This window comes from Coloeus monedula (genome assembly GCF_965178545.1).
Source record: "Coloeus monedula genome assembly, chromosome: 9".
Classification (NCBI taxonomy): Eukaryota; Metazoa; Chordata; class Aves; order Passeriformes; family Corvidae; genus Coloeus; species Coloeus monedula.
In genome coordinates, this window is record NC_138789.1 from 29,113,445 (window position 1) to 29,185,533 (window position 72,089).

A 72,089-nucleotide genomic window follows, 5' to 3' on the forward strand; every position below is an offset into this window, starting at 1 on the left:
TCTAGCCACTTATATTTAGCATGCGGTGTTACTTGTTTTAGCTTGCCAGTGAGCAATAGGCGGGAGTTGGAATGGGAACCCATCATTTTTGCACAGAGGTGCACCAGTACCACCCCAACCACATACCTTAACCCTGAATTATTACAAATGCAGCAACAATTATAGGAATATCTGCCTTTTTCCTTCAAAGTTGTCTTAGAAGAGCATAGGTACGATGATTTGTCATGTGCTATCTTATTGCATAGTTTGAGATGACATTTTGTTCACATGTGGAAAAATAAAGAACGATACAGCAAAATGTTCCAGCCTGTTTCATTATGTTGGTAATTTCCACTGCATGGATTTACTGTAAACTCTGGTTAACATGCATGAAGTAATTTAGCAGTCTGAAGGCCAGGAGGGATCATTTGTGCATCTAGTCAGATCCTCCTCCATAAACTGTGCCACAAAATTTCCCTATCTTCATCCACTATCTGTACTCTGTCTTCTAAGTGAGCTAAAATGAAAGAAAATCCTTTTGAAGATTTGAAGCTTAAAAATTAAGAGAAAAATCTACTATTCTTTTTCTACATATACTGTTCAAAGGTCAGAATTTGTCACTGCACTTTCAATTTTTTCCCCATTTGAATGCATTGATTGCAAAATCAGAGTTGTCTTTGGACTGAACATAATTTTAAGCTGATGCAGGACTCCTGAAGCAAAAAGCTATTATTTTTTATGAGATGAAAAATCACTTGAAGGGAATGAGAGCGCTGAAATGTCAGACAGACATGGTCTTTGGGCTTACATCCAAAAGGAATGGCTACATTTCCATGACCCACAAAGCAGGCATAGATGGTCTTATTGACCCTTTCTACCCTAAAATAACCAACAGGTTTACAAGCTGCTACCTTGGAGTGGTTCCTTTAGCTAAGTCTTGCTAGTATTTGATCCCTGACAGTTTACATATGACAACGTTAATATTAAGGTTTCTTTCTTATAGAAAGGTGTTCCAAGCACTGATGATCATCAAGATATTTTTGTCTTTATGAAATCATAAGTCAAAATACCTTTTCTGGTAAAAGGAGAGGGACTGAAGCAATAGTTTTGATGGAAAAACTAAAAGCCTAGTCGTTTATTTATATATTTAGATGCAGAGTTCGTTCTCTCTTGTTCTGCTGAACAAGCACCTCTGCACTCTCTGTATGAAAATGAAAAGGCTGCTTTAAAACATCTCAACATTTCTGAGTTATTGCAAATGCCACAATCCAGAAATCAATAATTGAACCAACTTCAAGGAGTGCTGATTCTCTTAAGAACCACATTCTCTTTTTCCAAGCATAGTTATTCAAATATCATTAATTTAATGACTCAAAGTGACTGTATGGGTTTATTTTTGTAAATCATAGTATCTTCAAAGCAGATTGAGTAGTTTTGACTCCTCTTTTGCCACAGGACAGATTCTTCAAGTCCTGCTAAATATAGCCAGTATCCACTAGTGAACATTCTACCTTTGAAGTTGTTTCTGAGATATTTCAGGGTGCCTTATGCTGCAGCTGCCCTAATACTTGGTGTTACAGCTCCAAGCATAGGCAGGATAGGTAAGCAACCACTTACTTAGGCTTGAATAGCAACAGAAAAATATGGTCCTTCACCATTTCTGGAGCTCTCCACAAAATTAAGTTTTTCTCTACAGAAATGCCAGTATTGGTAGCTCATTTGAGTATTTCATAAGGGATAAAGATTGAAATATATTACCACACTCTGGCTTTACAACCTCCTTACTTTGTGAAGGTTTAGAGGTCTGCGATGGCTTGTGAATAAATACAGGTAAATAATTAGCTTTTCTCATTAGACTTTATTTCTTCTTACTAGAGGAAATCGAAACCACATGTAAGTTTTAAATTAAAAAAAAAATAAAGGAAGGATGTCTCAATTGTGAAAAGAACAAGCAACTGACAAATACCGGGAGGACGAACAGCAAGCAGTGGTCTTCAGAATATTCCTGGAACGAATATCATTCTGGTGACTGGATTGCTGCCAAGACTTTTTATTCTGTTTTAAAAAATGCATAGACTAGGAGAGTCATAAAAGAATGTTTTGTCTCTGGAATATGCTGGAACAAAAGCCAGATATGCTTAGGCTTTGACATGGACATTCATCATGTCCCAAGCTGAATCAGTTATTAACTCTGAAAGTATTAAATATGAAATGGGCTGAGTATCTAACAAGTCTGCTACATTATTCAGTTGTAACTAAACTGTTAAGATTGATTGAATTTTGAGAAACATCCTCCTGTATATTAAGTGTGTGGACTCAACCAAGCAGCCCCTCCAGTCCCAGTCTCCATGGGCACCTCCACCACTTTGCTTTACAGGGTGAAGCTGAAGCACCGGGATTATTTTCATTGGCACGGAAAGGTTTTCCACACACAGAGCACAAGCTCCACACAAAATTCATAGAAGCTTCTCATTTTGAAAGCTTGCTTTGCACTGGCTCCTGCCTGCTGGCCAAATTGACATCTTCCCCTGAAGGCTGCTGTAATCAGATTGTTGGAACAACATCACAAAGGTTCAATACCTGCTCCATGTTTTCAGTTGCTCCTCTCTAGCCCTTCAGACCACGTTCAGGGACACACATGGAATTATTTCTATTTAGTTACACTCTTCAGCAAGTTACTGGCTCACCAGTACTGACTCATGTAGATGCAGTGTTATCATATCTTAGAGCACTTAGAAACCCACCAATATTTATTGTAATGGTGTAAGCATGAGAAGCAGTGCTGTGAAATTCCGAAGCTGCAGCATGGAGCCACTTCCACAAAATCTGTATTTAAGTGCCATTTCATTTCTCATTGCTCTGTTCGTGCTGCATTGAAGAGAAAAGCAGGAGAGCAGTCCTCCAGCTGTTCATCAGCACCATTGCTTACCACCAAGAAGAACTTCTTGGGAGGAGAAAGGCTACAGCTATAGCTCATGGAGGTACAAGAATTCTTAAGGATATTCACCATACTAACAGAAGAATTTGTTATTTTTTACTCCTAAATGAAGGAAAGTCCTTACATTCAAGGGAAAATACCACACTTTTTCAGGCTAAAATACTGTTAAATATGGATTTCTGTGCTCCAGTTTTCAATATAAATGCATATCCCACAAAAAAAAAGTATTCCTAGACAGACAGCTGAATGCTTTCTTAAGCTCCCAACTTAGACTGTCTTCATAAGCTAAAAACAGAAGGGAAAAAAACCAAACCAAGCTGCAAATCAGGTTAAGTCTTGATTAAGAGCGGATCAAGAGGCTCTGTTAGGCTCTCTCAGAATGTGCTTCTCCATTTTCTAATCAATTTTTTAAGTGATGGCAATAGCAGTAGCAATAAATATTAATATTCATGCTGAGCAAAGTCACCACTGGAACCCATTGCACTGTGCACTACAGGAGCAGTGAAGGGACAGTTCTTGTGCAGCAGGACTTCCATGTGAAAGCCATCACTAGGCAAAGCATAGGAACTAAAAAATAGGATTGGAAAAGTGCCCAAGGGCCCAGGCTCCACCATCCTATGGACATCCCAGGATCTAACCTGATTTTCTGGGAGTCTTGCTTTGATGACAGTACAAGGCCTCCTGTATTGTTTCTTATTCCTTTCTTGTAGGAAAATGTCCACACCAGAGAAATGTCCTGCTCCTTCCTCCTGCCCCCCCTCCTCCTGCCAGAAGTAGTTTCTCAGAGTGGGAAAAGCCATACATATTAACACTGCCTCAGACCGCGCTACCAGAGGAAAGTGCCTTTTGAACCATGAATTCCTGACACTGAAGATCATCCGCCAGCAAAAGCCTTCAGCTTTACCTCTGACATTCAAAGCTTTTGTTTATTCCAGTAAGTGTGCGTGTAATTTTTTAACTTGGAGAAATAGAAGACAAATGTCTGATGCCTACCCAGTGCAATAAAGAAGATGGGAGAAACAAAGAATGTTTGTGCTGTTCTGTGTTAAATTGAGATGAGATTCTGATATTTCCTCTCAGTTTTAGCACCATGATAACAATAACATAGCCAGAGTCTCAGTATTTCTCCTGTCTTCAGCTTGGGGCTGTGGCTACACACAATCTGTAGCATTTTCACTGCTCAAAATGATCTTCAAAACCAGTTTGTCTAAATACTTACTGGTACTTTGTCCTGTCCCTCACCTCTATGATCAGAAGCTTGTTTTATTTAGCCCATTATATACCAGATCCATTCAGCAGAGGGGATGCTCTGCATGAAGAGGGAATCCTTACAGAATTTCTGCATAGGCTCTGATTTATTGTCAGAATAGGCTGAAATAAGTCACCCTCAAGCCAGATATGAGCAATTACATACAAATAAGAAATACTCTCACCCAGTTAAATTGAAAATCTCTCTTTATCAAACCAGTGCAAGTTTGCTTCTAGACAAGGCCTACTAAAATTTGCTACGCTGTTTTAAAACTATTTTTTAATACTTTTGGGCAAGCAGCTTATACATCCACTGTGTGGCTAATATTAATGGCAGAGCTGTAAATCCCTCACAAGGGAGTTTGTGGAAGTGCTGATATATCCATTACCAGCACAGGAAAGTGCTGCCAGGCTCCTCTGTAATTACAGCTTCTTCAAAGGCAAAGTACATCATTTGGTCTGCAGAGAGAAGCAGCAAAAGCCAACATGAGAGGAGACTGATTTCAGAAGTCCTGGTGTCAAGGGCATGAGTACTTTGGTACTCAGGCATCCTCACCCAGGTCCCACTGCAGAAGAGAAGAGCAAATACTCCTTCCTACCTTCTCCACCGCTTTCCTGCTCTTCTTCCTCCTTCGTTACACCCACTTATTCTTTTGCAACCCATGTTTCCCCAACACCCATCAACACAACAGTCATGCCATCCCTCTATATAGCATTTCCATCTGTAACTCTCAGAGTGTTTTGCAAAAGGCAATAAACAAGCTGCTTCCTCCACCCAAGGTCACCCAGAAGGCCAGTGCTGAGCCCAGAAATTGACCCCAACCTCTCAGGACCCGTACCAAGGATGGGACATGCTGTACCACTCACAGCCACCTGTTAGGGAACACCACAGCCTGGGGAAGAGCTGAGCTCTTAAAGGGTGCTTGACACTACTTCTAATCATGTAAAAATAATGAAAACTATTTTCTGTCCATTTGAGGCGCTTGCAAATTACCATTCACTGTCATATCTTAGTGCCAAACACTATCAGGCGTACTGACAGGCTTTGAAGGCTTCCAAGATGAGGTGGTATTAATACAAGCCTGTCTCACTACAGTACCACAAGAATTATACAGTAGATACTGAAATGTTGGACTCTGAGTACAATTTGATTCATTGCAATTGGTAGGAACAGAGCCTTGGAATGGAGCAAGACAGCTGTGACAGGATCATTCAGCTCAGCACCACCACATCCCTGTGGGGTCATCCAACATAAAGATAAAGGTCATGTCCCACAACTCAAGGGCAGTGGATGGCACCCCACAATATCCCCAGGAGTAAGTGGCTTTCCCCAGATAAATGTCTGGCTTTCTGCTGACATGAAATTCAGATGAATCTTGGTGTTACATGCCAGATAAAAACATTGTGCAACTGGCCTGTCTTCCTATCTTGTCTCTGCGCTGCAAATAGCCAAGGAAAAAAATGCTTCACATGCATGGGAAAATGGTCTCCCACACTTCTGGTCACTGCTCAGGTACCAGAGTTCATAAATATGCATGACAAACTTTCTAATTCTGCAGGCAGACATCAAGGGGAAATCAATACCAGAGGACGGGAACCTGGGACCTGCAGCGGCTGTGCATAGCACTGCTGCATGATGGCAACCGAAAGAGAAATGAGGGGGGAAAAAAAAGAGAAGGAGAATCCCTTATTATGAAAGAAAATTCCACATTTTGCCATCTTGGGTCTTACCCAAATACTGAATACATGTTCATGTAGTACTGAGTCTTAAGAGGATTCAAGGAGCTTGAACTGATTTTGAGCACACTATGCTTGCTTTTGTGCAAGACAACATTTTCCATTCTATATCAGATATGACCAGCTATTGTTGGGAGAGAAATGCTTTGGACCAGGACACAGGAATAAGAAATGCTATTTTACTTTCTGATAAGGTCACAAAACTCAGGTTATAAATCAGTTGAATTCTTTGCATTTTTTTATTGACTCATTAGCTGAGTGAATTCAGTGATTCCCTGCTTAAAAGGTATGTGATTCTTTCTCTAGCTTGTCACAAAATTCTGTCAGCAAGCAAGCAGAAGCAAAAATCTCCTAGACATTGTCAGTTATTGCAGATTTAAACCTGTGACTGATATGGAGATAAGTCACTACATATCAGAAAGGCTCCTTCGTGAAAGCTCAGTGTGTGTGTGACAGAAGTTAAAGGTAAGCAAATACTTCTCAAACAATAATGAAAGCATAGTTTTGGGGTTTTTTCACCAGACTTAAATAATTTTACAACTTTTTCTATCTTAAGGAGAAATCTGACCAACAGGTTATTGCCAGCAGAGCCACAAAAGGGACATCAAATAATACAGAATAGGGAAAAATAATCCAAAAATTCAGCTACTCAGTGCTCTCCCCCCCCTCAAAAAAAAAACACATAAACCATCCTACATGACATCATCCCTAATGTTTCTAATTCCTTTTCCATTTCAAAGCCATGGATTGGAAGTGTTTTTGCAGCAGCATTTGGAGCACCACATAGGTCTAAAAAGCATAAATCTGCAACCCTACTACAGTGTGCAGTTGCCTAAAAACATGCCAAGTAGGTGAAAAACATCATCAGCACAGAGTAGTTATATAATCACAGTATTTTGGGCAAATTACTGAATACGGGATGAAAGGCAATGTATCAGCACACTCTCTCCCACCTAAGTCAGATCTTAAGTAGAAATTAAGAAAATATTTTTTCAGGTTTGAGGGCTGTTTTGTAATTTTCTTTTTTCCTATCATTTAATCCACAGAGCTTTCTTTCAGACATGGTCATCCAACTCAGACCTGGTCAAACTACTATTTTAAGTTACAGAATACCTAATGAAACTAAACAGGACAATGAGTAATGAATTTCTACTCAGTCCTTAGTGGAAAGCTCTCTCCAAGATGAGCATCACTATTTGCACTACTTAACATTTCAGGCAGATTAAGCAAGGACTGAAAACTTCCACACACCCAAAAAAACCTGCTTTTGAGACTGTGCTTAAGTCTCAATTGCTCCAATACTGCTCTTGGCCTCTTTTATTTTTCTGCCAATGAACTTGGGCCAGGAGCTGGAAGCCTTTCAGGTTTTAGAAAGTAAAAGCAAATTGTGTCCATGCTGGGCAGTTGCACTTGATTCTCTTGTGACTATTTCCAAAGATGACTCACATGTTTCAGTTTGTTCATGCTTTGACAGAGCAGAGCATTAGCAAGTTCCTCCTGGTGATCCACGAGCTGACCTGCTGTGTGCTGCTGGTTGTCATTCTCTCTGTGAAGCCTCACGTGGGCTGGAGCGGGGCTTCATGGGGGATCACTTCTCTCCCTTCACAACATCACAACACCCAGGCTCAGAACTCGATGCATCTGCTGGCAATCCACTGGCTGCACGTTCAGGGAATGATGCTTTAAGCAAGGGGTCACCAGATGGCTATTCCTTGTAGCTTAACTTGACCTTCAGAGAGCACTGCTGTGTCCTACGCCGCGTGGCACCGCAAAGCTCCAAGGCACAGTGTAAGATGCATTTAGTAGGTCAAACACTTACTTGGCTGGAGACCATGGTGGAACTATTTATTATGGCCAATTGGGGCAGATTGCACTGGGCAGAGATGTGCTATAATAAGCACATTAATGCTAAGTGTCACATGCCAAGATCTGACAAAGAGGGGTGAAGAACATCAGTTCATACTTCACTCGTCTGTTTTTCCTGGGTAACTGCACAAGAGTATTAGAGAGCTTCTGCCCATACTACGTCTAACCTGCTGAAAAAGAATCAGAAACCTCAATTTCCCAGCCCAAAACTCACTCCAAATCCACCCAATCTGATTTGGTTGCTATCAGAAAAAATCCTGACTGAACTACATAGGGTTAAGCACTGGCCAAAATATCAGCAGAAGCAGGAGGCTTGGGTGCTTTGAAACTCTGTTCAACATATGTCTGAAGGATTTTTGGGACTGCACAAAACTGTAGTAAAAGAAAAGATTGGCAAGGCAGATGTTCGTTGTTTACTGACCCCTGATGAAACCTGCCCTTTCCTTTACCCATTTGAGATGTTCAATAGATACGTTGGTGCTGATTTTTAAACCATGTGCTGCCAAAAATCTGGTGTATTTCTACGTCCCTGAGAGTTTGAAAACAAGAAGTACACTAGACTAGTGTGAAAACACACTTCCTTATGGCAGGTTTATAAGCTGATCACTGGAAATGAATTTCTTGCAAAGTAACATGTTGAAAACCATGACAGGCTCATTGACAACAAGCAAAGCCCTCACATTTCTATCTCAGGAAGAGGGTCAGTTTGCAGAGCAGGCACCAAGCGATTGTTTATTGGAGCTTTTGCAGAAAAAAAAAGGAAATTTTGCCTTCCGGGTATTTATGTGGAAAAAGCTGATACTGTCACAAACACAAATAACACAGAAACAGGACTGTGAGAACTCCCAAGCACACTCAAGCTTTCCTTTCCACGCCATTTTTCTATATGGCTAACATGGCAACCTTGGAGTCTCAGCCAACGTGGTAACACTTCCGACTTTGGAAGAGACCAGCACTTTGCTTTGCTTGATTTTTCCCCACCTGTCAGGCATGTCTTGTCCAAGAATATTTCCCAAGCAGCTGAAGGGATGGAGGTGCAGACATGACAAACACAATAATGAAGATACTTTCTAGAGCAGCTTCCTAGAATTGCTGGGGCAGCAGCAAGTGATAACCCTCGGGACTCTCATTCATGGGAAGCCAACACCATGGTGGTCCCAGATGGAGTAACTCAGCATTTCTGAAGTCACAGGCACTATTTCTATCACACATTCACACCCTGCTTTCATAGTCACACTTGTCCTAGCTTTCACTTATATTTCCAGGTCTTGCAAATGCCAGAAAATAACCCCCACACAGGTAGTGTGTAAAGCTGCTGTAAATGGGGCACAACCTAAGATCTAAAAACCTGCAGAGCAAACTGGTATTAAGTGACATCCCGTTAGGGAAACATCCCCTTTACCCTGGAATCAGTCTACTCATCTGAGCACACATATCAACAACTCAGGTCTCATGCTACAGGACACACAAGACTCTCAACTTTGGAACACAGATCAGTGTCTGAGTAGCATATCAAGCTCCACAAAGGACCACCAATATTGTTAAACACGACACACGGTGTTCTATTTTAAGCTGTGTATAGTGCAGACAAAGTAGCTTTCTTCAATAATACTGACTAGATTAGATGAACTATCATTCCTTACATTGTGGAACAGCAGAAATTGATGAAGAGTGGATTTCAAAATCCGGGGTGGCTTATTGTACTACCAACAAATTCTTCAGCAGGGAAAGACATTAAACAAAGTTATGGACAAATACAGGGCAAAGATGCATGGAATACTGAAAAGAGCAGAGGAAATGTGATGCTCGGAGTTCCCGGAATAACCTGGTGAAATCATAGGGTGAGAAAGAAAGCAGGAGTTCAGAGAAAGCAATTTGTAAGTCACCATCACTGTTAATACATTTTGTAGTCTTCACAGGAAGCTCAGCTGATGGCCTGTGCCGTGTTTTTAACAGAATACATGTGTCATTAATGCTCTGTGTTCAATAACATGAAATATCACGGACCCTTGAGAGACTACTACGGTGTGCTGAGCTGACAGGGAGGAGAGGAGCCAGGGAAAGGCTTCACACACAACAGAGCTCAGAGGAAACTCAGTACAGCAGAGATGAGTTTGCATACCAGCAGCAGATATTCCGACAACAAGAGTTGCTACTGCATCTTCATCAGCAAACTCTAAACCTGTCTCTTTGTGTAAACCAGAGAGAAACATGGCTTTGGTAGGAATCAAGGACCCTGACTCCATCCTATGGCTTGAAATCAGCATTCTTCAAGAATAAATCCTTGCTTTGCCCAGTGTGGTCCATTTCCTCCAGGATCACAACCTCCAGCAAGTTTCTCTTTCTGCAGAGGCAGACTAACAAAGGCAAGCTGCAGATCCTCCTAAATCCTGGGCACAGACCTTGGAGATACCAAGTGCCTCAGACAAACCTGGCAGAGGGGTGGTTGTCACAGGCAAGGACTCCACCCAAGGCAGCAGACTCACCTCACAATACCGAGGAGACACCAAAATAATGTAGGACAAATGAAATTTAAAAATTGACACCAACAATAACATTTCCAGTAGTCCCACCTCAATACAGCAAGCACAAGTCCCAGCAGGAAATTACTTTGGGCAGCAGCAAGAAGCACCAGAGAGACTTTTCCCCATTCCAATCTCAACAGGTTCATCCTTCATACAAGCAGGGGAGCTCCCTGGTTTTTACTGGATCAGCAGACAGCTACAATACCCAGCCCACTGCTGTCACATGCAGGAAGGTTAATTGTAATTACACAAGTGAAGTTTCCTGATGAACGTATCTGGGGATCTGCCATTTGGCTCATGCTCTTTCTATTTTACAGGTAAAGCTAATGAGTACAAAATTAAGCGCTTGAGAAACAGATCACTGACAAAGTCCACACCAGGTTCACTGGAGAGCGACATGAGCAAGTTCGGGGCATATTCCCTATTCTCTCATATCATCTTTCCTGCTCTTCAACAAATAGGAAGGAAATAAGCTACCAAACACCTTTAGCTGTTGTTTTCATTTTATTAATGTCTTCCTACTGCCATTTTCAGTTCCTAGTCAATGTCTTTGATAGCTGACACATCGTTTCTATCACATCTTATTTTGCTGAAGGCATTTTCCAGCTCCCTTAAGCTTTTCCATTCCCAGCTACAGCACATACTTTTGAGCTAATATTAATTTAAATGACCTTTTTTTCCTCTAGATCCGCTTTTTAAATTTAATGAGATCCCATGATTATACCTGTACTTACCAACACGGGGTTCAGTCCCTTGTTGGACAGATTGCATCAGCTGAACTATGAAGGAATGTAACAGAGTAAAGATTTACAGGAAGCCTAAGTTCATATGGGGACCTTGTTCCTGCTTTCCCTCCAGTAGCACCCATTAAGTTCAGACTCCCTGTTTATATTTTGGCATTCTGGCACAGCTGGTGATGGAAACCGAAGGGAAGCTACTGAGCCTGAAACTTCACCCAGTGAACCCAGCTGTTTTCTAAATGAGTTATCCCCAAAACCTGGAAGGTCTTACATCCAGCACCAGGGCCAAACATACAGGTCATGCTAACCTGTAAGTTTGGTCTCCTCAATGGAAACCAGGGAACCCACATCAACCTTCTCTTTCAGCTTCCAAGCCAGCATGGAACAAGCAAGGGACCAAGCCTTCCCACCCCTCCCAGCTCCACCAGCCTTCCTTGGCAGGCTTGCCTCCCACAGCTTGCTTCTCCAACACCTCCCCACCTACTACTCCTATTCCTGCTGGGCTGCAGCCTTTTATAGCAGATGTTTTTTGATTGGCATTTTTTCACAGATGGGGGAGGCAAATAGGTCCTTCATTAACCCTTTGCAGGTTGCTGCCAAATGTGTGTGGGGGTTATATGTCATTTTTGTTAATGAAGTGCCTTCTGGAATTGAACCCCACTCTCCTTAACTGTGTAGCTCGGCACATCTAACTGGAAAGTACAAACAATATCTATTCTTAATCTTATTCATTGTCAGCAAATGAGGCAGCAAAGTGGTTCAGAAAAGCCAGAACTCTGAACAAACCGTTCTCTTTATCCAAGATAAAATTTTAGATTAGCAGACTTTGGAAAACAACACAAGTATTTTGTCTCCGTAGTTCTGTTTGATTTTTATTTTGCCGAATGAAGTCTAGGATAAACAGGAAGGAAGGAAAGAAACAGCTTGCTTCCCTACTTTCTCGTTCCATGTCCATGGATCCCTAGCCTGTTTGGATCTCTAAGGTAGCACTCAACATCTGTTTGCAGGTGCTGTGTGCTGGTGGCGTGAGACAGAACTCAGCAGCACGTGTGAGCTGCCTGGCTGGCTGACCCAAGTCTTGCTTTGCTGTCTTTTTCTGTCCTTGCTTTGCACACACTTCTGGCCTAGTGCCCCACAGGAGAAATCAATTTGAGAAGGTTTATTAAAATGAAAAGTTCTCTGTCCCACAAGGGGCTTTATGGAATTTGCTGTTGGTAAAACATCAATAAGGTTATAAAGAGAAGTTCTCAAAAGTGAGATTTAAGTGATTTAAACCAGAAGCATCTAGAAATATTTTTTAAACCAGTATTTACTCAGTTTTCCTATTTGTACTGTGGCTGCAATTAACCAGGGATACATACCCTACATCCTCACCACTTCACAGGGCTCAGGTACTTCCTTCTCCATTCCTCTTTCAAATGTGAGTCTAGGAACAAAGTCAGTGGGAAATAGGGTGGGAACAGGACAAGGTATTCTAACTGCTGCTTGGGACAGGGAAAGGTGGAGGAGAAATCACCAACAGTGGCTAGAAAAAATTTCCTACCTTTTCTCAGAACAACCATCTTAGGCATTCTGGATCCATGGGAAAGGGCTGACTGCTTAACTTACACCTTGAATGAGCTCTGTGGCTTCTTCTAAAGGGACACTTGCTTAGCACTTATGTAAGTCATTAACAAAAGTAGTCCGTTCCACCCAGTTTTGGAGGGAAAACACATCCAGTTTGGAGCAAAAAGCATCTAATAAAATACATTAGATGTCTTCTGCATGATGATATAATACATCAAAAATCTGATTTTAAACTTTTTGACAAGTTGCCCCAGGCTTTATATCAAAATTAGCCCTGTGCTTCTGCTGCTGAAAGGAAGGAGGAGGGGGGACAGCAGAACACCACGCATTAAGGAAATAAGCAACTACATGAAAAAGGATTGAAGAGTAAGTGGCCCCAGTACTCCAGTGGTTCCAGGGATTTATGTGACATACGGTGAAAAGGCACAAGCTCAGTCTGTCCCCTTTCCAAAGTGGTCAAAGCCTTGTGGTTAACGCCATGCCAAGACCAAATGGGAAAGCCCTGCCAGTGACTAAATACATTACCCTGGACTTGGTGCTGTGTTAATGCAGCCACATGGAATATGGACAAACTGGAACTCAGACAGAGTGAGGCTGAGTTTGCTGATGATGTACTGGCAAACAAACTTTATGTTCATCCATCCTTTGTTTGGAAGATGAAACAAAAGGTTATCCTGCACCACGTCACTAAGGAAAACATGCAAGAAACCCTTTCCAAATTTCGCCATAGAAAGGAATGCACAGGCTAGACCTTCCTGCCAGCAAGGACTCATGGGATGTAGGGTTTGGGTTAGGGTTTGGACAGGCTTCTGAATGGCCAAAGTTGTGCCTTTTCCAGTGTGCATTCAGTGCAAACTCTGTGTACTCTTTCATAGGCTTGTACAAAAATGTCTCTCCCGGGGACATCCAGAGCTTTGCACCTTAAAGGTGAAATTATACCAGCAGGCTCCAGAGCCAGCATTCTTGTGATCATGGAAAATGCACAAAAGAAACTGGTTCCCTGTTAATGCTGTTCTTATTTGTGTTTGAAATCCTGCTTGTTTTGGCGATTTATGCAGGATAATGAAAGAACCACTAAGAAATTGCCCCTATGCAATGGTATAACCACACCTTGGGATTTAGGGAATAAATATTCTTTCAGTTATGACACTGTCTTACACTGCTGAACCTCTGAATTGATCGTGCTGCTTTTTTTAATTAAGCTCTGCAGATTGGTCATGGGAGAAGCATTCATTTCTCCAAAAACCCACACCGGTGAAGTCTCAAAAAGTGTTTGATTTCCCTCCCTTGATTTCATTTACTTTCCCAGCATAATGTCACAGTCTCTGGTTTAATCAGGAATAGAAGTACAAACGTCCTGTGAAAGAGTTTGTTCTCTTGAGGCTGCTTTACCTCAGCTTGGTTTATTCAAATGGCTTTGAATAAACATCTGGAACAGCTGAGTGGTTTATCCCATCTTGACATTTGACACCCTTCTCTAATAGTGGAGTGGACCATAGTGGAATTAGATCCAAAAAGAATTTATCTGCATTCATGAGTGCCGTGTTCAGTGAAACTTCACATCCATAGACAAAAATCCAGAAATTGTCACTGTGCCCAGACAAGTTACTTGTCATTACGATGATTTGCAAGGCATCCATAGAAAGAAATCATTTTGACTGAGCTTCGTTCCTCAAGGACAACGCCAAGGTTAATTTATTTGTTTTTCACTTTGAGTTGGGGGTGGACAGTCCCTGGAAGAGTAGCAGTGTTTGCCAAATGCATTTCTGGGAGTATTTGCTCAACAACTACTCTTCTATTCCACACCTTCCCAACGTCTCCAGGAACGTAGGCTGTGTCCATAAGCTCAGTTTGTTCTCAAGGTTTCACTCCACCCAAGTGGTCCCTGGATGAATTTCCCAGGATTTGTAATAGTGATAATGGGGAGCTAAATGTCAGTGACCAGTGACATGAGAAAGATACTAAGAAATGATAGATACAATATTAGAGAGTAATGCAAACCATAGAAATGGGAAACAAAAAGAAAATCAAGCATTAAAACCAAAAAACTCAATTTTCTTCAGAATGTAGAAGCACACCGATGGACGAAGAAAGTCCTCTCTCCCTTCAAGAACTGCTCTCTGTGATAAAGGCAAAATATTTACCCTTTCTTCATGGCTTTTTTTGTTATGTGAGGTGGTATCTTGCTGTCTCCATAGTCTGCATAGGTATTTCCCGAGGTGTCTTAGTCTTTTAGGGACTATCTAAGCTTTCAAGATACAATCTTGAGATGCCATTTTGACATTTATCACCTGTTGAGAAGAGATTTCCAGAGCTCTACACCATATTTTTGTAAGTTACTATTCAGTATATTTTTGCTTTAGCTTCCAGGGTTCAGAGACATGGCCATGGGCATATAAAAAACAGCCCCAACCGTACCTTTGGTATCAAGCCTTCCTCACAGAACCACATCCACAGACATTTTTGGCTCTTAGTAACACTGGGATTAATAACCTCACCTCCTACAGATTATTTCCAAACCAGGGAAGAAAAATGCATATTATAAAACCACACTTCTTTAAGGGAAGTTGGATTGTAGAAACATTGACTGCATTTGAACACACTTGTGAATGTCATTGCAAAAAGTAAAAAGCAAAGGTCCCTCTTAGTAAAATTCAATTTTCTTGGGCCACAGTTTGGCAATTAGAGAGCAATCAGTGCTTGGGGGAATTTTTTTCCAGTCCTTACTCAGACTGGCAGGGTTTAATGAAGACTGACCAAAAACTTCTGGAGGATAGCACAGTTCAGACATCAAGACATCACATCTACAACAGCAGAAGAAGAAAACAAAAAAAAAAAGAAAAAATAAAAGGTACAAATACAAGTGATCCTGTTCAAAAAAACAAGGTATTTTATACCCATTTAATAAAAAAATTATATCTTTGCTGGGATATGGTGCCTGTAGTCCAAAATAACAATGTCAAAATTCAGCCTCACATGAGATATCCATGTCCCATATATTTGAGCAAATATACTCAAACCCAAAACTGTCCTTAAAATTCTGCATGTGTGTTTAGTGATAAAATGACTTTTTATTGTCAATGTGTGTCATATCCATTTACATTCTGGCCAGTCCTCCAGTATTGAGAACCATATGGCTGTTGTTTTAAGCAGGTTGAACTCTTTTCAAAATCCATTACAGGGAGCGTGCTAAACACCAGCTTTCTGAAATAAACAGAGGGTTTATTCAGCCCTGTCTACATCAGGACTTACACATGTGCAGGGATTTCATGGAACTTCTGCCTCCATCAATAACAACAAATTTTGTCAGGACACAAAAGGTGTATTTAATACTTTGAGAACATAGAGAGTTCAGATTGAAATGAGAAGTTTTCATTGCATAGCTGTCTATTAAAAATGCCTGATTAACAACAAGCAAAAAGAAACAGTTAGGATGGAGGTGTGATCCCAAGCTACAGGACTTGAAAGCAATACACATCCCAGTGTTTGGTAATTTCGGAGATGTGAACTTCATTATGGCTTGTGCCTACATTGTCCCATTCAATATCAATAATAATTACTATTGTTGTTTATTATAATAAACCACGCATCACTAATAGTGATATCTGATATCCAAAGTGTGTCTTCCAAAGAAGAGAGTCTTCTCAGATGACATCCCCCCTGCCCCAGACATCCTTTCTGTGCTGAGTCACATGACTTCCCAGGATATCTGACTGGGAAGAGAGCACCTTGCAGCCTGCCATATAATTTCTTAATATATTTCTAGTGTCACACGTTCCTGTCCCATTCCTAAAAAGCTAATCCACTGCTCCCACTGTATTACAACTGTCTGGAGTAATCTTTAAAATGATCACTAAATACTGCACCTTTCAATACTTAATCCTGGGTTCAAAGATAGGACTGACTTACCAAAATTCTGTTGATATCAAAGAGATTGTTTCACTTAGGGTGAGTGCTGAATTTGGCCACTATTCATTATTACACCACATAAGTGGTAAGGTGATTACTTCCAAACTCTCACTCAGCATGTGACCAGGTGACTCGGCTATTTGCTTTATTTACTTACATCCGTCTGCAGTTCATTACAAATTGTTGGCCCCAAATCAGGATCACAGAAAGAAGTAACCACTGCAGCCTCAAGGATAGAAAATCATGTTTTACAAGGCTCCCAAAGAGCTGGAACTCAAGTTTGCTCTCTCCAAACAGTGACAGGGATAAAGAATAAAAAAAACTCATGCAAAGCAGGGAAAATGCATCCTGGGGAAGCCCTGACTTCTTGCACCAGGTTACTTGTGCAATACATTGATGTTAACGTGACACAGCACATAACTGGAGAACTCAAGTTAAATAAATGAAATCAGCTGTCTGAGTTCTTTAAGATAAATTATGTTATTACAGCATAATTGTATAACCCTGTATAGCTTACAGCAGCAAAAGGATGTGTATTTCACATGCCCTACTATAATTACATTCCCATTATAATTTTGCAGTTAGTTGCTATGAGCTCTGGTCATGAAAACACGCCAATTTTGTATGGGATTGAAGTCTGCCTAATTTTAGCAAATTGAGAGCTACACAAAAGAAAAGAGATAAATACTATGTTGTTATTTTTCATTAGAGAATTGCTATATTAAGAGGCTGTGATCCAGCTGTGTTTGTTTAAATAAAAGTGTGATTTGAATACCTCCTACAGCTATGTTCCTGCCAATGAATAAAAGATAAAATGCGGCTCTCGCTGGATGTTAGTCTCTGAGTTCTAGCTGACTCAGAGATTTATTGTTTAACATAAGGAAGTGAAAAGCATGTAGAGCAGACCACACACAGGGCTCTTTTGTGTATTGTTTCAAGCCATACCACTAATAGATTTGTTCCACCAAGGCTTGCAGCAATTCAGCTGTGCTAAAATGCTCCACTTAACTGTGAAAAAAATAATAATAAAATAGTAATTATGTCTCGATGGCAAATGCAGCTTAGACCAACATCACGAGTAGTGTAAACAGGAACTAATACCATTCAAAGCTGTATGTTATCATCATTATGATAATGAAATTAAGCTTTTATTTCCAAGAAACAAGCCCTTAACATACTACTCAGTGTCTGTATAAACACACTGACTTCCTCTCATAGCCTGATATGACTCTGTAGTTGCTGAGCTAATATCCTTCTAACAGTATGTATAAATAAATCTACATACAAATACATACACAAAAAGTACAGTGCACTCCAACAGCCTGAAACTTATTGCAGACAACTTGGAACTCCTTGTGTGTTGGAAGAGCCTTTTACAATGCAAATTAAAAGATGCATATAAATAGTCCCTGCTTTGTAGTTGCTTGTTTTGTAGGTTCCTTCATGGTAATCTTAGATGGAGGCACATCATTTTCCAGGAGCTGATATGTTTGAATGGATTTCATTATGGGCAAGTGCAGCAGTGAGTGGCTGTGTGCCAGTCAGAGCCGACTACCGAAGGGCTTGGGTTGTCAAAGGACTCACTTGGGCTGTCAGAGTTCATTTAAATAACACAAGCATCTTCAGTTTGAGGAAAAGAAAAAAAAACAAAAAAAACTAAAAACAAAACAAAATAAAACAAAGGAAAAAAAAACCCACTCCCCCCCCCCCAAAAAAAACCCCAAAACATCAAACAACAACAACAACAAAAAGAAAAAAAAAGAAAGGAAAGCAGAACTTTTTCAACTGTTATATTTACATTGGGTTTACACCTATAATGGATTGAGAAATAATATTACATATGTACAGATTTGTGCAGTGATCAGTAACTATACTCCAGACTTGGAATGATCTGAGTTACAGGCTAACAAGGACGTACCATGTTCCTTGAATAAAACAGGGCAGAGTGCAGAATATCCATAGCCAAAAGGACCATGCATGATCAGCTTGAGAACTGAACTATGTGTTTGGACAAAAGTCTTGAATCTGAATCTTGCATTTTTAGATGAGAAAATGGAACTTTGTTCCCAAAATTTATCTACTCTAGGGCAGGAAAAAAGCAAGGAGAAAGACCAGAAACCTGAGTCTACTCACTGCCTTTTGGGCAAAAAGCACAGTCAGCATGTGCACAGGAGAACCAGCAACACTTGGTGCACTGCAGGCAAATGCTCCATTCTCCTCACTTCCCCACAGAGGCAGAGGATGAACCACAATTCGGCCCTGACCTGGAATCACCCAGTCCCTGGAGCAGAGGACAGTGAGTCAAAGGACTCACTTGGGCTGTCGGAGTTCATTTAAATAACACAAGCATCTTCAGTTTGAGGAAAAGAAAAAAAACCCAAAAAACCAAAACAAAATAAAACAAAGAAAAAAAAAGCCAATCCCCACCCCTCCCCAAAAACCCAAAACATCAAACGAACAGCAACAACAAAAAGAAAAAAAAAGAAAGGACAGCAGAACTTTTTCAACTGTTTGCTCCAGCCTGTGCCGTAAGAACCATCCGGAGCCTACGAGCACATTGAAACTGCAAGATGTGTGTTTTGAAGATACAATCTCAGCTTGTTCTACAGGACTTCATGCTTCAAACTCTCAAGACTCTTAATAACAATATCCTGTCTGCTTTTTATGTAGCACCTGTCAACCCAGAGGGACCAAAAACACTTCACATACTCTATGTGGTTGTTGCTGTTAAAAAACTCAGGAATCACTGCTTGAGTTGCCTGCAGGAGGCTGAAATGTAGGATATTTAGCATTAAAGAAGAGCAAATAATTAGCTATGAATAATTTATCCCCTCAAATCAGCTTCTTTTTGACTTTATTGAACATCTGCAAATAGGTCTCAGCCTCACTCTTAGCTTTATTTGATGGTTTCAGTTCACTTTTTCTTTTTTACATCACTGCATATTTTTATGAACCATTGTCTACCTAAAAACATGGATGAGAGAAAAGAAGAGCAAAATTTAAATTACCTGACTATATACACAACAGAAGCCACTAATACATAAGGAGGAGAGACAGAAATTTTCAATAAAATGATGGACAAAAAAAGCATCGAGTAAAGGGTTGGAAAGAGATGAGCAAGAACAGAAGAGGGTGAATTGTCCAGGACACAGCTAGACAGAGACATTTTATGGAGATATTTTACAGCAATAGCATTTTGGAGCTCTAGGCTGAAAGGAAGAGAGGCTCTGTGAGAAACTGGAATAAATGTGGTTGTTTGGCTATGCATGTCTTGGAGCAAGCATCCCAAGGGAAGCTATAATCATCAGGATGAAAGGAAGAGAAGGTATGAGAAAAATTTAGGGAGGGAGATGTCAAACCTGTAGCACGACAGAAGCCATTTCTGAAGCTATGATTAATTCACAGCTTAAAATGCATTAATTTAGACTTTCTTCTTCCTGCTCAGAACTTTTCTGTCAACACACTTAGTTTATTTGAAATTGTTGAAAAGTTTTCCGAAAATCTGTTTCATTTAGAGGTTGATGATGAGATATTTGGTTTCACATGTTTTCAGTTAGACAGTGTCCACAGTATGGGATGGGATGCCCCAACCATATGAAACAGATGCTTTCCTAAGCAGGAGGAGGGAAATCATAGCTTGCTATGTGAGTGCTTTCTACTACACATGACCTATTCTGGACTGAAATTCTATTTATAGATAGGTATATATTATGCAGGGTAAGCACAGTGAAGAATTAGCTGGATGCCTTTTTTAAATTGGTGCACATAAGGTTTTGTATCAGGATAAAATCAGAATTCCTCAAGACAAAGTGAAACAGATATAGAATGATGACTTGGATAAATGCTCCAAGGAGAGAAATAGAAGAAAGAATTGCTCTTGACTTCTCTGACTTTCTAACAAAAGTCTTCCTTCACCCTCCTGGGATTTGCTTGTGACAGAGGACTGTCCCAGACTCCAAAAGCCTTCTTAGATTTGCTGTTCCTGGCTGTTTAACATTATTGGTTTTACTTTTTGCCGGTTTTCTAGGGATCTACCAGCACAATAATGCTGACATTTCATTATTTTCTAGGCTTTACTGTTTCAACCCTTCACCTTTTCCCCTCTTTTTACTGCTGGCAGGGTTTACTTGCAGTTGCAAAAAATACCGAGGAACTGATTTTCTAGCTGTGACTGAACTTAAATAAACTGAAAGAAGCTGAACTATTGTAGGATTAAAGCAGTTCAACAGTTTACAATGTGAAATGATTTAAGTTTTGACACATTTCCTATCTTTCCTTATCGAAATATACCACAAATAACAGCTCAGTGTGGTAGTGCTGACAGCAGTCACTGCCTGCTGAAGGTTCAAGCACCCTGCGCAGGGATCCCAATGGCTGAGCAGCATCTGCCAGGAGCAGCCTGGGTACTCCCATACACGGGCAGGAGATGGCAGCGGGACCTGCTGGGAAAGGCTTCATCCCACAATGCTTCCTAGCCTTTGGAGCTGCAGATAATCCAGACACAGGCACCAAGACAGACAGCAGGTCACCCATTTAACGTGGCACAAAATGCATCCCAACCACAAGCAAGCTCAGGTTCTTTGCTGCAGAAGAATGGAAAGCCATCTCCCACAACTGGGAACAGGAGGACCTCCAGATTCCAGGAGCTAAGCATATTCAGATAAACCCACCAGTCAATCTAGGAAATTAAGATCATAGTATCATGGGATCATTAGGATTAGGAAACACCTCCAAGGTCAGCAAGTCCAACTTTTGACCGGGTGCCACCATGCCCATTAAACTTTATCATGAACTGCCACATCCATTAATTTTTTTAACACTTCCAGGAATGGTGACTGCACCAGTTCCATGAGGAGCCTGTTCTAGTGCTTAACCACTTTTAGAGAAGAATTTTTTCCAACTATCCAACCCAAACCTCCCCTGGTGCAACTTGAGGCCATTTTCCCTTATCCTGTCCTGTGTTTTCTGTGAGCAGAGCCTGACTCTCACCTGGCTCCACCCTCCTGCCAGGGAATTATAGAGAGCAAGAAGGTCCTCTTTGAATCTCCTTTTCTCCAGGCTGAGCCCCCCCAGCTCCCTCCGTCACTTCTCACAGGATTTATGTTCCAAACCCTTCACCAGCTTTGTTGCCCTTCTCTGGACATTCTCCAGCCCAAAATGCACCACAGGAAACAGGAAAACATCTCTAGATAATGCACTTCTAGCTGCAGCCAGACTACTACATACTGCCTCTTGTATCCACCCAGTTCCTATCACTTGAGAGAAAAATAGAAGCCCTAAAACATGGAATTAGTTAAACACCCCACAAATACAACAGAACTCATTCAAATCTCTTTTGACTACCCTTTTATGAATAATGAATCAACAGATCAAAACAGCCCAGATGACATGATCCAAAACAGTGGTTTCAAGATTGCCACTATCCTGTTTTACAGTCTCGTTCATTAATTCATTAAAGTTGCTCTTGAAACTATATCCTTTTGGGGAGGCCATTCCAGAACTTCTGGCAGCTACAAACTGTCTTCTAATTCCTGCTCTAAAAATATTCAGAACAATATATATTCATTTGATATTGTACCAGCTTCATGTTACCTCCTGTTAGGCAGCTAAATTAAACTTTCTGATGTTCCAGCATAGTGTTAGGAGGTTCACATGTGTTACAGCTGCTTCTCAGCAACATTTGTGGCAATGTAGAAGAATGGCACTTCATTGTGCTGCAGAAATACTTAGAAAGAAACAACTCCTGCTCTTCAGAATAGAAATGGTACATAGAACTTGGGGAGACTGGGGAGTAGTACAATGGTATACATTTTTAATGTACTTTTAAAATATGGATATTATTAATCTTTCCTCCCTCTCCAGGTCTCGTTCACGTTTTGATTTTATTTTGCTTTTATCATAGAAGTGAAACTTGAGAAACGAAAGAGGACAATGGCAGTCGGTGTGCTGTGCCTGATATTATATTTATACAATATATATGTAAAAGCCAGAGCTGTTCATATGAGATATTGCTTCATGAGCAGCTTTGCCAGGTTCCATGGTGGAGCAAGAGCAGGTGAGCACTGCAGCAAAATACATAAGAACATAGTAGGAATAATGGTAAAGAAGGAACCAAAAGACTAAAGAAATAGTAGGGATGGTGAGGTAAAATAGGGTATTAGAAGAATAGGCAAGAAAAATAATCTTTACTGGTGTCATTTGTTTTGACCAGCTGAGAGAGGGGGAGCTCTTTAGGCTGGAAAAAAGAAGGCTCAGGAGGGACCTCCTCACTCTCCCCAACTCCCTGGCGGGAGGGTGCAGCCAGGTGGGGATTGGACTCTGCTCACAGGGAGCAAGGAACAGGACAAGAGGAAGCAGCCTCAAGTTCCACCGGGGGAGCTTTGGGTTGGGTATTAGGGAAAATTTCTGCACCAAAAGGGTGTCCAGCCCTCACACTGACTGCACAGAGCAGTGGTGGAGTAATCCCCATCCCTGGAGGGATTTAAGAGCCATGTGGATGTGGTGCCTGGGGACATGGGTTAGTGGTGGCTTGGGTAGTGCTGGGTTAGTGGTTGGACTCAATGAACTTGGAGGGCTTTTCCAGCCTCAATGACTTTATGTTTCTATGACCAAATGGATGATAAGTCCATGAGAGAGAAGGGAATTCATTCCTTGTTTTCTGGACCAGAGACTGAAATGGATCAAACCTGACCATTGCAGGCTGCAGACCTGAGCTTCAAGGGAAGAGTGGTGCAGCCAAGGATCATAAAGAACAAATGGGATGAGAAAAATATTAAGGATATGTTAGGAATTAACTTCTGTCTGTAAAGCATTTCAGTTACAGCAAAATATCCAGGAAGACACATCCATATTCTGAGATGTATGGTCAGAAACAGTTCAGAAGCAGAATTTCAGAAAACAGCGGGTGTAAAGACAGCAGGTGAATGTGCTCAGTAGCCAGGTTAAAAAGGGCAAGGGGTATGAAGAAAAGAGAGGAAAGCACAAATAAAAAGAGCTCTGGGGCACTCTTACTTGGAGGCAGAAAACAAGGACAAAAACAATATATAAGGAATAAAAGAAAGAAATCCTGAATGTTTCCTGTTAAAAAAGAAATGCTAGCCTATACGACCTGCCCAAATTTCCACTCTCCATTGTTTAATTTCAATTTTTCACATAGATAAAGATGTTCCCCACAGTTGTTTTTTTGGGTTTTTTTGTTCTATTTGGTTTTATAATGTTACCCGATATATTCCACATAAGTGATGAATGTTTTTCAAAAATGCCTACTATACTATATACATCACTTGATTACATGCATGAGTGTTAGGGATGAGAGATACTGCTCAACAAAGATCTATTATTAATGTCCTTGGACCATCAGTGCAGAACACAACAATCATTTTCACTGTAAGATTTTATCTCTCCTCTCCTTCCACAGAAATGGTAAAGTTTCTCATGCAAGAGCCACAAAGCAGGTTCAGGAGGGAGCCTGGCTACAAGTACATAGGGGTGTTGGATCCAGTTTTGTTATGCCTTACTTCAGCAGAATATCCAAGGCAACAAAGAGAAAGGAAATGTGAAACCGTCCAAAGCACTGGCTGAGCTGTAGCGCCAGGGGGGGAAGAAAGCACAGAGAGACAGAGAATGCCTGAAATGTCTGCAAAATGTAACTCAATTATCAGAGATCAGCCATAACAAGGAAAAAAAAATCACATAAGGCTGTAAGAGCTATAAGTATCAAATAGTTACGTTTACTGCATTTATAAACAGATATCTTTTGGCAGGAGACTCAAAGAGGCCTCCACAAGGCACGAGAATCTGGGCTTGAATCCATTCACTCTGTGAATTAATTGACTTGGTTTGAACTCTACTGTTTTCAGTTGGAGAATTCACTGTGAACATGTTGTACATATCTCAGATATCAAATAGCAAATGTACTGAAGCCAGATACTGAACTGGAGCCAGAAATTTTTCATTAATCAGTATTGTATGCTTTCTGTGAATAGGAAATAGAACAACAACAAAAAGCAGACAAGAATGGGGAAAATATTTTTCTCTCTCTCCCTGTTTCTACACCCCCACATATGCTATTATTATTACTCAGTATTTACATTGCAGTCACACCCAGTGGTTCCAACCGAGCAGGAGCCCTGCAGCGCTGGGTACTGTACAAAATAAATACACTTGAAGAGACAATGGCTGCTCTCAAGAGCTTAAAGTCCAAACAGATGGGACAGATGAGAGAGAGGTGTAGAAAGGTGACTGAGGTGGCCAGAGGTCAGACAGTGAGTCTGTAAAAACTCAGAATCCTTTTCTAGGGGGAAATCCTGAAATAATTGTCAAAACCTGTAAGTTTTAATGGAGAAAACAGTTCATCCCATAGCACCAGTAACCATTACCCACCAGGCTCTAGCAGCTCCCCAGTGCTGCAGATCAAAATTCACTTCCAGGCAGAAAGGGTAGCTGAAAATCACAATAACACATTATAATATCACACTCACATGCTTTTGTGAAAGGGCAGATTTAGCAGGGAGCTGAGAGTACAGTAGCCCTCACCACCATCTGACAAAAAAGAGGCTGGCCCCCCTCCATGTGCTTCTTTAATTAATCCATTAATTTCCTCATGATTTACACCATCCAAGAGGTCAGAACCAATATCTTCACAAACCAGGAAAGAATGGCAGGTTAGATTTCCATTTCTTTGCAGTTCTCCTTGGCAAAGCACCACACAACTGGCAGCCATCACAAAAAAAAGCCACCCCTCCTTTTGGGCAGCCAGACAGAATCCACACATTTTGCAAAGCACCTTCTTTTGCTCAGCAAACCCAGTGGTTCCCACCCCTGCTGTGCCCAAGTGAGATGGTGACAGAGCCTGCATTTATTGTGCATTGTGTTCTCTGCTTCAGTCTCGTCTCTCACATAACCTGTTCGAGTAAAGCTTCATCACTTTGTGTTTTGATTGTGATGTGCCATGGCCAAAATTGTTTATTTGAAAATATTTGCAGGAATACTGCAGGAATATAGTATAAACACACGTGGATTCTGCTGGAATTTGATCATGGCTTCTCTGCCTTGTCTCAGCTTTTTAAGCTACCTATTTGCAAGCCAAATATATACATAAAAGGGAAAGCACATTACACAGTTGCTGGAGGGAAGGATATTTCTACTTATACAAATGAGCAGAGGGAAATGGAGGCAGAGAGAAGAAGACCATAACCAGGAAAATAAATGAGCAGATGGAGAGAACAACAAATGAGGAAATAACACCAGGCAGAGTCATGGCTGTGATTCCAGACGGCCCACCTGCACATGTTTTATGGGGAGCATGCATAAGAAGAAGAATATTTCCATTGGCCATCTCAGTGTTTGCTTCCCATTACTGGCACATCATATTTGCCCTAAATCCTACTGAATGCTGGAAAGAGTACAGAAACAAGCAAAAATAACAACACAAAGGGTTTATTAATGTCTCTGGGACTTACAAGGCTGCTGGCAGCAAACTGGGGAATCCTCTCAGGGAATCCACTGGCCCAAAGCTCTTCCCACTTCATTCCCCCTGAATTCTGACCCCAAGCATCCCATTAACCTCATGTCCAGCTCTTTTGTAAATCAGAAAAAACTCACAAAATAATTTGACTCCCTAAATCACTGACCTTTGAAATTACATTCATACTTTAAAGGCCCAGTTCAGAATAGCCTACTGTGAACAGAAAGACACACACTGTATATTTAACACATGAATCAGAACCATGATGGAATACATATAGATTCCATACATGTTGTCTAGCCAGCTCCCAGCTATAAGCCCATTATTAACCCCAAATAGATAATGCATGTGAAATACAACTGTTTTGTCTTCAGCAGGATTTTAACATGGTTTAGCTCAGACTGGCTTAGAAATTACAATATTTTCCTCATGAAGATATATACAGCATTTGAGCAATTGTTTGGAGAAATCTCTCTATCCTGTTCTGCAGAGTTTCTTACCTGGGATTTATTAAAGATTGATGATCCTACCTTTTCTGGTCAGGAAGCAGAGTTTGCTGTTGACTCTTGAATTTTTATGGTTTACATAGAGTGCTCAGAACAGTTCCAGCCATGTGCACTCCAACTTCCTGAGCAAGAAAATGTACGTCAGCTCCCAGCCCTTCTGCCCAGTAGCCCTTTTTACAGATTTAGGAAAGTGGACAAACACCAAGAAAACACAAAAAGAAAACATGTACACTTTTCCCCCCACAATGGCCCTGTATTTGCACAATTAATTGGAACAGAAAGGAAGAAAACCATCATTTTCTCGAATTACAAAGCAGAATCTCTAAGTCTCTCCCACAGCTAAAATTCACCCCTTCTCCATGGTTATGAAACTCCTGTTTATGTGTAATGATGAAAATTTTGGACAAATGAAAATGCAGCTTACAAGTTCAATAATATAAGGAAAATATCTTTGTTACTTTGAGGAGTAGATTTCAATTTAATTAATCTTCTTTTATCATTTTGTTTGATTTTTTTTCGAACAGTTCCCCAAATGACTGAGCTTCCTCTGGCAAAGAAATACAACTCACTAAGAATTGACCTCCAAAAGCAGTAAGAGACTCTGACACAGCTATCTATGCTCATAAAGTATGCAAACTGTATTCTTCCTTCCAGCACCCATTTAGTGTGTTCCAGAATAAATATATTTGCTTGTAGCCAAGTCTGAAGAAAGTACAGTCAATAGACAGATGTGTTATATGTTTGGGTAAGAGAGTCCATTTCCTTTCCATGCCACCTCCCATTTCTGGTAGTTCTATACTCTAAATAAAGTATGACTAAAATCCCTTATTTGGCATGGGAGATTGCCAGCTGTTGAATCCAAAGCAGTTTAATTTAATCTAGACGACCACTGTCTGGTTCAAATGAAATATGAATATTTATCATTACTAAATACATGAATTATTTACATTATTTATATTAGCCAGAAAAAGAGTTGCAAGCATCTTTAAAAACAAGAGATGGTTATGCTGACTGTAAAGAGTCAGAAATATAAAAATATTCTTAAAATATTTTATTTATTGGCTGAGCATACACAGTTTGCATAACAATCTAGTCTTGGGAATATATATATATATATCTATGTATGTACGTTTACATAGGTATATATAAACAGGCCAGGAACTGAGAGAAGGGCAATGTTCTTGATCCTGGGGGGATCAGAATCCTGTAGGATGAAATCCAGGCCAAGTAGGAAACAGGCAGATGATAATAAGCAAGAAACAGAGACTAGGAAACAGTCTACAGTGTAAGTGTCCACAAGAAAGGGAAGGGAGTGGTAAAAAAAAAGAATTTAGCAGGACATTTAGGGACAAGACATAGAACCTGGAAAGGAGTGAAGAGTAATTCACTGAAGTGCAGTCAAATAAAAAACAAGGAAGAAATTTGAAGCTGAGAAACTTGTTATAGGTGGTGATCCTGAGAAAGGGGAGCCTTTCCATTTGGTCTCTGTAGCAGGCAGACAACTGCTGCTAACAGCCTGTCTATAATTTGAAGGGAGGAGCACGGGTTGTGGGAGTGAAGGCACCCAAGGATTCAGCCTGAATGAGAATGGCTGGAGCGCCGGCTGCAGTCCCAGCTCCAGGCTAACCAGTTCTCCTACTGAAGGATCCATCTCGTTCCGGAAATGTGGAGCCTTCTTGTGTTATTATGCAGCACTCTGCATGTGCAGAAGTGTCTGGGGTCAGACATGTGGCACTCACAGCATGGAGCAGAGGGATGATACCACGGGAAAACAAAGCAGCGTGGTAGAAACCGAGCAAACAGGGCAGGGCTTGGATGTTTGGGAAAGCTGGACAGGCTTTGAACAAGGGGAGTAAAAGGATTTATCTGCATCTTCACCCATTTATTTTGACATTTGGAGAGTATTTTGATGCAGAGGTATGTAGTAGTAGGACTGCTTCAACTAGCAGCTAGAAATGTCCAATGTGGATGAAATATTTTCCCACATATCGTTTAGAGTTTGCTCTCAGAGGGCACCTTGGACTGTGGGTGACCAATAAAATACACTCCAAGAGATTATAATCTTTGAGAGGTGTGAACAGAAGCAGCACTGAGTGTACTGGCTTGACTGTAAAGGTATTCACTTGACCCAGACCAAAGAGAAGGGGATTCTGCTTTGGAATCTTTAGTTTTTCTGGGAAAAAAAAATAAATTCTAATTTAATAGAACCATAGAATCATAGAATGGTTTGGGTTGGAAGGGACCTTAAAGATCATCTAATTCTACTGGGGATCAAAATGTTAATATTAAACAAATGACTATGGAGAAACTGAGGCACAAGTTGTATTGCTAGGCAAATATGAAGGACAGCTGCTGCTAAATAATGCAGCAAATAGCCAGGATTTTTTTAAATTTTAAGGAAGTCCAATCACTGACTCAATAGTTCTAAAAAATGTTTGTGAATGCAACATTCCTTAAAAGCCTGTTACAGAGTACCCTGCATTTGTTTTAGGACTGTCTATACTTAAGCTAGTTTGACCTAGGGTTGATCTGAATTTTGAAAGCAGAAGCCATTTTTTAGTAACTCCGTGCTAGGCAAGCCACAGTCACATACTCACACAGCCATCTTGTCATGTAAAATAACATTGCTGAGTGATCATATTAGGTGCTGGGCAAACCCAAAATGCTGATGGTCCCTGCTCAGGAGCAGAGACCAGGACAGGAGTGGGACTGCCTTGCTGAAAACCTTCAATATCCTGCTGTAACCGTTTCTGCACTTTCTCATGCTGACCAGCAGTCTGGTGCTCCTCCTTTAAAGCATAATACCCACAGAATAAGCCCTCTGCACTTTCCTGACCTACCAAGGTGTATGAGAGGGTTTGGAAGGAAGATGGAGTTGTTCCTCCTCCCTGCCCTGAATCAAGGAGATGCTGAGAACAGCTCCAGCAAATCCACATTTTCCTTCTCTTAGCCAGTGCATGACCTCTTCAGTGAAAACATACAACACATTATGTAGCTGCTATTAGTAACAGCATTGTAGCCCAGAAACTAAAAAGGTCAGATTAATATTAATTATCTTATAGGTATCAAGTTATATGCCATATATATTTCTAGTAAAGGTCAATACGGCCTTCCCTTATTTTATATCCATCTGCTTCATTAGGTAAGGAAAAGTAAGCTAGATATAATGGATTTTTTGGTAGTTTTAATCAACAATTTCATCAAAAGCACATTTTTCACCTGTGCTAACAACATAATGGAAAACTAGATCAATACATTAATTATACCCACTGCTTTCTAAACTCGATTTTTAAGTGAATTATTGTAAGTGTTGTAGAAATAGCAAAAAAAAAACCGTATACAACCAGAAGACATTCACTTTCAGTGTCAGGCAAATAGTGTCAAAAATATGTCTGCCTATTTTTATTTTTCAAATACTTTCAAATATTGTTCCATATAAAAGATCAGAAATTAGGAAGCCTTTAGTGGCAATGTCCATACAATAGCAAATAAACAGCGTTACTGGTTTTGGTAGCACATTGCACCAAGTGGGGTGAAGTAAAAACAGACTGCTAATGGTAGAAATGGCAATTGCAATATTACTCTGGGGAAAATCCAAGATTTTTATTTGTGGGACCTCCTCCTCAGACCACTGTTGTGAGGATAAATATCCTCGTCATCTCCATCCACCTGAAGTTCTGTGACCAAAATGATAAGGGAGGTCAGCAAGGATATTTTTTGTTAGAAAGACTGTTTCTATACTGAAAGGCCTATTTGTCTCCCAGGATGCTGAGTTCTTATAAGCCTAGAAAGTGCAAAAGAGCTACAAATCAGCTGAAATTTCTCTGCAGACCTTTGCAGGTTTGAAAAACATTTGTTCTCTTGGGAAAGTAGGAACTGTAGCTCTCCCCAGTTTTCCAGCCTCAGTAACTCACTATCCACACCCAAAGCTCATCATACATCTCGTATGTGCTTCACTGTACAACAGAGAACAGTGCAGAGAGCCCCAAGCAGGCACCACTTTGGGCCAGAAAGTCTCTACACAACACAACTCATTTACACACCACAGATACACAAGCAGCTCTGCCTTGGAGACAGAGCTTGTTAATTTGGATGCAAACCTGCAGTAGTGTAGCTGTACGGATTCAGATCCAGCTCATGGAGAGGGAGGAGTGTCTTTCCCTTCTTGCCTCAGTGACTCCAGTTCCAGAGTCAGCTGTAACTTCTTTAATCTGCAATCTAAGTCAGCTTTACACATGTACTGGTAACTACTCGGCACCTGTTCCAGTTTCCTTACCCCAAAAGACACTTCTTTCAGCTGCTTGTTTTCTAGCTCTGGGCAATATTGAGAAGACCGAAGACAGAGCAAGAAGTGGATTAATCTAAAAAAGAACAAGATAATTTTAAGTTAGCAACTCTTCCATACCAAAGTCTATTCAGCATCACGCTGTGCTATTGCTCGCATTTCTTCTCTTCATTCTCCCCAAAACAACACATCTTTAACACTTATTTCCTATTTTGTTCATGTATTTTAAGTACCCACTTAAAAAGGAGAGCTGAGTCCTACATTATTTTCCTCTTCTTCTTGCAGGGCTCACTGGTCAATTCCCAAAGACATCTTGCTTCCAGGCATTCCCTCAAGCTTCCTGATGCACAGGTCTACACCTTTTGGGGAGCTTTGATTTCATAGACTACTGTCACATGATCCTGATCCTCTGACCCAAAGGACAGGTCAAATGTAAAAACATCTGGGACTAGATTCTTTGCTGGTTGTGGGGAAAGGGAAGAATTCTAACCTTCTGACTGAGAAGTGAAGGGAGACCTCTGCAAATATTAAACAAGTAATTGTGTGAGGGGTGGAATGAATTAAAACTGTTTTTTATGAATTTGAGGTGCACAAAAGCATGACCTTGGACTGAAGCTTTTCTATATAGGCGTGTTATTTACTGCAGCTCTCACCTCCATGGATTCTCTGGAGCCTCATAAGACGTAAGTTCATGCTGCAGCTTCCCCTCAGCTGGGCAACATCAACATTTTTTGTTCATCTATCTGGCCCCTTATTTTTAGGAAATTTGTTAGAACCCAGATACCTTGAAAATTCTGTCATTTAAACACACTTGATTGGAAAAGGCCACTAGATTCAAAAATTATTAGGGGGTACACAAGGACAGATACATGCACAGAGACAGCCTGATCACAGATGCCTTGTTTCCATAGGAAACCAAACTAAAAATAGACAGTTTCTTAAGTGTTAAAGATGGAATTTTTATTTGTTTCTGCAGTTGGGAACCAAACAGACCCACTATTCACATGGCTGTAGCACATGAGAAATACGAAAGAAAGGTAATCTAAGTTTTTTCTGACAGATACCTCAATAAGTGTAATTCAGTGACCAGTGACATAACAGCCAGGTGTCCAAAGGCTGCAATACACTGGGCTGGATGAAAAGTTGTCTATGTGACAGCAAGTATGAGCTTTTTTTTCTTTTAGCACTATCACTAAAATAATTTGTTAAGTTGTTTGCTATAAATGCAACACATGATGACATCGAGTCTGTGTAAATCTCATTGTTTTGAATGATCTGTGCACAACTAAGGTCTCTGTTTGGTTTTTCATTCATCAAAAAATGATAAAACAGATGTTAGCAATTCATTTTTTCCCCCCATCAGTTGCTAAGTATCAACCTCAACGTGGCATGCAGCAGCAAATGATAGCTAGGCATACCACGAGTGAGAAAGCACAGCTTTCTTTTATAATCAGAATAATATGGTCATTATAGCCTGCATATGAGCTGTGCAGGGCAACCTTTGCCTGCATCCTCATAGAAGCAGACAGCTTACATACAGATGTCTTTAATGTATTTGAGATGTTTGAGGTGAATCCCTCGGGCATATTATGTAAAGATATCTATAGGAGTGAGGTGAGGCTCTCGAGTGATGGATAAGAGAGATGGAGAGACTGAATGACAACTCAGGCTATCTGTGTATCATCCAGCTAAACATGTAGGGATCATAGGACCACAAGAACTGTATAAATACTGATAATCTGAGAATACCAAAGGATCTCGAAACAGAAGGCTATTTTTAAGGGGTAGTAATAACATGGAAAGAAATTCCATGGCATCCTCTATGGCAGTATGTGAGACTGTTGCACGAAAACAACCTTTTAATCCACTTTTCTTGAGACTGAAGCTGCAGGTAGCTCAGTCTGGTTGTGTCTGTTGTTAACCACCACACCTCAGGTGAGATCTGATAGTCAATAGCTTAAGAGTCTGAGCATGTCATTACAGCTGTACAGAGATGGATGCCTGGGCCATTACCAGCAAATAGTGGGTGCAGCTGCAAATTTCCCAGGAAGCAGTGTCATGGCATTCATTTACATGCCTTCATGCAACAACAGACAGCCATGTAACCTGGTGTGGAGGTCTGTGCCTCAAACCACTGTCCACCCCAGCTGCTGCTGGGCCTCAGCTTTACCGTGACCACTTTATGCTTCCTACTTCAGAAACATAAAATCAGGGAGTCACTGAGATAGGAAAACCACTCTCAGACCATTAAATCCAAACTTTCCCTCAGCATTGCTAAGGCCACCACTAAACCATATCCCCAAGTGCCACATCCATACATCTTTTAAATCCCTCCAGGGATGGGGACTCCACTGCTGTTCCGGGCAGTCTGTGCCATGCCTGGACAACACTTGTCGTGAAGAAATTTTCCCTAATATCCAATCTAAACCTTACCTGGTGCAACTTGAGGTCATTTTGTCTTGCAGGAATAACTAATAACCTTGTGGTTATTAGCATGCTCCGAGCCCCCTCACGCAGCACGCGGGCTACAGCGGGGCGCGTTACAGCGAGGGCAGCCATGTTGTCACAAGGTTCCTCATCTTCCCGCCAAAAGGTTCCTCACCTTCCCACCACAGCCTTGCTGTAGGAAACAGAGACATGTTCTGGAGAAAGAAAGTGGGAATGTGGAGCAGGTGCGAGACTCCAGGCGAGGGGTGAGCAGGGAGCTGGGGAGGGGTGTTTGTGCTGACCAGCGAGGCGGGAGGGAGGGACAGGAGTCCGTGAGGGAGCACGGCTGATATGGCCACCATGATGGCGATCTGAGGGAGGGAGCCAGCCACTGTCCGTGAACGAGTTAAAAGTCACGTCTGAAAACTTTTTCTGCACCGCAGCTTGGATGCTGGGTAGAGAAAAGGTTAGGAAGTGCTAGCTTAAATCCAGGATGGAGTTTTTCAAGGATAGGTTGTTACACACAGATTGATGCCACACTGTTGTCAACATGCCAGGGGTAGTTTTAGCTGTCAGCTCTGTCAGAGTCTGCCAACCAACTTTAACTTGTTTTCTGACTTTTCCAAATGTTTTCCAAGTTTTTGCTTTCTGTGATGAGGATAAATTGTCCCTCAGTTTCTGTAAAACCACATTTGTTTACTTGTTTCCCTTTCATCTCCGTTTCTTTCTGTGGTTTTCCCTTTTTAGGGAAAAAAAAAAGCACAAAGCTTTCACCTTTGCCCAGCCATAATATAAACACAGTTCACCGAAGCAGCCTCATAAACCATAAGGTTTTGCTCATCCACATTTGTGCAATGCACACTTGCCTCCCTCATGGGCTGGGATGTGCTCCACCACAGCCCTGCCCAAGATAAGGGATTGGGCAGCACATCCCAGAATAAACTCAGGAATAAACCATCACAGTGTCTCTTTTCGGCGTTTTCCTACAGGTGAAGAAGACTTCTTTCTTCGGGAATGAACGATTTTGAGGAAAATCTTCCAGTTTGGTCAGAATTATCTGCCATGTGTACAAAGGATTTGACCAGGTAAGCCACAACCCTTTCTCCCTTTCCCAGAGCCTCATTGGACTGATAGTGAATAACTCCATTTGGAAAAACAAATCTCTCATTACAAACAGAGTAATTACAGTGAAATAACATTTAAGGAATGTTAAAAGGACTGGGGACTTCAAAGATTGAAACATTAGAAAGCTGAAATTAAGACTGCACAAGTTCTGTGTATGCATTATGCTACATTTACTCGACTGTGTGGGGTTTTGTTCACATGTAAGATAGATGGGACACAAAAACTTCTGTTTTTCCTCACAGTTCAATGTGTGGTCCCAGGCCTTGTTTACTGCCCTGAGTTATTAATTTCCTCTTCAGCTTTTTACAACACTTTTTAGAGTCACATTTACGTATGTTACAAACAAGATTTAATTTATTTTTGTAATACTACCAGAAGGTGAAGGGAAATGATGTACAGAAAGTAGAAAAAAATCCTAATGTTATAATTATTTTAGAATACTTACCACCAGATCCTCACATTAATACACTGATTTGGGGTTAACTACAGAAAATATGCTCTTACGCCTATTATTTTTTAAAATGCAGCAAAGTAAAAGTCTGCAACAGTTGGATCACCTGAGTGACATAAGTGAGTTGCTAAATTCAATCACTTTGTTCCTTGGAATCTACTGAATTCACAGTAATAATATGTATAAAAGAGAATTTTTGATTCAGCCTACTTTCTATTTTTAGTGTATCTAAAAAAAATCCCATCTCTTCAATATACTCATAGTTGATACTTCTGTTTTACTGATACTTGAGTTTACCATAAATGTTTATAGAAATACCAAGTTAAACTTTATATGTTGCTGGCATGGCCTTTACATCCCCAGCTTCAGCTGGTTCAGCACTTCACTGTTTCTAACCCTTGAGTACCAGTTTGGGCTCTCTGAAAATGAGATACATATAAGTGACCATATATCATTGACTATATGATTTGCCTATCACCACACGATGACTTTAGTAATGGCACTTAGAGAGTCCACACCTCAGTCTTAAGTGGATTTAACTTCCCTATAACTCCCAAGAATCTGTACCTCATTTATTACCTCTAGTTTCTCAATATGTGGAGATCCAGAACAGTCTACTTCACTATTTAACTCTGGTGCATCCCAGCACAGGTCGGAACTATGCAAAGAATAAGGCAAGAGACTTGTAGAAAAAATAGCACACAATTATGTTACTAAATATATGAACAGAGACAATTCAATTTCAGCTGAAGGAATAACAATGATTCTGTAATCTCTTTCCCATAAGCCCTTCGAATCAAAAGTTGTATAATTTTAGTATAGCCCCTGCCTGTCATCTTTCTAAAAGGAACATAAATATAATGGAAAATAGATCTTCCATCACACTGACATCCCTGTGGGTCATTCCTGAGTCTGAGACCTTTTGTACCATGGCTTGTACTTCTCTACCTGAGCTAATGGAGCAGTTAACAGAAGCTTCTACACATGCTGTCCCCATTGGCTTCCAGTTGCAGGTTTCTCCACTTACACCCTTTCCATAGCCAGCTCCAGTCCTTTTTTCCCTTGCTAACTTGTCAGACCTGTTTTTTTATAACCTGTGAATGTCTCTGGGACATTTGTTCAGTGAGAGGCTACAAACAAGACTTATAAAAGGCTGAGGAACACTTCTCTCTACCACAGTACAGAAAGTTAAGCTTGTCCTCTCAGGTGTATCTTGGAAAATTAATCAGGATGAATTTTGATAATGGATAAGTGCAAATGTAGTGATGAAGGATAGAGGCATATAACTGAAACATTCCAGCATAGATTTGAGGATGAAGTTAGTGGCCATGAGCTGCTCTGCAGTAACTGCATGTGTGCTTGTTGTTACTCCACTGTAAATTAAATAGAACAGAGCCCTGTGTAGAATAAACTATTTCACATTTACCTCTACAGGCTTGCTTGCATACTGGCAGTAATTATGGTTTATATACTCCAAATTCACATTCAAGCTTAGGTCACTGTCATTTATTTCTAGACCTGTGTGAGAATGAAATGGCTCTACTCTGCGTGAGTTCCACTTTGCAGCAAGGTCACTGTCATTCTGCAACCACCAAGTGTTTTGTGAAGAGCAACAGATCCACTATAAATTCACATTTCTAGTTAACTCAGATTTTCATACATATCACTAAATAAACAAACACTTTTCCACCTCTTTTAGAGTCATCATCCCGGGAGGAAATTGTCATGTTGTGATTCAGCTCTGTGAGTGGACCTGTCTTTGATGGCTGTGGTAAGTCCAAGGCAGAATATCAGGATTCTGCCACTCCAAGTCATATAAAGCATAACAGTAAAACATGCAAGAGGAGGTTGTACATGATATATCACAAAATGTGGTTTGGCACCCAGCACAGAAACAGTTTAGGGAACAGGCTGTTCTTTAAATAATACTCTTTTGTTTTCATGTTTTAATTCTTCATGCTGCTGATTTGCAGCAAAGGCTTATTTCTTAAAAAAAAAAAAAGTAGATCCTTATCTAATGCATCAAAACAGAAAAGTATGCGGTTTCTTTGTCAAACATTTCAATAAAGGATTCAACTTTCTCAGGGGCCCTTGTAGAATTCACATTGGAATAGGATTCTTAGGATTCTGGGCGGGTGTTTTTCATTCTAACCAGGGACTGGCTTTTCAATTGTTGATGCATGCAGATGTACATGCACAAATTCACACAGCTAACTTCGAAAATCTGATTTTAAACACATAACAGGGGAGTGAATGATGTGGGAGACTGAAGAAAACTTCATTGTTCACCTAAAAATATCAAAAGAACCATGACCTGAGAGGTGCCCATCACCACCAGGCTTTATCAGAGGTCAAGGGGGTGATGTAATTGGCACCTTTTGAATCTGGTGGTCTCTAAACACAGACCCAACAGTTAATCTTTAAAAATTATTAGAGGTTCAAAGCTGCACTTCATTTTGTCTATTTTTGTTTCTCTCCCCCCTTTCGTAAGGAAGTTTATTTTCTGTCTAACTGGGTGTTTATACTGAAGACACTGTAATAACTGTAGAGCAATGTCTGACTTAGATTTTAAGTCTGCAGTAGTATTGCAGGTAACAGAGGTGTTTAATGTGTGGTGAGGGGAGTTGTTTGATCATGCCACTATAGTCAGTTTTCTGGTTTCCTGTAACTGCAATATGCAGAAAAAAATAGCTCAGTGATTAATTTTCCAATTCCATCGTAAAATAAATACTAAAAAAAAAAAATGTGCTCTGCATCATCTCTGAATTTAACATTCAAATGTGAATTAATTCTTTTTCCCCCCTATTTATATAACTTAAAATTTCTCAGGAGTCTTGTCTTCTTACAGGCTTAGGTATAATTTTTAATGACAGGTACATGGTTCTGAGGGAAAATTCTAAAGTATTCATAACCAAAAAGAATCAGATTTTCTGGAAATCTGGTTCCAGGAAATCAGACACTTTTATTTCGAGAAGGACCACAAAAAATGGCTTGCCATTTTACAATATTTTCTGCATTTTTTTACCAAATTATTGACCAAATCTGTTCTAAAAAAAGAAAATAATTGTTTTCTTCAAAACTATCAAAAAAAGCCCACCTGACTCTATTTTACACATTCCATTTATGAGGAAAAATAATATAAAACAAATTTTGATTTTTTGATTTAATAACAGAAAATTAAAAGAGAAAAGGCAAAAGTAAAATATATTTTCTCAAGGTGGAGCATTTGAAACCAATTTCTCATCTGTCTTTGTGGAAATAACTTATTTTTCACTAAGATGTGGTGATAGATAGCCAAGGTATCCGGTCTTTAGCAGTACCTGGGATATTATTGGGCAAACCTACAAATATGGGGCTTGCAGGAAAGACTAAAGGGGAAACAAGTGGGAAAATGACTTATTTGGTGGACTAAAAGCGGTGAACTACCACCCAGATAGTAAAGCCAAGTGAAGAGTGAGCATGAATGGAGGGAAACACTAAAATGGTAAAAACTGCTTGGGCTAAGCTGTGTGGAATTCAGTGTGGGTTCTCTCTTTCTGAAGCTCCTCATGTTGATAAGCCCTGCTCATAAACCTCCATCATGATAATGCTGATCATTGTTAAGTGTTGAGGTGCAGGGTGAAACCCTGGCTCTGTTGACATCATTAACAGTTCTGCCTTTGATCTGGACCGGGTTGGGTTCAGCCCAAATGAAAGCAGTGGCCTTGCTGACAAATGAGCACTGGTCAAAGGGAGGCCCAGCCACTGAGTTCGTCAGTCTCAGGCGTTGTGTTCAACAAAGGTCAGTAAGATGGAAGGTCTTGGATTTAGATCACTCAGAAGATAAGCATGCCAGGCTGAAACGACTCCACAGAAATCAAGGGACAGCATTATTTGGATATTTGCTGCATGGCTTGTTGGTGAATTTAAAAAATGTGCTTTATCCATATTCAAATCCACTATAAACCAAAGTAGAAGAACATGATCTCTGTGGGAAGAGGTCATGGAAACAATATCTGTGCACCTGCCTACGGATCTATGAAAGCATTTTCAAAACAGACATTTTGGAAAGAGGCAGCTACTGCTAATCTATTATTGTTTCCATGCAGATATTTATATAAATCCTCTTCTTGTCAAATGCCACATACCCTGCTCAGCTTTTCATTTAGGCAGAAGAAGCACAACTTCAGCCTATGTAAATAAAATTCAAAACCGAGGTGGCTTAGGAATCTGGGCTTTATAGATGCAACTGTTTAAGAATTATCTATTAATTATAAAATAATTAGTTTTAAAGGATAGTAACTTTTTTTACCTACTTTTAAACATTTTCTGTTTGATCGTATTTCCTTTAGGAAAATCTAAAAATGCAGTCTGAATAGTAGCCACAACCCTATCCTATCAATCAACTGTACCTGTTAATTTAAGACACAATCACTTGAACACGGTCAGGTAATACACGATGTAATGCCAGGTGTGCCAGTGCACACACGTGTTTATCCCTACATGCCTTCTTTAATTTTCTTCCTGGGACCAGCATGCTTTGGAATGATATTTTAATTTATTATTATGAAAGGAATGGCAACTGGTTTTTAATGGTTACAGAATGGTGACTCACAACACTGTCCCAGATGCTGTCACTGTCGCTATGAGAGCAGATTTGCAACATCTTGTCATAGGCACACATCAGTGCTCATGCCTGCTGCCTTCATCCCAGAGGACAGCCTAACACCTGCTGCTGGCAGCGTGCCGGCCCTTCGGGGAACAAATGTTCCATTGCTGCTGGGTGATAGGACAGGACAGACTCGAGATTCCAAGTGAACTGGCTAAAGGCACCCTAGGGCTCGGTGCACCCACTCCAGCACCCAGATGGTTGCTGTTTCTGTAGGAATATTAGAGAGTGAGTGGTGTGCCTATAGCTGTCCCCTACAAATAAAGGAGAAGAGAAAAATCAACAGCATCCTGTATAAGGTTTCTAGCATTTGCTGTTGTATCTCATAAAAAAAACCAAACAAACCAATATTTTTCCAGTCAGTATTATACTGATGGAGTATGTTGTGCCTGCTCTGTACTTATTCACATAAAGAACTTAGAAGAGTCTGTTAAAGATAATGTTTTAATAGGAAAACACAAGTGCAAATCCACTTCTGGAAAAATGTTCTCTTTTCCTGCAGAATATTCTTAACCTAACACAATTTACAAATCTTGGACAAAAGAGATATGATTTTTATATTTCACATTATGTTCAGCTGTCATACTTTCATGTTGCCAGAGGTACTACATTTAGATGTAAGAACAAAACAAAACAAAGAGTAAATACCTTTTGTGTCTTTTAAATGTATTTTTTCAGTGCACCTATCCTAGAGTTGTAAGAATAAAGAATACTGTGCACTAGCTCTGGAGAGCCCAAATTTCTCACTGAGGTCACGGAGAGCTAAAAGGGCTCCTGGCTTGGAATAAGAAGTTCAGTGCAGTTCAGGATCAGGTCTCTTGGATAGTGTGTAATGTGTTTCTTTCCATTTATTCCCACTCTACATACAGTGGGGTGATAATAGCAGCGTTACAATGTCTTCACTTCATGTGGATTGAATAGCAGGCTAATAAAGATGAGGGTGGTGCTTTTTTCAGCTGTTATACTCAAATTTCAAATAAGACCATTTTTATTCTCTGTTTTTGAAAGGGCTTTTTGTCCACGTTATTCCCCAAAGCTTAGATCAAAACCATGTCATGTGTCTGAGGGAGGTACAGTCCAGGACACAGTGCATAAGTATTTCAGCTACTGTAATATAGTTTTGATACTCCTTTGCATTTTGGCTTTTGCGCAGGAATTTACTCGCATGAAAATGAGATCCCTTAAAAAATAAAAAGATTGACCATATATTTATAGAAGGGTGGCCGGATCAGAAGCCTCTAGATTGTTGCAGTTTAACTCTGTGTGGTTTAAATTAATGTGCAGTGGATGTGATATTTCACATTCCCTGCAGTGTGCTGCACTTCTGTGCAACAAATCAATTGAATCTACATCACAATACACTGAGCAACACTGAACTGCCAACAGGAGAATTCTGGATGGCTTTCACTTGTTAAAAATTCCCCTTTTCCTTTTGTTAGGTCAATGGTTGGGATATATCCATAATTCTTAGGAAAGAGCAGCATCATACAAATGGTGTCAGCACTCTGTGTAGTTCTTTGAACACATATTCCTATGTTATTCTTTCTGATGATCTCTAAATGAAGTTCCCAGGTAATGCCAATTTACAATAATCTCTCTGCTTGTGATCCCATGACTTGCCCTGGGCAAATCTCATTGTTCTTCTTTGTCCCCTGACTGCTTCTGCAAAATTATGCTAATAATATCCACACCAGAGAGATGCTGGGTGAATTTGTGTGCCTGCAGAGGACTTTGAAGATGAAAAGGCTTATTTAAATGTTATGTATTGCCACTAGTATTATTCCTAAAGCTTAAGAGTGCATTCTGCCCTCAGACGGACACACGCAGCTGCTTCTGTCCCCACTGTCTCTGTTCACACAGAGAACCGTGCAATGGGGCAGAGCTGTACGGATCTAGAGGCTGTAAGTTCAGCAAGTCAGCTTTCCTAGAGCAAAGACAGAGTTTGTGTGCAGATGGCAGGCATGCAAATTTGGTATGATCACAATTTAAAGGTGCTTGTAAAGCATTTGCGTCGGATGAACTCTTTGCTGCTTCTATTTCTACAATGCTATTAACTACAGGGAGAAATAATAGAATGGAAGAGCAGGAAAAATATTTACCATGAACTTTTGGATGAATCTCCAAATCAAAACTGAGCAGAGCTAGGGCAGTCCTGGTGAGAGGGACCAGGCTGTGATTCCGAGGTCAGGCTGAGCTCTCATGTCACATTTGGGTCATGCTGCATGAATTGTCTTCAAGTCTTCCTTGTAAGCTGTCAAGTGTCCTGGGTCATAATGCAGGAAATAAGATCCAAAGGTTTGATGAATCTGAAAGTGCCTTTGTAATCCAGAATTTCTGTTCAAATTGAAAAAATTATGAAGACCCTGTTATTGCTCAACCGTTGCACTCTCTTTTGCCACTGTTAAAACTGTTTTTTTCACTGTCCTGCAGATAGTCTTTACAGAGGATTTACAAACTAATCTTTCTAACTGTGCCATGTCACTCTTGTGGAATTCAATTGGAGTTCTACAGTCACACTGCCTTTGATTAACTTGCCAGGTGTAATGACAGTAAAATTTGGCCTTAGTCTTGTTCTCAAATAAAAATCAAAGGACACTCCCTAAACAGATTGTCATATTCCACTCTTCAATGTAGGCTTCTTTGTTTTAATTCCCTTTTTTCCTGGTTGAATCAGAACACTTGCAAAATAAAGATAAGCTGAATTCAGAAACAAGACAAAGAACATTGCCACTGCTGTTGCTTTAAAGACCATGTTGGCAAATAGCAGAGATGCTTCTTTTACCAGAGAAAGCTGGTAAAAGCATTTATTGCTTTATGTTCAGAACATTCTAAGAAATAAGCAGAAATGAGACTGATCCATGAAAGAACCAGGGTTTCAGAAGTCAAATAAACAAGTTCCTGCAGTTAATGGTAGCTTCCAATACACTTTTCAAGGTCAAGAACAAGTAAATCACAAACAGGAGATATATGCATCTTCAAAATCCAACCACCCAGACCTGCTATTTTTTTAATTAAAAGATCAAAATGGCTTAGGGTTTTGAGTACTCAAAGTTACTATTAAAGAGTTTGGAATTAAGATAAGGGAAGTTTGGGCCAAGCTGACTGAGAGAGCAAGTTAGTGTCTGGGCAGCTGCCTAAATGCTTAAAGGGCTCTCCTGGCCTTTTAAAGTTTAAGACAAAAACAGGGAAAAAGAAAATCTTACATTAAGGCTCTATTTCCCTGGATAACCAAGGACACATTCTGGGTGGTCCCCATAAAGTTGCTTTTTAACTTGATAGCCAGACTTATGGGTGCTTTTCCAACAGTTGTAGAGGATGAAATGACACTGAATTAATTCATTTTTAAAAATCAAAAGAATGAAGGGAACAGCTAGATCTCTGTACAACTGTCTTTGAAAACATCACTGTTGGGCTTGTCTTCATGTTCAATGCAATGTTATGTATTTGCATGGTCTGGTCCTCCTTCAGGCTAAACAGCTGATCTTGGGAACTTCACTTGAGCACTGTAGGTCACTTGAGCTGGTGAGCGTTCAGGATGGTTATTAAGGTTATTTAGTGGTAAAATACATGCCCTGCTCACCTGGCTTCCTAGAAAGTGCAGTCTTATGCCACCTCCAAATCATGTTCTCCTCCACTGTAGGAACCCCACACAAAAGTTATAAAAATTATAAGATGACAGTTGCTAAAACCATTGATGTAATTAGCTATCTTACATGAGGTTCCTGAATAAGTCAAATATTTGTCAAAAGGGTAAACAAGAAATCTTTAGAATCAAGAGGGGACTTAACCTGCTGTTCTTGCTCCATGTGGCTCTCTGTCAAAAGGCTCCAAAGAACAGTGAGCCTTGATCTGCTGAAAGACAACTGAGGTTATGTCCCAATCACCCTTACATAATTAGAGTCAACACACTTGGAAACAGGGAAAGCCAAATTCTGACACCACCATTTTGATATAACCATCACACAAATAGTCATAAAATCATGGTCTTATCTGGAAGCTCAATCTCAGGTAAGTGGAAAGGTGCAATGAACACAAGGCAAAATAATATAAGCCAGGAAAAAGAAAGGAAATATCTGTTGGAACACCTTAATCTGAAATTTGAGTTAAGAGACAGTTTCATTTTTAAGAATTAGAAAGAAAGTACCTTTGATAAGGCACATTCTCAGAAAATAGTCTTAATTTGTAAACTCTATTCAAAGGAACAACTTATATTATCTTGCAATCAAATTTCCAACTGCTTACATTCTGGCTTGGTTTTCCCAGATGTTCCTTCTCAGGTTGTCAAAGAAGTGAAGTAAATTTCTGTAGGTTGCAGGTGTTAAGTTGCAGGTACATAATTTCTTTTTCAAAGATAAAATTCAATAAGGAGAAATAAGATTCTTGGAAGATAAATGTAGTCTTGTGTCTATTTTTTGCATTCCTATCACTGCTTTCTTACTTACATTAATAGCATTAAAAATCAAGGAAGAGGTGTGAGGTAGATTGATGGTTTCCCAAAATATAATTTCTGATAAGAATCGCACATGTATCCAAAAATGCAAATGCTAATTGGACAGAAATTTGATTCTGCATTCACCTGCACAGGCATTAAAAGCCTTCATGTGGTCAATAATGAGTCTCCAGAGCTGGAGATAGTTTAAGGACACTTCCAAGCCCAGTCAGTCTTCAGCCAGGAGATGTCTGGGAGAAATCATGATCTCATCATGGAAAGATTACAGTCAGTAAAGTGAAATCCAAGCAAGCCAAGGTATCATATCAGTTTTTTTAGTTCTAGGTAGCAGTCAAAGCAAGAAAGACCAAGTATTTAAACAGGCATGAAATCAGTTCATCATTTGTCTTCTGAGAAGTGCTGGAGGCACGTTGGTGGCCTCCTCGCCCTCCCACTGTGCCTGCTGCAAGAACAGCTAAAGGATTTCAGATTTTGAGCCAAGTCCATTTCATTCACTAAAAGTGGTTTGATTTTTTGGGTTTCCTTTTTTTTGGGGGGGGGGGGGTGGGACGGGGGTGTTTTGGTTTGGTTTGTAGTTTTGTTTGGTAAAGGAAGCATTTTAAGAGGATTGGGTAGGACTTAAGTAAGCACTTACAGAAATTATTTTCATTGCAAAGGCTTGTGGAATATTTCGTATCAATTTTTTGTCTTCTCTAGCAGAAAAGAGCACTTAGGAAATTCTGGTTATCACTGTTCATAAGAACATAACTAAGCCTTCCAGCATGTTTGATTCATCTAACCTAACATCCTCCCTACTAAAGGAGTTAGAAGTGAATCCCAGGGTCACTTCCATTGTAAAATCATTCTGGCTTTCAACATTCAATGGTTTAAGGACTCAAGACTGCAGCTGGATCATCCTATCTAATGGCTATCATTAGTTATATACTCCATAAATTTGTTTAACTCCTTTTTTTGTATCATCAGATTTATTATTCTTCAGAACAGTGCCAGGGCTTCGGACTGGATCATTGCAAGAGTATACTATACATTATTTATATTCAAAAATATTCAATGTCTGCCTCAACAATATAGCTTTACTTGCTCTAAGATTATATATGAGGTCAATATTGCTGCTTGAATAAACATACACTGACAAGTTAATAAAAATAATGTTTTAACTGCTTGAGTGCAATGTTCCGGTGACCCATAAGATCAGTTCTAGGCTCTCTGAAGTCCTAAGCTCAGTGTGAGTTTAACCTTCATCCATGGGTCCACAGCAGCCATTGAACAACTGATGAACTCACCTAAAACAAGACAGCACAAAATGCAAATATGAATTTAAATGACTGCATGGAAAAAGCAAAAATTTGCTGTTAAACTACAGTGGGCTGAAATGAGAGCTGAGAACGACAGAGAGAGCAGGTACTGACCCCCATACTAAAAGATGTACAACAAAGGCATTTGCTCTAGGTTCTCAAGGAAAGCCTTTTAGACAAATTAATTAAGCAATAAGACATGACAGGGTGTGAATCGCTTGGTAATGATTTACGCCTATTGTGTTGTTAGGCAGAAGGCCAAAGGCCGAGTGCTGTCAAATCACCTAGGTGTAAATTATCATTTGATAATTTGAGCCCTGGAGTGTGTTATTGTAATTAGAAGGTATTCTATCATAAGTTTTCTACTTCATTCCATTTTTTTTTCCATTCTCCATTTTGATACTTAGAATACTATCATTAAAAACTAAACCTTTTCTTGCAAGATTATTTCAGACAACTAATAGCCTGAGAGGCTTTACACAACAAACCCTGTCATCTATCACAATGCATAGCAGAGAAGTCAATGCAGGCATGTCATCACTGTAATTTAATCACCGTGCCTTCATTCATGAAGCCAGTTACAGACAAAGGGAGGTATTAGGGTTATACAGGAATGTGCAATCAAAATCAGTTGGAAGTTAGGTGCAGAGTCAATGAAGAGGAATGAGGCAGCTGCAGTTTCTCTTTTCAAATTAAATAGCACAAAAGAAGATGGAGAGATAATAACATGACTTCTTCCAAGCTGCAGCATCCAGACAGCTGTAGAAACCACAAGAAGGCCACTCCAAACCCTGACTATTTGAACTGAGAGAACCAAAGTGCAGAATGGGCTGTTCCATGCAAAGATGTGAACACCATCTCTAGCTTTGAAATTCATACAATCCAGCTTATCAGAACTTGGGAGAAGGTTATCACTGCCTACTTGTCTACTTGTTCTGTTCTTATATGTTTCTGGAGAAGGGATATTTAAGTAGCAGGATCTCCAGTTTGATTCAGTTTGCCATTCTTAGGTACCTACAGTCATTAATCACGTGTATTGAGCAGAAGAAAGGTCTTTTCAAGTCTGGCATAGAAATGGATGTCATAACAGCCTCTTTTTGCCTCTTGTCTCATCTATGGCTCCAACATAGGAAAAAATATTTTATCAAATCCAGCTATTTGGATTTGACCTCCAACAAAGGTCACAGTTATATGCAATAGAACATCCTTAACATTCTTGTGTGACAAGATGACAACAGAATCACAGCAGAATTCCTAAAATGATTGCCCACTGATAACAAGCAGTCAAGGATGGCAGCACCCAGGGTGGAATGTTAAGGTCAATCAAGAGAACATGATTTTGAGCATTAGACACACTCAGAAAAAGAGAATTTTATCATTGGTCAGCCATGATTTCAAAACCTGCAAGAAACCATCTTGTAAGAGATAAAACTGTAAAAACAGAACAGGTTAAATTTGTTCTGATAAATGACAAGTCTTAAAATTATGTTTCTGGAGTTCACTTTTGATGTTTGCTTATCGGTGGCATATGCTCCTTTTTTTCTGTTGTGATTCTTTTTTTCTTCATCTATTTTTTTCCATACATTTTTGTGTTGTCACAAAAGCTGCCACACATCCAAATTGCATTTATTTAATCAGAAGGATCCAGATAGCATGATAGTTGGTTTTACCATCCGTCTAGCATATTATTAGTAGGTTGGGGTTTGGAAAATTGACAGAGAAACAGATGTTGGGATTATTTTATGTAGCTTGAATACTGTAATGATATACAGTTGTCAGAAGCATCTATTTTCTTATTTTAGGAAGATGATTATTTTATGGAGAAAATGGCTCCACTTTCTATAACCCAAAGGGAAGAGAAAATAAAATGAAGGACCTGAGGAAAATATCTAAGGAAGGAGTGATGGATGTTTAGTCTGTGCCTAAAAGTCTGCGCAGAACATGTGCAATTTATGAAATTGTTCTAAGGGAATAATCGTGGCTGTGCCTATTTCCCTCATAGATACATATTTAATGAAATAAGGTAAAATAAATCTGTAGTCTCATGATTTGCATGTCCTTGGTCTGCTGTAAAGTGTGACAGGAAGGAAACACTATTTTTGTTAGTTGCAGCTTAATAATGTAATATGCAGAGGTTACTCCCTCTCTCAGAAGGAAACAGAAGGCTTGGAAATGAAGAACTTGGACATGCTTGGCGTGGCTTCATTCCCTGTTCGTTATGCTTATCAGTCACAGTGGGGAAAAAAGATCTAGCTGGTGTCCAGGGGACACTTTATTTCCACTTTTTTTCTACATTTAGTGTCTTAGTATTGGACTTTTAGATATGAAACAACGAGAGCAAGTTTTATTTTAGTTGCTTGTGAGTTTACTTGCTTTCTTTTCTGGCCACCTGCTCAAATGACATTTTAGGCAGAAACTGAGGGACAGTGGAAATACTGTGAAAAGGACATAGCACCCAGAGCTTTGATGCATACTTTTAGGAATGAATATCCATTCCTACCTTTCTTTACCTCTAATTCCTCTTTTCCTGCCTATTTCATCACTTCATGTTAATGCCAGATGTGGAAAGAATTCAATATCTGGTGAGACAATTACATTTAGTTCCCATCACTATAATTTAAGTCTAAATAGTTCAGGCACTCAGATACTTCTGGAGGTGAAATATGTCTCAAAAATGAGTTTCTTGAGCAGCGGGGAAGCCAATATCTGTATCTTTATGCATTCAACATTCATGAGTAGGGCTTGATACTTCTATCACAGACATCTGCAGAAACACTCTGGGAAAAAAAAATAGAGAAAACACAGCTGTGTGTGGATTGGTGTGGCACTGAGTGCGAAGTAGGGAGAAATTTCCCTACATGTACATGCACATTCACATGCAGACACACATGCACAGAGAGAGAAGTTATATGCCTTCTGAAATCTCTTATTTAACAAAATAGAAAAGATGAATGATCAGTCTTCAAAAAAGCACATTAAATTGGGTATGAATAGAGTAACTGTACAAGATGATATAGTCAAGAAACTCCCCAGGAAATTTGTGAAGAACTTTATTATTAATATCAAATATTCTCTCTTCTTGTTAAAGGCATAAATCTCCATAATGAAATAGAGTTCATCACCTCTGGATTTATATTCTTAGCAGGGGTTTAGATATTTATGGATGCCTCCCAAAAATCTAAGAGGTAATAAAGAAGTGCTGATCTAATAAAGTCAACAGGTGGTTTATGCAATATTTGAATTTAGACTTCACTTTTTAATTATAAGGTTGCAGCATGTAATATACAGAACTGCCTCCGGACATCCATCAGAAGTGTCTCCTTTTGATTTACTTACTTAGCCACTGGTTTCTATCTAGTATTACTCAGTTCATAGGCAACTGGGAAAGGATGTATCTGTTAGTAAAACTATTTTCATTAAGATATTTAAGAAGCAGAGTGTGCATTTTTCCATCAGTTTTAATCAAAAAGCACTGTTCATCATGCTTTAAAACAACAATGGTTATTGCCAGTACTACCATAAGATTATTAGATTAATCTGTGATCACATTATTTATTCTTTCTTCTCCGTCCTTTTGTTTACTTTAAAATATAAATTTCATGGGTGTTACTGACGATGAAGAACAAAGAAAAGAAAGTCAGCTGAGTCTCCATTGCTCAGTGCACTCCAATTCTGTTCTCACAGGAACATGTTTTTAGTATTCAGCTATGCCCAGCCATTCTTTGAAGTAAAAAAAAGGTAGATATTAGCAAAAGGTTTAGACAAAAATTCTGGATCGAAGCATTCTTTGTCCTGGGGAAGACTCTTGTTTAAATTCTGTAATTTTTATCATAGCCTTGTCCCAGGCTCTGAATTCAGATTAACCCAGGATATTGATGTCTGAGTCTTAACTTTGTAATTATGGTCCATCGTAGTAACATCCAGTGACTCCATAACAACCAAGGGCTACTATAAGTGATCAACTTGAAAATGCAAACGGAGACTTTCAAGGTCTGTCAGGAAAGCTTCTAGGTTTTACAAATCATTATTACATAAGACAAACCAGAAGAAGTGTGTATTTGAAATATTTGAGAAGTGTTCGTGTAGTTTTATGTGATCAAACTACACACCAAAAGAATGGGAAGGAATTATCTGTCAAAGATAGCAGACAGGGACTAAAGCTGCAGAGGAATGAATTGGGATCACTTCAAACAGATTATTTTATCCTTGAGGTAGCTGTGTAGGAGAACTGGATTCCAAGATTATTCTTTTCCTTGGAGAACTAACCAGAATAATGTGATAGTCTTTACAGCCTTCAGTTTAACATAACCAGGATCAGTAATTTAGCATTTTTATATATTGAGCAGATCTGCACTGGGAAACGCTAATGACAGCAACCAGCATGATACAGATTGTTCTGTAGCTTTGACCTACAAGTACATTTTATAGCTGAGCTGGTGTCAGGATTCTGTCTGGCTGCTGCACCAGCCTCAAAACACAGCCCAGCTCCCTCATACTACTTGCAAGCAATTCAGACACAGAATATTTTGGGGATCGTAAATGAGCAACATCTATTCCCAGGGTAAGGCAAGTCTATTTCACAAGTTACTTTATGGACCATATGGTTATACTTGGTTACGTTCAGTCACATAACATCACATAAAGCAACTTAATCCAGTATATTCAGATCCATGCAATGCAAATGGAGCATCATTTCCAAGCTTTAAAGGAGACTTGTCTTTTTCCCTAGGGAACATGGTGTAGACTATAGTTTTAAATCAAACTTCTCATAAACTTTTAACACTCAAGTCTTTCCAAAAATCATGTCATCCTCCAACTTGGTGTGATGCAACTTATTATCTGTATGTCTGAGCATAAACAAAAAGCACTCTGGTGTTCTACTAAAATTATGCTGAAAATAGAAAATGAGATTGCAACCAGTAAAGAGGAGAAGTCAGAATTGCTTCAGGATTTTAGTACAGTCCTTGCCAAAACCAGCAAAGCATCCCTGAGGCCTCCTTATCCGATGTGCTGAGCTGAAGCCTTCTGGAAATAGCAGGCTTAAAGGTTGCCAAGCCAGACACTTTCTTAGACAATTCTGAGGCTTATAACTAGGATGTGTTAGTACTATACAGGGAAATAGTTCTCAGACTCAAATATGGCAGATATTGGATGTAATTAGAGGGTGAGCAAGACAGAAAGCATTGCTCAAGAGGCAAGGAAGGAGTTAAGCATCATGCACTCAAAGGTAGGATTCCATCCCAGGCTAACAGCCCTCCAACACAACTTCCCATTGTTCACAGGTCTGGTGAGTTCCTGGGGTAAAGTACTTTTTTGGCTGTTGATGTCAGGAATGCTATCACTTTTGTGATATAATTTGGTTTTCTGTGTAATTACATCCTGGCAAAAGCATATTTCTAATAGCACAGCTAGGATTTTCTGTTTAAAATGCTCTGTTTAAATTGTTGACTTTCTGCTGGAATGCCGTATTTGGTTACATTCCACCCTCATTCTAGAGCTCCCTGTACATCCCAGAGCACAATAGCATCATTATGCACTACCTTGGCCTCCAGGTCATGAACTACAATTATCTCTTTTCATGGCAACAATCTTTATAACCTAGAAACTACTCCCAGGGACAACATTATAAAGAAGGATTGGCATATGCATAAATAAAGATGAATAGGTATTGGCACTCTTCAGGGTTTTGCCATTGATTATGGAATGTTGATTAATGCCATAATCACTACCTCCCCTCAGAAGCGATAGCGGCATTTTGTGCTGGCTTCACTTTTCTGTCTTCACATCTGCTGCTTTCTCTCCAGTCCCTGGCTCTTGTCACCCATCTGATTCATCCTCATAGCACGATGACAAAAGTCACAATGTTTGGTTGCCAGCGAGAAAATTTCAGAGGAACAATTTTGAATCTGATTGTTCTCGACGAACATGCTGCTCCAACGGATTATAGCACTTTCATATGCAGTTGCTTTTTGCTAGGTCCATCTGTCTGCGCTCCAAGCTGTGCTCCTAAGATTTGACATTTCAGGCAGTTCTGATTCTGTTTTCTCTCATTCAGTTTCATTTTTTAAGAACAGGAATCCAGTCAGGAAGGTTATTTGGGGAGCAGTAAGCAAAAAGCATGATTATTATTAGCACTCTTCAAGCTATTAACCACAATGCTTTGTATTTACTTGACATTACGTAAAAAAATTATCTACAACTCATCTACAAGGCAGATGAGTAAATAGCACTTGCACTGCATGTAAGTAACTCAAATCCAGAAATCAGACATTCCATAATCCACAGAAGGAGCTTATCCACCCTAACAGCTACTCCCAAAGCACTAATTACTACAATATTCCCCATCCTCATTAGATCAATTATTTGAAAGTTCATCTTTACTTCATATAGGACGCTCACCTGCATTTACAGGTAATGAATGACTCGCGAGATGCAGCTGCATTTTAACAGACTGGCCCCACAGACTTCACAGAACATGATCAGAATCACGAACAGTAGAGATTGCTCTGCAGGAAGAGGCTACGCTAGAAATGTATGTCAGAGTCAAATAATTAATTTACATGCATTGTCATTTTATGCAACATATGTTCATTTTTTAAATACTTGCCTTGCCAGAAGCTAAAGAACCAGCCATAAAGATAAACTAAAGCAGACAATGTCTGGTAAAGTTTAGAGTAAAAATTGCTCCAAGTTGTATTGCACTGGTCTAGTTGTCCTCCTGTAGATTTTAAAATAGATGGTCACATCATGTTGATTAGGTTCGTCCAAACACGCTAGATGAAAATTACTTGGTTTTGGTATCAGAGAAGTCTTCTGGTTGCATGAGAAGAAAATGCTGGAGGGGAATTTGTAACCCAACACCAGCAGAGATTTTGTCTATAGGAATATTTAGAGAGGCTTGTGCATGTCTATATGTTTTGTGTATCTGGTTTATGTGGGACAAGTAGAACAAAATAACTTTGTCCCCCTGGTCCCCCTATTGTGGGCTAGGTACCAAAAAAAAAAAAAAAAAAAGCATTATCCCTGAATGTCACAGGTTCACTCTTGCAATACAGTAGCTAGGAGCAGGAAGGGAGTAAAATACATTGGTAAGTGGTATAAAAATATTTCAAAACCAGAAAAAATTAAACTGAAAGTTTTTTCAGTTGTACAGGAGAGAGTAAAGAAAGCTGTGCACTGAAACAATGGGTTTCCAAATAATAAGAACATTTAAAGACTAGCATTTCATTTTCTACATCCGAAGATTGAACTTTGTTGTTGTTTTGTAAATCAAGTAATGAAATTTAATAGCAGCTTAATGAAAGAACTAACGGAACCTTTCAGAGACAGGGAATTTCCTGAAAGAAGTAGAGGTCGTATAGGTATTGTTTCCTTTTATTCAGGAGTTGGCAGAGGAAAAAAAGGTATTGCAAACCAGCAGTTCTCTGAAGATATCTGGGTGTGCAGTTGTTACTCTGCTGGTCCTAGCACAATAATGTGGCATGTGGATAATGAACCCAACTTTTAAATTTTCTTTTTGCTAAAAGCTCGTAGACCTGTGTCAATGTACTGGCTGTATGAAGCGGCCCATTGCTGTCAGCTTCCAGAACGTTCAAGCCGGTTTCTTTCAAGATGGGAATTCAACCTCCATAAAGTTTGCCCAAAGATTTGGCTACATGCAGATTCAGGGAGAAAAACCCAAATCCAAAAACAACAACAACAACAACAACAAAAAAACCCCAAACCAAACAAAACCAAAGCCAAAAAACCAACCAAACAAACAAAAAAACTCCCCCCCAAAAATACCAACAAAAAAAACAAAACCCAAAAACCCCAAGTAAAAATCCTCAAGGTGTGTTTAATAACGTGTTAGCACAGGGAATTAGTCACACTGAGCAGGACTCCCATAAGGTGGATGTAGAGCAAATCCCTTTAACATTTGCTCCTGCAATCCAGAGGGGTCAGTGAACAAATGTGTTCTCTCCACGGTAAATGAGAGCAGCAGAATGGAATGATAAGTAATATCCTACTTTCTGTACTAAGGACAGAAACAGAGTAACTGCTTTGAAGAATTCCTCAAAAACTGTAAAATAATGAACAGTTTATTTCAATATATGAAAGGGGTGAAATGCAGAAAAGGATCTGCACAGCAGGAAAAATTAGTTTGTCCAGTACAGCATGATACGCTCCCAACATTTGACAAATGAGCCAGGAGCTGCTCTGTCCTCATGCCTTTCCATTTTTCCACTCCTGTGCTGATTTACACATAAGCCAAACTCCAGTTCCCAGGAATGTCTGCTGTCCCTTTAAAGAATTCAGGTGTAATGCCTGAAGTTCAGGGACTCTTTATCTGTTGCATGATCTTCACTGAAAAAATAACATCTGAATGAGCAGACTTGAATACACTTATGCCTGTAGAAAATCAGGAATTCCTCCCCTATTCCCGGATAAAATCAGAAAATAATTATATCCCTGCTTTTCAGGCTCTCTTATGGACAAATACCATCTAAAAGGAGTCCAGAGTATTCCCATTCAGCGTGGTGACAGACTACGTGGGTAGGCTGGAACTAAACTGAGCCCTGTCTGTCTGTGTGGCAGCAGAGGTGACAGGAGAACACCATTTGCAGTAAGGCAGCCAAAGAGCAATGACAGCAGGGATGATGGTAGTTGCAAAGTGCCAGCAGACTCAGCTTTGGAACAGATTTGCCAAGACTGCTGCACCATGTGATGACACAGATTCCATGCTGAATGCACAGTGACATGGAAAATGTCTCCTAGTGGTGTCCAGGCTTCATCAGTTAACTCCTCTAATAGCTGCTCTCCCCTGACTTTGTCCTGTTTAACCAGCTGTTGTGCATCTCCTGTTCAGGAGGAGACACTGGCACGGTGGAAGCATCATTAGGGAAAGGCAAAAACATATGGATGTGAGAGGGGAGGTCCAATAATGAGTCTCTGTGTGTCTGTGTTCAGTACATGCACAGGGAGCACCATCTTATTTACTTGAGCTCGATTTGCTGTTCGTACCGTTCTGTACCAAGGAACTCTTGGAAGTGCAGAGCATTCTGGAAGTTACAGGAGCAAATCACCAAGCACAGAGTCAGTTCAACCTGGCAATGCAAACAAAGTCTAAAGTGGAGAAAATTCCTGTGTGGTGAAAAGTCAGTTCAGCAATCCAGCAGAATATCCTTCACTCCTGATTGTCTTCCAGGGCTGAAGACATTCACCGGGTGCCACCACGATCTATGATTGCCAAACAGCCCGTTGAAGTTTGCAGCATCCAGTGAGAACTGCCTTGGAAAGCCTCAAGAGCAGAGACTTGAAACAACCTATTCCATGAGAATTAGAGCCAATGAACCCTGGGCTTCTCTGTCAATTTTTGTCTTAGTGTAAGTCTTTGGATGCAGGGTCAAACTGAGGTTTTTGGAATGCTAGGTAGGAGCAATTCTCTGAGGATTCTCTGAGATCTAATACTGTCAGCTTTGTGATAAATGCTTCCTTAGTGTATGTATAGGTTCATTCATTGTGTCTTTCGTTTCTAAGTACTGATTTTTACCCAACCTGGAGAAGCTTAGATGTCCTTAGGAAAAGTTTACAAAATATTAAAGGCCACAATGCAGCGAGACAGCATGTGCCCCTTTAAAACCCATGCCCTCAGGAGCCTCATTCTGCAGGTCTTGCTTCTGTATGAAAGGCAGTTAAAATAAATTAAGCATTTTTTCACATTCTCCTGTCTAGTTTTGTGTGGTTGGCCAATAGCCTGGCTGTAGCATGTGAATCCTGGCACTCTTTGTTCTGCAGGTCATGAAACCCTCAGGAAGGTATTGGGGCAATGAAGGCTGACAAAGTGATTGCACTGTCCTTTGCCTTTCCTAGAACCTGTGGCATGTTCAGTGTCTCCAGGTGCCCTGGGGCAAAATTCCTAAGAGTTTTTGAGGTTTTATGATCTCTTAAGTCCACACATCCAAGCAGCACACAATTTATTAGGGCCACACTTAATTAAAGGCTTTTAACAGTTTATTAGCATTTCTTCCAAGCTTTCAGTTTATGACTGAGATAAGGATGTGTTCCTACATTCTGCCTCACACCTGCTTATTATGTGTTTCATTATTAAAAGCTTTTATTCATAAAATCTCCCATGAGATGCATACCTTAGAGAGTAACTCAAATCAGACAGTCATAACCTGTCCAATTTAATGTTTCCTAAGAAGGAAGCTTTAGAGTTCCATCTGGCGTAGTAAAAAACCACCAGATACACCACCATAACAAAGCATTGGAAAAATAATCATTAAAATGATGTCAAGAGGCTGGTATCTCACACAAGGTTTCTCAGAGATTTCTATACTGTCTTTAGTGATGTGGTAGGATCTGGGAGCAACCACTGTAATTCAGCAGAACAGTGGCTTTTCTCCTCTTGGTCTAAGAGCTTCCATCAAACTTCCTCACAATGTTTAGCAGCACAAGCACACTCATTCCTCCTGTGCCAGGAGGTCTGTGTAAGCACAAGTTCTGAGTCCAGCAGGCACTGGGGACATGCCAGTTCTGTGTGCTGAGCACCACTCACTGGGGTGCACCTCTCCTGTTGCCCAGACACGTCGTGGCTGCCCCATCCCTGGAAGTGTCCAAGGCCAGGTCGGATGGTGCTTGGAGCAACAAGGTCTTGTGCATAGCACCCCTGCCCATGGTAGGGGCCTTGGAACTGGATGATATTTAAGGTCCCTTGGATCCCAAATCATTCCGTGATTCTAAGCACTAGTCTTTAGAAACAAGGCCCAGTGTGGCACAGAGCCCAAACTAAGACTTATTGTGATGGTTCTCCATCGACATGGCCAGAAATGGTGGGAGGATAAGAAGAGACAGAAGAAAGCAAATTGGGTCATCCTGAGAAAGGAGATTGTGATATGGTGATTGCAATTGGTTCCTCAGCCTGCGCATTTTTCAACCGCTCATTTGTTTTAGGCTTATCTGCATTCAGATCACATTAATTCAAAGGGCAGTGGATCCAATTTTCTGTTGCCTGGCACTTTATATAACATTTGCTTCTTCTCCAAATGAAGGGAAAAATGGATGTAAAATGCTGCTCAGAAGCTGGGCTTTGTTTTCATCTCCCCCTAGTTTAGCAGAAACGCCTCTGTTATTTTTCCTCAGTTACCCTCGTGTGACAGCAGTGGAATGATATGACCTTATTTTGTCCTTGCTCTACTTACATGTAGCTTACGTTCTTATCAAACCGACCCCAAGCCTGTTCTCTGCCTGTAACTGCAGGTCAAAACATCAATTTTGGCAATTCGGCTGCCCCCTCTGCCATTTGGAAGGAGCAAGGTGGAGACAGCTGGCAGTTAGGGGAGCACTAGGAAGCATATGGTAGCTCTGTGCAGTGTTGTCCAAGGGCTCATAGGACAATCACTCACTTGCTTCACTGATTTCCAAAATTTACATCTCTTTTTTGGGTCTCTTCTCATAAGCCCCCAGGATAGCCATTGTTTCAGCAAAGGTCATTTTAGGAGAAACTCCATATTTTGATATTATTGGGTTCTTTCCATGAAAGAAAATCTATTTAAAAATTATCCTGCTACCATAATAACCACAGAGAAAATAGAGTGACCGATAAATAAAAGTAACTGAGTAGAGACTGGGACAATAAAATGCTAGAAAAGACCATCCTAAATTTAAGGAATTATGTAGCTGGGCATTTGCAACTTGTGTTTTTAGCATGGCAGCTGGTCGGAGGGTTAAGAAAATATGTGGCCATGCAATGTTGGCTGAGATCCTGCCTGATCTTGAGAGTTAAACACAGCCAAGCCCTGTAGTGTTGGATGGGAAACGGCCAAGGAAAATCCAGTGATTCAGTAAGTGGCATCCTTCCTGCACGATTACAGCAGCCCAAGTGCCAGCATGGTGCTTGGGGATACTTTTGTTGGTGGCAGCGATATTTTAATATGAGATGTAAACTTGTTGAAGGATCTAGTGATGATTTGCACAAAAATAAGGAAGCTTTGATAATTACTGCCTTGTAATTCCACCCTCTGCTTTCTGTTGTATGGAACTTTCTTCCTGTTTTATTCTGTTGGTTGATCATGTTCATCACTACAACAAAAGTGGATTCTTCTATGGAGGTGGCTTTTTTGCAAATTCTGTTTATGTATACTGCCTACAAAACATCTACAGCATTTGGAGAGGTGTATGACCAGAAATCTGTGCCTGTACAGAGATATTTTAAATACTCTCCAGCAGTAGAAAATAATTTGGGAAGCTTGTTATAAACAATTTCTCTCCCTTTACTGCTGTTGTTTATTCCAGCCCCTGAGCTGCAATACTTTTGTTGATGCAACTGTGCTTTCTAAACCAGATCAGTGAGCTGGTTAGGACAAAAAACCCCTCTAAAAGCAGACATTCTTCAATTTGCATAAATTCTAATCAAGTTTGAAGTGCAGCCATATAATCAGTTCCTAAAGCACAGCTGTGGAGGCAGTAAACCCCAGTGCAGACCTAGATGCTGGGGAGCAAGGAGGCAGGAGCACCTTCATGTAGATTTTACACCGGAAGAAACAGCCTGCATATTTTTACCATTAAAGAAGAGTAATGCCTATTTTAAATTTTGAAGTTTACCTACTAGACATCAATCTCCATTCTTTGTATAGTTAAATTTCCATTATATAATTAAAAGTTTGGAGTTTATAAATCATATTCAAAGTGCTTTTGGCTCCTTGAGTTATAATTGTCTCCTGTAATACTATATATAATGCACAAATGGGAGTGGCTAAATGAACATTTTTGCAGAGGTCAAGCTGTAATTTTTGTTATTTCACTTCACGGTTTCCATTTGAAATAAGATTCCATGACACATCTAAATGATTATACACAAGAGTCTATTCTAATAGTGGTAGGCTCATAAAAAATAACAAGACCAAATGATAACTGTCTCCTGACCCATACATCTATTTACAATAGAAGTACTTTAATAAAGGTAGCTACATCCTCTAGATCCCCAGACCTTTATTTGAACTCTTCTGTAGCATAATTGACAGACAGAATTAGAGTGTATATTAAGACCTGGAACTGAACCTTTTCCGTAGGCTCAGCTTCACTCACATCACTCATAATATTAGAAAGAATCTGTGACAATCATATTAAAATGATGCCACCCTGACATAGATTAACAGACTATGCAATTATATTTAAATGCTGTAATTGGAACTTGCTGTTAAGTGCCTACTGTCACTTCTCAATTCCCCTCAAGGCAAGTAAACCACTTCTTCCTTTGCTCTATAAATTTAATGCCATATTCTGCACACAGTAAGAGCTGATATTTCATCAAGAGCATTTTGTTTGCCTCAAATGCTGTGAAAACACAGGCCTTGTGAACACTGCAGGACATAAATCCATCCTGAAAAATGACTCTGTTAAAAAAAAAAAAAAAAGACACTTTGCCATTTCATGCTTATGGGGACAACCTGGGTCTTTGCATTTGATGAGTTTCTTCACCTGAAGGCCATTTCCAGCTCAATCTTTTGTAGACAGCATTATTAGGAGTAAAGAGCCTGGAGGCAGGGCCAGGTGAGCCTGATGATACCCAGCTGAATCTTTTTAAACCCCAGGGATGGCACCAGGTGTTTCCGGGGGCCTTACCTTGGTGGCAGAGTAGCTTTTGCTTCTGGTAGTGCGTGACAAGGGGGAGCTCTGTGGCATCTTCTTGGCAGCAGAGGAACTGCAGATTGGGTAGGTGGGAAAAAAGAGCTGTTGTTTATGGTTTTAAAGTTTTATGGGAAATTTTTAGAAAAATGATGATGGGAATTTCTTGCATGGCTCTTGGGCAATATCCTCCTCTGAGTGCCTCCTCAGTTCTTTGTGAATGTGACAGTGTTGGCTGTTGGTCGTCAGTCAGTTTTTTATGTGTTTTCCTAGATTTAGTCAGAATTGTGCATATCTCAGGTTTTGGTATGATTCCTTATTTGGATTGTGTGAGTTAACATCTAACATGTCTAGCTGTGTAAGGAGCAAAGTGTTAAAGTCTGGATGAGAGTCTTCCCCTTCTCATGGTCCCAAACTGACTGAAGTTGGACTTTTACATTTCCAGCACAGCCAGGAACAGCAATGCTTTTCCTTCATGTCCATTGCCAAAATGACCTAGACTTGAACTTTGCCAAGAATGGGAATGTGCTTTTGTGTAATCTCCATACTCCAGCAGTCCTGGAGCTCTCAGCTAATAGATGTGAGAGCCAGTGTGTGCTACACTGGTAATGCATAAATCTGCAGTGTTGACTCTTACTCACTGAAAACTTAATCTGAGATAACTAAGTCCTTTCTCAAATCCAGCAGTTAAATAGCATTCATTCAGAAGTGCTTTGAGAAAGGCTGACTAGAAAGGGTAGGAAGGAAAAGGTAGGATTTTTTTAATTGTTATGACTGACTATAGCTTTACTGTGGAAATTGTTATTATCCGGACTGGGGTGCCATTAGATGCGCATTCTTAGTGGTGTTGCTTTTCTACATAGTGTACTTGTACTAATTCTACATGATGTCTACAGGCCTGTGGATGTTTTGAAAACAGTTACTACAAAGCTGTATATTGATGGCTTTGATAAATGCATAGGGGACTCAAATCTGAGACTGGGCATTGCTCTGCACGGTACAAAAATCCCTCTATTAATCCCTTTCCATTTTCTGTCTTGAAACCGTGTATTTTTCTCTGAGCAATGAACTAGAAACCAGCACACCCAGATGCTACAGAGGGCCCTTGGCTCCTTCACAAAATTTGGTCTTAAATAATGTTTTTGCAGTGTGGCAAGTGCTAGAACCCCACATGGTGACCTACGTGGCATTGGCTAGAGTTTTTCTTGTGAATCTAATCCAACAAAAGCAGCTGTCTCTAAACCAATAGAGCTGCAAAAGCATTCATGTTTTAGCACTGTGGCTATTCTTCAGGGTACCTGGTAGTAAATGTGAATATTTCAAATGGGATACAACACTCTCAGTAAAACCCTAGCATAGACATTTTCCTGTTAAAATTGTTTGTTTGTGGGGTTTTTGTTTGTGGTTTGTTTGGTTGGTTTTTTTTTTTGTATTCGCACTATATATACACACACTCTGCTCCCTGCCTAAACTGGTGGAAGGTAAAGACAATACGACTGAAAACTTTCTTCAACAGAGTTCACGCTGCATCTGATTGCCATTATTGTATGTTTATGGCCTCATTAGAGAACAATAAAGTAATACAATGCAAACAATAATATGAAAACCTACAGTTCTTGCTGATTCCAAATCTGTATGTTTTCACCATGCCTTTGTGTCAATGCAGGAGTTCAATTCACAGGGAGTCCCAAGAATCCTACAATCATCCCTTGTAAAAGCTTCCCTTTATTTTGTTGGAGTCCAACAGCTTTGTTAACTCAAGGGTTTTTTCCAAGTACTTTGAGCATTGTCCTACAACAATAATTCACTCTTAGTTGCAGAGTTTGTGGTGTTGGCTGCTGCTTTCTCAGCCACTATGGCAAGATTCTCTAGATCAGGTCTTGCCTTACATTATCTGAGTCACAATCTCTGTTATTAAGACAACTGAGGATATTTCAAGGCTGTGTTTCTTCCACTGCACTTGATAATCTACTTCGTTAATTAAATTCTTTTTCTCAGGATTCCCTGTAAAATATGTAAAATTCTGGCCCCAGTCAAGTCAGTAGCAAAACTCCCATTGATTTCAATAATCCTTAAAACCAGACTGGAAGAGATACAGGCCAACGGGCCGCAAAAATACTAATAGAGTCATTTTCAATCCAGTGCTGTGACTGAGGTTTATATTCTGGAAGTGAGAAGCTTAATCCCAATAGTAGGTGACAATACATCTCTCCAAGGAAGTGCTAGTGAGGCTTAGAGGTTGTGACAGGCCTGCTGTCCTAATTAATAACTTGTCAATCTCAGAATGGAGTCAGGCTATTTCATCAGCCCAGGACTCCAACCTGGGCATACACAAAGGCGGGGTTAATTGAAGCTCTGTACCAGCTTAAAATATCACAAAATTTGGAGGGATTGAAGGATCTGGATTAAACTTCTGATTGCAGTGATACTTCATTAACTTTAGGATATATTTCTAGCAAACAGCATCATAACATAAAATAAACTGGAGTTTCAGAGTTTCCTCACACGCTACCAAGGTGTGCCCACAGGAATGGTTATATCTCAAAGCATTTTGTATTTAGTAAAAGAAAAAAAATCTTCCACGGTTTTAGTGGCTCGGAGGATAAAGGTGCAGATTTCTTAAGAGCTCTGTAATGCTCGAAAAAGTATCAGGGACAATAAATAGAAGAGGAAAGACAGCATAAAATAATTGCATGACTCTTTTGAGAAAATAAAACCAGCATTTGAATACAGTGACCTGAAAAAGAAAAAATAGCAACTGGCCAAATTTTGCATCAGTTTAGTTCAGAAATTTTCATTGTGAGACCCTGACAACCTCACAGAGGGTTATTTTTTCATGCCTTTAAAAGGAGATTTTACATTACTTCCTTACACGGAAGCGATTGGAAATGAAAGCACAAGAAAGATGTGCCAAAGACTGTAGTACCTACAGTGAATTTCGAACCTGCAATCCCCATATCCTGTGCCAGCCTTCTAAAAACTAAATGCAACTGTTTTGTGCACCCAGTAATTTCAGATCTAGGAGTCAGAAGAGGAAGAAGTAGGTTGTATTTTCTGGCTAAAGGTCTTTTACAACTCATTAGTTCACACCACTCACACTACTTCAGTGCTGAAACTCACGTTTTGATATTATGCAGCTCTTTTTTCACCAAAATGCAATGAAGATGTATACCAGGCTGGTCCTTCTATCCAGAGTTTGAAAACCTCAGGAGCTGAAATCTGTGGCTTAAATATGTCTTATTGAGTTAGTCCTGGTGTTTTCAGTTTTTGAGATACGTAATTCACTGCTCCCAGAAGTACATTTGCAGCCTGTGGGAGGTTCAGATCTCAGTCAGCACCTTTTAACTCAGGTTCATCTCCAGTGTTTGCTTCAAGTAGTGATGTAGATTGGCACAGAATATAAAATGCTTTTCATCCTTCCTTAAGGACGGTCCTCACATGGACAGAATCTATCAACGATTTGGACAAATAAGGAGAATAAAAGCAGAATGTATGGGATTATTGGCTGCTAAATGGTGCAGAAATCATCTACTGCTCTTAGCTACCCCAAATCCACCATCCCTGGTAGTCACTGGATTCCTTTGGGGAAGCAAACTTGGATTTATTGTCTCATTCTAGCAGACAGCCAGAAGGGGGGGATGACAGCCAGGCTGTTTAAGACTTAGAGGGCCAAATAATTCTTAACTCCACTAATCACCTCTAGCACGAATAGAGAGGTTTTGCTATCCATTCTATTGATTCAGAAAAGCAGACTTTCAACTAGCAGAAGTGAGGTATGAATGGAAATAAGGAAAGAGAATGCTTGAAAACATCAGGAGGCCACAGGGATATTGATTTTGGGAGAGTGTAAATTCTGCCTGCCCTCCAAGGGGAGCAGGAAAGGTGCCTGTGTGGAAGAGTTTGCATTGAAGGACCATGTGCTGTGTAAACAGATCATGTTAGGTTCACTTTGTAATGGGCAACTGTCAGCTCTGATGGCTCTAATACCACCTGTACTCCTATTAAATTAAATTATTTTTCCATCCAGGCTATGACATGTCATTTACGTATTCAACAGCAAGGTGTAAGGGGAGTAAAAAGTCAAGTGCATTTAGTCCATTAGAGCTAGGTGTAAGAACCTATGAAATTCAGGGAAAAGATTGTATATGCATGAAGTCTCTTGTGCCTGGCAAGTGCTGGTTCCTCTTCCTGCTGACATTTTGGATTGTTGACTGTTTTACAGCTCATTGTTTTTCAGCTGAGATTTTCTGTGTTACCCTGATAAAATCATACTGTTTGATAATAAAGTTGGGAAGGAACAGTAGCCTAACATGGGACTTATCTAATGCTGAAAGTGGTTATTTGTAAACAGATGCTGCTACTAAGTGCTTAAATTAGATAATAAATGGTACCTATCTCATGAATTCCTTCCCTCCATTTACTGTGGTGTTCAGTCTGGGATTTTTTTTTTCTGCTTTTAAGATGTTTTAGGGATGCAATTTGCTTGTGAGTCTTGTGCAACTGTCACTGGTTCAATACAGGCTTAAAGGGATTAATTCTTTTCTAGAGGGTCCCAAGTGGATTTTTTATTAACCTTTTGGGTAATAAACATTTATCTCATTTTTACAGCAGCATTTAACACTATCTATTTATGGCCAAATATCTCTAAATCCATTACACAAGCTGAAAATGCACCTGCTTCGGAAAAAAAGCTCTCTGGAGAACCTGGAGCAGGCACTGATAATTGTAAACAAAACAAAACAAGAGCCCATAAAATAAAAATAAAAGTATTACCTTGAGTATCATGTCTTACAGAATAGCTGCTTTGAACAAAAACCTAATTATTATCATAGCAGGTCTATTAGAAAAAAGAGTGAAGAGGATTGATTGAGCTGGTGTGAAACTGAGGTGGGTTCTTGTGTGCCCAAGCCACAACAGCAGCATCTGGGATGTCGTATGCATATTGATTGAGAGCGTGACACTGTGATCTATGAGCCCAGCCTCTGCCTTGTTGCTTATAAATGTATAGCCTGCAAAACTGCTTTGAATGCTCTGTATGAAGAAATAATAATATGGGCTAGTGATAGAAGCAACTCAGGTAAATCCCACATCTGCTCTTGTCTCTGCTCCCCAAAACCCTGAAGAATCAACATAGGCTTTAAAGGAGTAAGGATGAGAAAGAAATGGAGGAAAATGAGCCAAAATACTACCTGCTATCTAAAGAACACTGCCTCATGCTGTGAGCACAGGTAACCCAGAATAGACAGGGTGCACACCTTAAATCTGCAACAGTGTTCTCAGGGGAAACAGATTTTGAGCATCTGTTGATTTAGTGGCCATCTTACTCTCCTTAAGTTAGGCATGTGCTTAAGAGCTTTGAGTTGGAGTTGTAGTAACAGGTAGTCCTGTTAACAAAAAAATCAAAAGGTTTTCTAAAAAGTGTGATTGAGTTTCAGGGTACACCAGTCTATTGAACTTCTCATGATCACAAAACCTTTAAGATTAAGCTAGCTTCAAGTTTGGACAAGGATTGGGATTTAATCAGAGCTGCATTTCTCCTTAATAGTTACTAATGAACTGCTAATATTGTACATGTACATTACTTTTTCCTAAAAGTTGATCATTTGTTTTTTATTATGAAGCATACAGTTTGTCATAATTCTCATTTTTTCCAAAAGTTACACAATTCAGTTCCTGAAAAGATATTTAACTGGAGCAACATGACAGGAGGTGTAAATGCACATGGCATTGAGGCAACCTGAAAATTTGCCATTTTAGAAATAGATAAAAATGTATTTTCACCTACCGAAGTAATTATTCTGTAAATATAACTGCTAATAATGCAGTAGTCACTATTTCTAAATATGTGAACCTCTTATATCTAAAAGGTGGAAATAGGGGTCAAAGAAATTGCATCATTGCAGCATGAAAGAAAGAAGCACTCTACTCGCTGGGCTGATCAAATTAATTATGCTAAATAGCTGAAAATAGAGGGAAATGAAACAGAATTAGCCCTTCAAAGGATGCTTAAGGCAAAGCCAGAAATGAGCCCACTTCAGAGTGGTCCAGTGATATTTACAACTGGAGATCTTATGCTGTGCCCTCTGGTTCTGGCTGACACCAGCTCGAGTTACTGGTGTGGGTTCCTGTGGCAGAACTGTGCCATATGAGAGCAGAGCACAAGAGCTGTGAAGTTCTGGGATGCCACTACCACTAAACGTGCAGGTTTTTAGAGACTTTTCAGCAATTAGTAAATGTTGAATTTTGATTTGCCATTTACATAATGTGATTTTTCTTTTTCTGTAAGTGGAAGTTAAGAGCTTCCCAAGAAGTTGTGTGTTTGGAGGGAATAGGTAAATGTGCATCAAGCCAAATTTCTGTAGTATGTACACCTGTGCAGCCCAGAGGGAGCAATGGAATCAAACAAATTTAACAGAAGAACAGGGAGTAGGGGAAAACTTTTATGAGTTTTCACTTATGTATCAAAATAAATTATAACAGTTGTTTATTCCCAGCACCGATTCCATTCACAAGGTGATTTTGGTTTAAATTAATTTAATGAGTGGTCTTCCTGCTGCTGCAGTGCTCTGAAAATTGATTGTGTTCAGTTCCCAACATAAAAGCAGTTTGCTAATACTATCAATGTAACCATCCCTCTATTTTGGTTAAAATGCTTGTCCTATCGATATCAGCATTTATCTCTTTCCTTACCTGAGTTGACAATGCAATCAAAGTATCAGATGTACCCATGCTTTGTAGAGATTTTCTTGATGTTCGCTACTCTGCATGCAATCTCAAGCAAAAATAGAAGACAAGATATTGCATAGTCAAGGAACAGATCAAGAGCATTTGCTTTGGTTTTGGGGTTGTGTTTTGCTCTGGCTTTGATTAATACAAGGCAAAACTTTCTTCTGTAGAAGCTGTAGTGTATCCTTCCCACACCAGCAGTGTGCTTAAGTCTTCCCCTCCTGTCTCTATCAGTCAGGAAATGCGTGAGTAAGAAGTAGAAACTGTTCCCAATAGCTCTCATAATTCAGCGAAGGTCACTGGTTTTCTGGTACTCAACCAGGAAAGGCTTAACACAAGAAATTAAACAATGGCTTTACTGAAGGTTAAAAGTCTTTTGTACTAGAAAATATTTCACCGTATAGGGAATAAGAAATGGAACGAGGTTTGTAAGACCACTTTTTAAAATCTAAAATCCCATATATTTCTTTACACTTACATATGGGTTAATGTTTCCACTCTCTAAATAGAGAGCCTTAGGCTCAGGAATACTTCTTATAGCTAGGTCATGTAGTGTATCCACAGGAGAATGAGGGGCACAGAATTGTCCTTCTGCTGTCTGAATCTGACTGGACATTAACCACTACACAACACTGGGTAAATAAAAGGCTGATGAGAGAGTTTGCAGAGGCCTTAAAAGCTCTCTCTATTATGAGAAATTAACCCTTTGACAAAGAACTGTTACTTGTTGAAGTAGACAGCAAGAAATTCATTGCAGTACAGTTATTAGGAAATATTCTTGAGACAAGATGAAATGCTTCCCTGGGTGGAACTACTTAGCCAGCAAGGTTGTTAGGATTATATAATGGTAGGGGTTCCTCCATAAATAATATACATGTAAATCCCTGGAGAGCTGTGTATTATTTAAAAGAACATTCTGCATACTGAAAATGATAACTGCAAAAGAGACTAAATCTACAGAGCACTATCAGCATTGCTAGGACTTAAATTACGCTTCTTCACACCAAAAAACCCCCCAACCTTTATGAGAGGATGTTACTTGCTGATGGTCTGAAGCATGTAATTTAAATTTGAATAGTTTCAAAACTTGAATTAGAAACTTGAGTGACTCATCCAATTCAACATAAAGAAACATGAAGTAATGAGATTGGAAGGGAAGGTAATGAAGAGAAAGATTTTACTGTTATTTCTTATATGTTACGGGGATATGAACAAAAGAAAGATGTGGTACTGATTTGAAATAAGCCCTCTGAAGTAATGAAATAATTTGTAATAGCAATAACAAAACCTTAGGAGCAAGGAAAAGTTTTAATGTTAGGGACCTCATTTATTAAACCAAGAAATGCCATTAGTAAACAAACTGATGGGGTAAAAGGTTATTCCTCTGGGGGTGTTCTGTGACACATTAACACTGCAAATCCAAGCCTCAGAAAATAAAAGACACTCCTGAGCTCTGTTACAGAATATCCGTGACTTCAGAAGTAAATTGTGTACATATTAGGAAAAAGAAAACATGGGAATAAAGCTTGTTACCAGACTTCAGTGGCCCATGAATTACGAACGCAGTTTGTGCTTTCACTATCTCAGCTTCCTAATGATTTAGATATACTGGAAACAGAATTGTGGCTTTGGCTTCTCTGTTGTAGTTACCAACACTGAGATTAGACAGGTGCCGAAAATCCTCTACTCATGCTCCCTAAATCAGGCCTCCAGTACCTGCTTTCCTTGGAGACGTGCTTTGATAGGAAACACAGAGAAATCTCAGTGGAGCTTCTTATTCACCAAGAGAAAAATTCCCTGAACTTGAGCCCAAAACTGAATTTATGCCTGTTTTGAATTGCTACAATGGTTAATTACACTCAGATTGAAGAAAAATGGTTGAGAGACTCTTGGATTCTTCAGCTATGGGCAGAGTCCTCTTTCTCTTAAAAACATGTTGAGAGATTACTTTTTCTGTTAAGAAATCTTTCAGATAAATTACATTTGGGGGCTGTCAGTTGTATTCTCTGGCATTTCAACAAAATGAGTCAGAGAAAGATGCATCACAGAGAATAGGATTGCTGGGACATCAGGTGGAGAAGCACAGAATCAAATGAGCATTGCTGAGAACTGAGGGCAAACCAAGGAGCACATTCACCTTGCTGTGCTCAGTGCAGGCCCCAGTCTGAATGCAGTGAGCTGTTGTCTGATCCAAACACTTGGGTGCTGAAGAGGACAGGGCTGTTGTATGACTAGATGCAATTCATAAGTGATTGTTTAATGTGATGTCAGTGGACAGCAGGCAGAGCTGTTGGGAACAGGTAAACTGCAAAACTACAAAAAACTAAAGTACCTGAAAAAATAGTTTGAATCAAAGAAGAAAGTGGAAAAAAAAAAAATTACTTCATGTCTTGTGAGGGCTACAGATCATTGGTTAACCAATAGTGCCACAGGAGTTGTAATTTGCCATGGTATTTTCCAGAACTAGTACTAAACTGGCAGTAACAAAAATAAATAAATAGCTCTGAGAGATTTTTCTATTGTGGTTTTGATCTACCTAGAAGCCACTCAAGAAAAGTCATTTCTTGCTGTGTGTCTGCCTTATTTTATGTATTGTTGGTTTGACCAAACACTTAAGCTTCTGAATTGAGTCAGCCTTTGCCCACATTTAGAGGTGTCAAATCACAACTGAAAGCTGGAGAAGCACTCATTTTTCTCTTTCCCATTCACAGCTGCCAAGCTCCTGTGTTTTAGCACCTGCCCAAATTAGCACGTTCTGCTCCAGCCGAGGACTGACTCTCAGCCATCTCTTATGGGCTAAACCAGAGATTACTATTGGCTTCAGAAATACCAGCTCTTCTTGTGGTCTCTGGCTTTCCTTTGTGCCTCATCCAGCCAGAGCCAGGATGTATTCCTAGCTGGTGAAAATTAATTTCAACACACAAAAGCCAGGGACTCTTTGCTGGTTTACATCTAGCAGGGATCTGACCTGTATTTGAACCCTGCACAGGCTGATGCTGGTTTTTTTCCAAATATTTTTTTAATAGTATAGTCAAATGAGCCTCATCCAAGCTTTAATTTATGGAGTATCACTTCTGTGAGTGGGCATGAAATTGAGATTACCTTTGCCAGTTTGCCTTTGCTACTTCATCAAGTGGCCAGTTAAACTCCATCCAGGCAAACCAAATCTTACGCAAAACATTCGTTGTGGCCCAGCCCCTCTACAAGCAGCACGAATTTCAGGACTGTGCTGTCACCATAGCTTCAAGTTTTGATAAATACCACCCTGTGTGGCTTCTGGGCACTGCCACGTGGGAAGTTAGTGCCCAGGGAAACATCCTGACTGTGAGCAAGTGAATTTAAACTAATGAGAGCAGACACAGACCAAGCCTCTTAAAATCTGGCTGTGGGGAAAAAAAAAAATAAAGACTTGGAAAAGATTTGTTTAATTTGAAGAGAGTTGAGATAAATACTTTGCAGAGAAACCTTCCTGATGGTTTTGTACAGTGCTTGGAGTCCTTTTGTAATAAACTTGGGGTAGCAAAGTTACAGCACTGATCTGCCTGTATTTCTACAGTGAGTACCACGCTGGATGTGGCTCCTGTGTGAGTTCAGTGCCAACAAACAGCCTCTGCCATCACTAATGTTCCAGAGCATCAGAGAGACCACTGACCTCTCCTTTTACATGCTGAGCCCTGAAGTGGTTATTATTTATCAAGCAAAGCTTCCTGCAACTATGCTCAGCAGGTTTTCTAGTTCTCTTTTCCTTCCTTTACTGATGAGCTATGGTACACTATCTTCCCCCTTGTAAAGCAAAGTTATTAACAGCAGATTACTTCACCAAACAAAAAAAAAAAAAGGAAATACTTTTAAATATGGGGAAATATTAGTAAATGCTAATATCATAATTCTTGGGATTCAATGATCCTTGATGGTCCCTTACAACTCAGGATATTTTATGATTCTAACTGACTTTAATCTCTCATTTCTCTGAAAATAGCTAGAAAAATTGTGCACCTGACTGACAGAGTAGAAAGTTATCTGTCACAAGTTTTTTTGAAAACTGCAATTATATTGTTGTAATTTTTTATAAGTTTTTCATTGTTTCTGAGAAAAATCTTTTTCACTGGGAACCCACAATTCTGTTTAAAAATACTTTTTCTTTGTAAACACGTTATCCTTATATCTTTTCAAACTGATGCAAAAATGTAAGTTTGCATTATTTAGTGTTTTATGAAATTTTGCAGTATTGCTCTGATTTCCTACAGTTTACTAGGAAGGCCATGCCATATTTTTTGTGTGTTGCTGTGCTCAGCTGTATTGTAGAATACCTTGACAAATACATGCACAGAGGTTGTCCCAGGCATTATTTGAACAACCTCTGATTAGAGTGGGCAAAGGAAGCAGCAGCAGTGAAATGTGAAGAGGGATAGAGCTAAGGCTGCCTTTTTAGCTTGATGAGACAAGGTGGCAAATCCAACAGAGAAAAAACTGCTGGGAGTCAAAGCCAGCTTCTCCCAGCTGTGGGGCATGAGGCTCTTCCCGTTGGAAGCAGTGCTGCTTTTTTCAAGGCCACAGGAGCCTGGGGGAATGGTTCTTGGGCTCTCGCTTGCCCATATCTCCCCTTTTCCTGCCAGCAGCCCTGGCCCTGCTCCCATTTTGGTGACGGCCCTGTGAACGAGTCTGTAACCTTGGTGGAGAAGAGGGAAAGTGGTGTTAATAATAAAAGGGCTAATTGTACACCCCATCTGCCTTGGAAACAACTGAGTTCAAAGAAACTGTCCTTGCATAAAGCAGACAGTCCTTCTCCAGAAAACATGGAGCAGTGTCTTTTCAATGGCTTATGCAGAGGAATACATGTATTGTATATCAGTGTGCATATGAGATGCTCATAGACTTGTGATTCTCAAAAACCTGATTTAGTAGGTATCTAATCTTTTCAATTTTTTTTTTCTTTGAGGCGTTTTATATGGCACTCACATGAGGTGACAGAGCTGAAGGGTTTTTAAATGGAGAGAGAAGAAATGCTTTAAATGTGGTTCAAGTGGCAGGACCTCGTGAGGCAGGGGGTTCCCTTTGTCCAGAAATCCTTTAAAAGGTTTATATTATAAAGGCATATTCCACTTGTACCTTGTAATGTCCATGAGGTCGGGAATGAGAGGAAATAGGATGTAAATCTGCTGGTGTCACCCCCGTACCCTCACACACACCATTTTTAATCTTCCAACATCAGACACAACACATTTGATTGTGATCTCATTTATAGTACTACAAAATGGAGATTAATTCTGTCTAAATCACACACCAAGTCAAGTTTTGGAAGTGTACCTTTAAGAAGCATATGGCAGAACACAAATGTATTAAAGTCATCAATATTTATGGAGCAGGTAAAATGCATATTAGACAGGCTAGATGCCATCTGTCAAAATAATCTTGATTCCAACTTGCTATCCAAAAAGATGAAGACTATTTCTAGGGCCAGCTCCTTAAGTCAGGTTAAAAGACAACATATTCCTGTGCCAACAAAAGTGAGGTTATCACATAAATGAATATGAAAGGATATCCTTGTGTATTGAGTCACTATCAATTCCAGACATGTACTAAAAATGTTGGGCTCTGAACACGTCATGGAGCAGCCCCTAGGCACAACTTTGTCAGAGTAATTTTGTCCTTCAGACCAGAGTGCTAATTGTTCAGAAGTATTCTGGGCAAATTTAGCCAAAAGTAAATTAACTAGTGATTCCATATCCCATTTCCTAAATCACTTATTAGAAGAGTGGACCATAGAAGCACATCGGTGGAATAGATTATTTTAGGTAAGGAACAGGCTGAAATTTTCCCCTTTCTATCTTAATTTCAGGAAGTGTTGGGATTTAAATATTTAACAGTCTAATCCTGCATCAGCTTATGCTAATAAAACTGTCATTAAACCTGCAGGAAGAAATTTCAGACCCTGGAAGTTAAATTTATTTTAATCCTGTTACACAGGGCTGTTTAATGTTCTCCACAGAAATCTCCAAAATAAGGCAAAAGTGACTTGTTTTTCAGATTTTGGGGGGAATTTTTGTTTCACAAGCACCAACCTGAAGCTCTGATCGTGTTTGCCAATTTGGCTAGAATTCTGACTAAGCTTAGGAAAAAAACCAAACCTAAGTTATAGCAGGGGTTTCATGTGGTTTGCAGTTTCAACCCAAATAACTTCAAGAATTTTTTGGGTTTTGTTCAGAACAAAACAAAGCTGACAGTAAGCTGAAGAAAAGGGGATGTGAATGGTGGTGCAGCCCAAGCAGGTTGGTTGTGTAAGAGTAGAAGGAGGCCCTTCCACTGGTTATTACCAGGGCTAAGTGCAAAAATCCCCCTTTTCAACGTTAAAAGAAGTATTTATCACATAATATGAATAGAGAAGTATTTGAAATTCTGTTGGCTAACATAGTGTCAGCTGCTGCTTTTTTTCCTCGTTCTTAAGAAACTCCAAGTGTAGACAATTTCTGTATATTTAGAAGAGTTTTTTAAAATGCCAGGAAATGTGTCACATTCAGTAACCAACAGACACTTCATTAGCAAAGCTGTTATTAAGCAACACACAGCCAAAGTCTCATGAAATCAAAGGGGAAC